Source organism: Anolis sagrei, chromosome 5, assembly GCF_037176765.1.
Source record: "Anolis sagrei isolate rAnoSag1 chromosome 5, rAnoSag1.mat, whole genome shotgun sequence".
NCBI classification, from domain to species: domain Eukaryota; kingdom Metazoa; phylum Chordata; class Lepidosauria; order Squamata; family Dactyloidae; genus Anolis; species Anolis sagrei.
The window spans coordinates 2,252,857-2,324,945 of record NC_090025.1 but is presented as its reverse complement, the minus strand read 5'-3'; positions in this window follow the sequence as shown (position 1 = coordinate 2,324,945).

Genomic DNA, 72,089 nt, shown 5'->3' with positions numbered 1-72,089 from the left:
AAGTGGAGCATTCTTCCAAATGAAGCAGAAGGCAGGATCATCAAGTTTGCAGACGACACCAAATTGGGAGGGATAGTCAATAGTCCAGAGGACAGGAGCAGGATTCAAAACGATCTTGACAGATTAGAGAGATGGGCCAAAACTAACAAAACGAAGTTCAACAGTGACAAATGCAAGATACTCCACTTTGGCAGGAAAAACGAAATGCAAAGAGACAGAATGGGTGACGCCTGGCTCGAGAGCAGTACGTGTGAAAAAGATCTTGGAGTCCTCGTGGACAACAAGTTAAACATGAGCCAACAATGTGATGTGGCAGCAAAAAAAGCCAATGGGATTTTGGCCTGCATCAATAGGAGCATAGTGTTTAGGTCCAGGGAAGTAATGCTACCCATGCTCTATTCTGCTTTGGTTAGACCACATGTGGAATATTGTGTCCAATTCTGGGCACCACAATTCAAGAGAGATATTGACAAGCTGCAAGGTGTCCCGAGAAGAAACCCTATGAGGAGCGGCTTAAGGAGCTGGGCATGTTTAGCCTGAAGAAGAGAAGGCTGAGAGGGGATATGATGAAGGCCATGTATAAATATGTGAGAGGAAGCCACAGGGAGGAGGAGGAGGGAGCAAGCTTCCTTTCTGCTTCCCTGGAGACTAGGACGCAATGGAGCAATGGCTTCAAACTACAAGAGAGGAGATTCCACCTGAACATGAGGAAGAACTTCCTGACTGTGAGAGCCGTTCAGCAGTGGAACTCTCTGCCCCGGAGTGTGGTGGAGGCTCCTTCTTTGGAAGCTTTTAAACAGAGGCTGGATGGCCATCTGTGAGGGGTGATTTGAATGCAATATTCCTGCTTCTTGGCAGAATGGGGTTGGACTAGATGGCCCAGGAGGTCTCTTCCAACTCTTTGATTCTATGCTTCTAAGACGTCACATACAACACCTGAAATGATTCAATAGGTACCACTCCGGCGGGAAGGTAACGGTGCTCCATGTAGTCATGCTGACCACATGACCTTGGAGGTGTATGTGGACAATGCCAGCTCTTTGGCGTAGAAATGGAGATGAGCACCAAGCCGTGGAGTCAGACATGACTGGACTTAATCTTAAGGGGAAAACCTTTACCTTTACCTTTACCTTTACTACCCCCACGTTAGATCAGGCATGGGCCAACTTCAGCCCTCCAGGTGTTTTGGACTTCAACTCCCACAATTCCTAACAGCCTACCGGCTGTTAGGAATTGTGGGAGTTGAAGTCCAAAACACCTGGAGGGCTGAAGTTGGCCTCTGCCTGCGTTAGATACTCAGCCACAGCCAAATTTCTGAGGAAATTGGACTGATAGCATAAACCACAAAATTAGGGTGAGCACCGAGGGCATGTGAAGGGTGCTAATTGGGTGCCAATGAATATGCGCATAAGAATGGTGCCTCCTCCTCCTCCTCCTCCTCCTTGGTGAGCAGCCACCCTGCCTGCAAGGAAGCCCTGACCTGGAGGGGAAGAGGTGGCGTTTGCATATCGGAGATAAGATCGTGGAGAGGGAGCGCAGCCCTGTGTGTTCTTCCTGCGAAACTCTCCCTCCCGGCCTGTGCGCACAGGCCCAGCGGCAAAGCCTCCTGCGTGAGAGTGGCCTACCTGGCGTGGCGGTGGCAGAGGCATCGGGAGGCCGCACAGCCCCCCTGGGTGGGTTTCCTGGCCACCCCCACCTGGGAAAGGTGTGCGTGTTGCAGGAGGAATTGCACAACGGCCTCCATGTCGACAGGCCTTTGCAACCCTTGGGGAGTTGGAAACATGCCGGAGGGCACATCTGTGCTGCGGAATCATAGGATTATAGAGTCAGAAGAGACCCCAAAGGCCATCCAGTCCAGCCCCCTTCTTTCTGCTTTGAAGGCACCTTCAAAGCACTCCTGACAGATGGCCATCCAACCTCCAAAGATGGAGACTCCAGGTGTTTTGGACTCCAAGTCCCAGGCTCAGGCCTAGTATATAGGGCAGTGGTTCTCAACCTGTAGGTCCCCAGATGTTTTGGCCTTCAACTCCCAGAAATCCTAACAGCTGGTAAACTGGCTGGGATTTCTGGGAGATGTAGGCCAAAAACATCTAGGGACCCACAGGTTGAGAACCACTGATATAGGGTATATAAGGTATATAGGGTGCGTGTACACACGCCACCGAAACCACGCTGGAGGGTGCATCTACGCTGAAGGATCCTAGAATCCTAGAGTTGGAAGAGACCCCAAAGGCTATCCAGTCCAACCCCCTCTTTCTGCCAGGCAGGAAGTCACTTTCAAAGCACTCCTGACAGATGGCCATCCAACCTCCAAAGATGGAGACTCCACCATATTTCCAGATTTCTGGGAGATGTAGGCCACAAACACCTGGGGACCCACAGGTTGAGAACCACTGATATAGGGTATATAAGGTATATAGGGTGCGTGTACACACACCACCGAAACCGCGCTGGAGGGTGCATCTACGCTGAAGGATCCTAGAATCCTAGAGTTAGAAGAGACCCCAAAGGCTATCCAGTCCAACCCCCTTCTTTCTGCTTTGAAGGCACCTTCAGAGCACTCCTGACAGATGGCCATCCAACCTCCAAAGATGGAGACTCCACCATATTTCCAGATTTCTGGGAGATGTAGGCCAAAAACACCCGGGGAACCACAGGTTGAGAACCACTGATATAGGGTATATAAGGTATATAGGGTGCATGTATACACACAACCGAAACTGCGCTGGAGGGTGCATCTACACTGCAAAATCATAGAATCCTAGAGTTGGAAGAGACCCCAAAGGCCATCCAGTCCAACCCCCTTCTTTCTGCCAGGCACCTTCAAAGCACTACAGTCCCAGGCCCTTGCCTGGTATATAAGGTATATAGGGTGAATGATCCGCATAGTCAAAGATCCATTGCCTAGTCAAAGCCATGATCTTCCCTGTAGTCACCTACGGATGTGAGAGCTGGACCTTAGGGAAGGCTGAGCGAAGGAAGAGAGATGCTTTTGAGCTGTGGTGTTGGAGGAAAGTGCTGAGAGTGCCTTGGACTGCGAGAAGATCCAACCAGTCCATCCTCCAGGAAATAAAGCCCGGTTGCTCATTGGAGGGAAGGAGACGAGAGACAAAGCTGAAGTTCTTTGGCCATATCATGAGGAGACAGGAAAGCCTAGAGAAGGGAAAATTGCTGGGGAAAGTGGAAGGCAAAAGGAAGAGGGGCCGACCAAGGGCAAGATGGAGGGATGGCATCCTTGAAGTGACTGGACTGACCTTGAAGGAGCTGGGGGTGGTGACGGCCGACAGGGAGCTCTGGCGTGGGCTGGTCCATGAGGTCACGAAGAGTCGGAGACGACTGAACGAATGAACAACAACAGGGTGAATGTACACACGCCACCAAAACTGCGCTGGAGGGGGCATCTACACTGCAAAATCATAGAATCCTAGAGTTAGAAGAGACCCCAAAGGCCATCCAGTCCAGCCCCCTTCTTTCTGCTTTGAAGGTACCTTCAAAGCACTCCTGACAGATGACCATCCAACCTCCAAAGATGGAGACTCCAGGCTTGGGCAAACTTTGGCCCTCCTGGTGTTTTGGACTCCAAGTTCCAGCTTAGTATATAGGGCAGTAGTTCTCAACCTGTGGGTCCCCAGATGTTTTGGCCTTCAAGAAATCCCAGCTGGTAAACTGGCTGGGATTTCTGGGAGATGTAGGCCAAAAACATCTGGGGACCCACAGGTTGAGAACCACTGATATAGGGTATATAAGGTATATAGGGTGCGTGTACACACACCACCAAAACTGCGCTGGAGGGTGAATCTACATTTCAAGATCCTAGAATCCTAGAGTTAGAAGAGACCCCAAAGGCCATCCATCAAGAGGAGCATAGTGTCTGGGTGGAAAGGAGTCGTAGAGTTGGGTGTCATCTGCATATAGGTGGTACCATACTCCTAAACTCCAGGTGACCTCTCCCTGTGGTTTCATGTATATGTTAAACAGCATGGGGGACAGAATGGAACCCTGAGGAACCTCACAGGTCAATGGCCAGGGGTTCAAACAGGAATTCCCCAGCACCACTTTCTCCGGAGAAGGAGACTCCAATGCATGTGGGCAGCACTTGAGTTGCCATGGCTCCATGATATTGGATCCTAGGAGATGTAGTCTGGAGAGGCAGAGAAGACCTTTCAAAACTCCCACTCATACGATTGTATATCATTGAACAATGGCAGTCAAGAGCGAGGTCAAACGGCATCCACTCATGGAATCCAAGCTAAACATCCACAGCTCTTTCAGATGCTCCTCAGCTTCCCATTTTGGTCATCAGAATGGAATTGAATAGCTGCCATGACCTCCAGTGAGTCAAAACCAGAAGTTACAAAACCGGCTTTTGTTTTGGTTGGAAGATGGTTCCCAGAATCCCCTGCCTTGACATGGTTGGTGTTGCCAGCCCGGTTTGAAGTCCAGATAGAGATAATCGACGTGCAGACCCATCTTTCCTTGTAAGTTCAGCACCTTGGACAGCTGAACTTACAAGAGAGAGTGGACTCTGTCATTCCTTGATATGGGATTTATTAGTCGCCACTCTCCCAATATTCCATCTGCTTACCTTTTAAAATATAATTCCCAGCATTCCCTTGCTAGCATGGTCCACATTGGGGGATTCTGGGAATCATAGAATCATGGACTGTTAGAATTGGAGGGGGAATGCAAGGGCCATCTAGACCAGTGCTTCTCAACTTTCCGAATGCCGCGACCCCTTAATACCATTCCTCATGTTGTGGTGACCCCCAACCATAACATTATTTTCATTGCAACTTCATAACTAATTTTGCTACTGCTATGAATTGTAATGTAAATATCTGATATGCAGGATGTATTTTTATTCACTGGACCAAATTGGGCACAAATACCCAATACACCCAAATTTGAATACTGGTGGGGTTGGTGGGGGTGTTGATTTTATCATTTGGGAGTTGTAGTTGCTGGGATTTATGGTTAACCTACAATCAAAGAGCCTTCTGAACTCCACCAGCAATGGAACTGAACCAAACTTGGCCCACAGAACTCCCAGGGAAAATACTGAAAGGGTTTGGTGGGCATTGACCTTCAGTTTTGGAGTTGTAGTTCACTTACATCCAGAGAGCACTGTGGACTCAAACAATGATAGATCTGGACCAAACTTGGCATGAATGCCCAATATGCCCAGATGTGAACACTGGAACAGTTTGGGGGAAGTAGGCCTTGACATTTGGAAGTTGTAGTTGCTAGGATTTATAGTTAACCTACAATCAGAGAGCTGCACCAAATTTGGCACACTACCTACGTGAACAACATTGAATACTGGTGGCATTGGGCGGGAGTGTTTCTGAATTCTGGGAGTTGTAGTTCACCTACACCAAAAAGGAAGAGAAGGACAGGCAAAGAGATCTTCAACCTTCTGATGTTTTCTGATGGTCTTTGACGACCCCTCTGAAACCACCTTGCCCCCCCCCCAGGGTCCCGAAACACTGATCTAGACCAACCCCATTCTGACATGCAGGAAGTGACCAATAAAGCCCTTCTGAAAGATGTCCCTCTAGCCCTTTTTAGAAGATGGAGCATTCACCACCTTTTGAGGCAGTTTATCCCAACAGAGAAGGCTAAATAATGCTACAATTCCCATCATTCCATAGCATTGATCCATATCAACTGAAAGTAGTGCCAAACTGTATTTATCCTATGATACAGGTTGCAAATGCAACCTAGGTTGTAAACCAATGGATTCAAATTACAAGAAGAGAGATCCCAGAAAGCTATGGGAAGAGACATTTGATAGCTGAATAGACGCTAGAAGGTGGTGGAAGCTCTATCTTCAGCAAAAGGTTAGATCATAGAATCATAGACTCCAAGAGTTGGAAGAGACCTCCTGGGCCATCATCCAGTCCAACCCCATTCTGCCAAGAAGCAGGAATATTGCATTCAAATCACCCCTGACAGATGGCCATCCAGCCTCTGCTTAAAAGCTTCCAAAGAAGGAGCCTCCACCACACTCCGGGGCAGAGAGTTCCACTGCTGAACGGCTCTCACAGTCAGGAAGTTCTTCCTCATGTTCAGATGGAATCTCCTCTCTTGTAGTTTGAAGCCATTGTTCCGCGTCCTAGTCTCCAAGGAAGCAGAAAACAAGCTTGCTCCCTCCTCCTCCCTGTGGCTTCCTCTCACATATTTATACATGGCTATCATATCTCCTCTCAGCCTTCTCTTCTTCAGGCTAAACATGCCCAGTTCCCTAAGCCACTCCTCATAGGGCTTGTTCTCCAGACCCTTGATCATTTGAATCGCCTTCCTCTGGACACTTTCCAGCTTGTCAATATCTCTCTTGAATTGTGGTGCCCAGAATTGGACACAATATTCCAGATGTGGTCTAACCAAAGCAGAATAGAGGGGTAGCATGACTTCCTTAGATCTAGACACTATGCTCCTATTGATGCAGGCCAAAATCCCATTGGCTTTTTTTGCCGCCACATCACATTGTTGGCTCATGTTTAACTTGTTGTCCACGAGGACTCCAAGATCTTTTCCACATGTACTTCTCTCGAGCCAGGCATTGTCCCCCATTCTGTATCTTTGCATTTCATTTTTTCTGCCAAAGTGGAGTCTCTTGCATTTGTCACTGTTGAACTTCATTGTGTTAGTTTTGGCCCATCATCTCTCTAATCTGTGAAGATCGTTTTGAATCCTGCTCCTGTCCTCTGGAGTATTGGCTCTTCCTCCCAATTTGGTGTTGTCTGCAAACTTGATGATCCTGCCTTCTAGCCCTTCATCTAAGTCATTAATAAAGATGTTGAACAGGACCGGGCCCAGGAGGGAACCCTGCAGCACTCCACTCATCACTTCTTTCCAAGATGAGGAGGAAGCATTAGTGAGCACTCTCTGTGTTCGTCCATTTAACCAATTACAGATCCACCTCACCGTAGTTTTGCCTCGCCCACATTGGACTAGTTTCCTTGCCAGAAGGTCATGGGGGACCTTGTCGAAGGCCTTCCTGAAATCCAGGTACGCTCCATCCACGGCATCATTCCCCGCATCTACCCAGCTTGTAGCTCTATCGAAGAAAGAGATCAGATGAGTCTGGCATGACTTGTTTTTGATCAATCCATGTTGACTCTTAGCGATGACTGCATTTGTTTCTAAGTGTTTGCAGACCGCTTCCTTAACAATCTTTTCCAGAATCTTGCCCGGTATTGACGTGAGGCTGACCGGACATTGGTAATTTTTTGGGTCGTCCTTTTTTCCCTTCTTGAAGATTGGGACCACATTGGCCCTCCTCCAATCTGCTGGAACTTCTCCCGTTCTCCAAGAACTCTCAAAGATGGTTGCCAATGGTTCCGAAATGACTTCTGCCAGTTCCTTCAATACTCTGGGGTGTAGTTGATCTGGCCCTGAAAGGGGACTTGAACTCATTGAGAGTGGCCAGGTATTCCTGGACGACTTCTTTCCCAACTTGGGGTTGGATGTCCTCCAATCCCTCACCCACTCCATCTTGCTGAGGTTGAAGACTCTCTTTTTAAGAGAAGACCGAGGCAAAGAAGGCATTAAGTAGTTCTGCCTTTTCCCTATCCCCTGTCAGCATTGCCCCATCTTCTCCTCAAAGAGGTCCTATCCTCGAAGATGGACATATTTCAGAAGTGCTTTATTTGTCTCCTTTTGCATGTCGGAATGGGGTTGGTCTAGAAGGCCTTTGCATTCCCTTCCAATATTCAGAGCCCATGACTCTATGATTCCTAGAACGCCACTTCCAATTCTGCCCTCCATCTCCAAAAGAGGTTAGATGGACATCTTTCAGCATTTGTTCTACGCTGTAGATCCAGACTAAGATGGGTAGGTGGTCCTCAGGTGAAACCCCTAGAGAGAAGGCCACCACAGCTTGCCTTTTTTGGAAGTCCTTTCTGCACCTGTTGCTGTTTCTGAGCTGAGTCTCCTCTTTCCAGGTTCTTCACAGAGGGGGCCCTTCAACAAGGACAAAGGTAAGATATGACACTTTGGCAGAAAAAATGAAATGCAAAGAAACAGGATGGAGGTTGCCTGGCTACACAACAGAGTTACATATGAGAAAGATCTTGGTGTCTTTGTGGAGAAAAAGTTGAACATGAGCCAAGAATGTGATGCAGAAACAATGGGATTTTGGGCTGCATCAGAAGCAGTCTAGTGTCCAGATCGAGGGAAGAAGTCCTGGTGCCCCTCTGTTCGGCTTTGGTCGGACCTCTTCACCTGGGATCACACTGTGTCCAATTCTGGGCAAAGCAAATTAATAGGCAAAGCAAACAAACAAGTCCAATGTGAGCTAGGCAAATCTATGGTGAGGTGGATCTGTAATTGGTTAAATGAACAAACCCAGAGGGTGATTCTCCCCAAGGCTTCCTCCTCTTTATCTTGGAAAGAAGGGACGCGCGGAGGGCCATCAGCCAGGTTCCTGCTCAGGATCTTCATTCATGACTTAGATGAAGGGCTAGAAGGCAGGATCATCAAATTTGCAGACAACACCAAATTGGGAAGGAGACCTAAGACTCCAGAAGAAAGGGGCAGAATTCAAAGGGATCTTCACAAATTTAACAAAATGAAGTTCAATGGATACAAATGCGAGACACTCCACTTAGGCAGAAAAAAGGAAATGCAAAGAGACAGAATGGGGGACAATGAGGCCTGGACGTGTGAAAAAGATCTTGGAGTCCTCGTGGTCAGGAAGGTGAACATGAGTCAACAATGTGATGCGGCAGCCAAAAAAGCCAATGGGATGTTGGCCTGCATCAAGAGGAGTCTAGTGCCTAGATCCAGGAAAGTCATGCTCCCCATGCTCGATTCTGCTTTGGTCAGACTACTTGACCTGGAATCACAGTGTCCAGTTTTGGGCACTGTAACTGAAGGGAGATGTTGACTCTAAGCTGGAATGTGTCCAGGGGAGGGTAACTAAAATGATCAAGGGTCTGGAGAACAAGCCCTATGAGGAGTGGCTTAAGGAGCTGGGCATGTTTAGCATGAAGAGGAGAAGGCTGAAAGGAGATATGATGGCCATGTATAAATATGTGAGGGGAAGCCACAGGGAGGAGGGAGCAAGCTTGATTTCTGCTTCCTTGGAGACTAGGACGCAATGGAGCAATGGCTTCAAACTACAAGAGAGGAGATTCCATCTGAACATTAGGAAGAACTTCCTGACTGTGAGAGCCGTTCAGCAGTGGAACTCTCTGCCCTGGAGTGTGGTGGAGGCTCCTTCTTTGGAAGCTTTTAAACAGAGGCTGGATGGCCATTTGTCAGGGGTGATTTGAATGCAATATTCCTGCTTCTTGGCAGGGGGTTGGACTGGATGGCCCATGAGATCTCTTCCAACTCTTTGATTCTATGATACTATGATTCTATGACTGTGAGAGCTGTTCAACAGTGGAACTCTCTGCCCATTGTGGAGTGTGGTGAAGGCCCCTTCTTTGGAGGCTTTGAAACAGAGGGTGGATGGCCATCTGTCGGGGGTGCTTTAAAGGCGATTGTCCTGCTTCGTGGCAGAATGGGGTTGGACGGGATGATGGCCCACCAGGTCTTCTCCAACTCTTGGATTCTAGCATTCTATGATTCTATATTGACCCTAAGCTGGAAGGTGAACAAAAGAAGAGGGCTTCTTTGCAGAATGGGGTTGGACTGGATGGCCCACGAGGTCTCTTCCAACTCTAGGATTCTATGATTCTAGAAGGATTAAAGGTCTGGAGATCATGAATAATCCTTCTGAGGAGCGTCTTAAAGAGTTGGGTCTGTTTATCCTGCAGAAGAGAAGGTTGAGAGGAGACACGATAAGAGCCATGTATAAATAGGTGAAAGGAGGCCATAAGGGGGAAGAGGGAGCAGGCTTGTTATCTGCTGCCCTGGAGGCTAGGACTCAATGGAGCCATGGGTTCAAATGACAGGAAAGGAGATTCCACATGAACATCAGGAAGAACTTCTTGACTGTAAGAAGAGTGGTTCAGCAGAGCCTCAGTGTCTGGTAGAAGCTCCTTAGAATCATAGAATCAAAGAGTTGGGAGAGACCTCCTGGGCCATCCAGTCCAACCCCATTCTGCCAAGAAGCAGGAATATTGCATTCAAATCACCCCCGACAGAGGGCCACCAAGCCTCTGCTTAAAAGCCTCCAAAGAGGGAGCCTCCACCAAACTCCGGGGCAGAGAGTTCCACTGCTGAACAGCTCTCACAGTCAGGAAGTTCTTCCTCATGTTCAGATGGAATCTCCTCTCTTGTAGTTTGAAGCCATTGTTCCACTGCGTCCTAGTCTCCAAGGAAGCAGAAAGGAAGCTTGCTCCCTCCTCCTCCCTGTGACTTCCTCTTACATATTTATACATGGCCATCATCATGTCTCCTCTCAGCCTTCTCTTATGAAGGCTAAACATGCCCAGCTCTTTAAGCCGCTCCTCATAGGGCTTGTTCTCCAGACCCTTGATCATTTTAGTCGCCTTCCTCTGGACACATTCCAGCTTGTCAATATCTCTCTTGAATTGTGGTGCCCAGAATTGGACACAATATTCCAGGTGTGGTCTAACCAAAGCGGAATAGAGCATGGGGAGCATGACTTCCCTAGATCTAGACACTAGGCTCCTCTTGATGCAGGCCAAAATCCCATTGGCTTTTTTTGCCGCCACGTCACATTGTTGGCTCATGTTTAACTTGTTGTCCACGAGGACTCCAAGATCTTTTTCACACGTACTGCTCTCGAGCCAGGCGTCACCCATTCTGTATCTTTGCATTTCGTTTTTCCTGCCAAAATGGAGTCTCTTGCATTTGTCCCTGTTGAACTTCATGTTGTTAGTTTTGGCCCATCATCTCTCTAATCTGTCAAGATCGTTTTGAATCCTGCTCCTGTCCTCTGGACTATTGGCTCTCCCTCCCAATTTCATGTCCTCTGCAAACTTGATGATCATGCCTTCTAACCCTTCATCTCAGTCATTAATAAAGAAGCCTTCCTTGGAGGCTTCGAAACAGAGGCTGGATGTCCATGAGGAGCGGCTTAAGGAGCTGAGCATGTTTAGCCTGAAGAAGAGAAGGCTGCGAGGAGACATGATAACCATGTATAAATATGTGAGAGGAAGCCACAGGGAAGAGGAGGGAGCAAGCTTGTTTTCTGCTTCCTTGGAGACTAGGACGCAACGGAACAATGGTTTCAAACTACAAGAGAGGAGATTCCATCTGAACATGAGGAAGAACTTCCTGACTGTGAGAGCTGTTCAGCAGTGGAACTCTCTGCCCCGGAGTGTGGTGGAGGCTCCTTCTTTGGAAGCTTTTAAGCAGAGGCTGGATGGCCATCTGTCAGGGGTGATTTGAATGGGATTTTCCTGCTTCTTGGCAGAATGGGGTTGGACTGGATGATGGCCCAGGAGGTCTCTTCCAACTCTAGGAAGAACTTCCTGACTGTGAGAGCCGTTCAGCAGTGGAACTCTCTGCTCCGGAGTGTGATGGAGGCTCCTTCTTTGGAAGCTTTTAAGCAGAGGCTGGATGGCCATCTGTCAGGGGTGATTTGAATGCAACATTCCTGTTTCTTGGCAGAATGGGGTTGGACTAGATGGCCCAGGAGGTCTCTTCCAACTCTTTGATTCTATGATTCTATGATCCGTTGGGGGTGCTTTGATTGTGTATTTCCTGCATGGCAGAAAGAAGTTGGTTGGATTGATGGTCCTGGTGTTGTCTTCCAACTCTACGATTCTATGTTTCTTTGACCCCAAAGGCCATCCAGTCCACCCCGCTTCCGCCAGGCAGGAACACATGCATTCCTCTCCCCGCCACCTTCCTGGTGTGAACTCTGTGTGCCTCGATCACACACTTTGATCCGGGCCTGACTCACTCCACGGCGGAGTGCCCTCTGCCTGACTCTGGCGTGGCTGCCCTCCGGCTAGAGAGAGGCTGCCCAGGCCACCCACGGGGACCTTGCAAAACACGCTCCGGATTTGCATCGCCGGCTCAGGGGATCCATCCTCTGGCTTCTCCTTCCTGGGTCCTGCTGCGCTCCACCGGAGAGGGTTGCGCCCTCTTGCCTCCTGGGTGACCTCCTGGAGACACCGGATACCAAACTTTGGGGCCTCCTCTCATTTGTTTTTGAAGCGATATGATGCGCTCTAGAATCATAAACTCCTAGATTGGAAAGAGACCCTGAAGGTCATCCAGTCAAGCTCCCTATTTATTTTTATTTCTCGTGTCAGGGCAGCCAGTCCATTATATTACATTTCTAACAGAACAAAGCAAACAAACAGACAAACTACAAAATGTGTGAGTTTGGTAGTTGATTATTTATTTATTTATTTATTTATTTATTTAGTACACTTGTATACCGCTAATATCTCAGCCTGTGCGGCGACTCATTGCGGTTTACAACATATTTAAAAATACAATATTCACTTTAAAATATATAAAATAAAATATAAAAATACATACATATACATACATAGTATTGGGCCACCAATACAGACCGGACATCTCCTAGTTAAAGTCGTAATCCAATTCGTTATCCTTGATTGCTAGTCCATGATCAAAACATCATCACATCGGAATTAGTTGAAAACTTGCTCGAACATCCAAGTTTTCAGTTTTTTCCGAAATGCCATTAGCGAGGTGGCTGATCTTATTTCAGTAGGGAGGGCGTTCCAAAGCCAGGGGGCCACCACAGAAAAGGCCCTATCTCTCGTTCCCGCAAGCCGCACTTGTGAAGCAGGCGGGATGGAGAGAAGGGCTTCTCCCGAAGATCTTAGGGTCCTGGTGGGCTGATAGGCCGAGATACGTTCGGATAGGTATGTAGGGCCAGAACCGTTTAGGGCTTTAAAGGTCAGAACCAGCACTTTGAATTGGGCTCGGTAGCTAATCGGTAGCCAGTGGAGCTTGTACAGCAGGGGAGTTGTATGCTCCCTGCGCCCTGCTCCTGTTAATACCATGGCTGCCGTCCGTTGAACTAGTTGGAGCTTCCGGGCCATCTTCAAAGGCAGCCCCACATAGAGAGCGTTGCAGTAGTCTAAACGGGATGTAACCAGAGCGTGGACTACCGTGGCCAAGTCAGACTTCCCAAGGTACGGTCGCAGTTGGCGCACGAGTCTTAACTGTGCGAATGCTCCCCTGGTCACTGCCGAAACCTGGGGATCCAGGCTCAGCGCTGAGTCCAGGATCACACCCAAACTGCGAACCTGTGTCTTCAGGGGGAGTGCGACCCCGTCTAACACAGGCTGTAACCCTATACCCTGTTCGGCCTTGCGACTGACCAGGAGCACCTCTGTCTTGTCTGGATTCAATTTCAATTTGTTCGCCCTCATCCAGACCGTCACAGTGGCCAAGCACCGGTTCAGGACCTCGACAGCCTCCTTAGTAGCAGGTGGGAAGGAGTGACAGAGTTGGACATCATCTGCGTACAGGTGACACCGCACTCCGAAACTCCGGATGATCTCGCCCAGCGGCTTCATGTAGATGTTAAACAACATGGGAGACAGTATTGAACCCTGAGGAACCCCACAAAACAAAGGTTAGATGTCCTTTGACCAGTATCTGGCCCCTTGGAGTGCCTCTGGTGTTGCTGCAAGGAGGTCCTCCCTTGTGCATGTGGCAGGGCTCAGGTTGCATTGCAGCAGGTGGTCAGTGGTTTGCTCTTCTCCACACTCACATGTCAAGGATTCCACTTTGTGGCCCCATTTCTTGAGGTTGGCTCTGCATCTCGTGGTGCCCGAGCGCAGTCTGTTTAGCTCCTTCCAAGTCGCCCCGTCCTCTGTGTGCCCAGGGGGGAGTCTCTCATTGGGTATTGATTGAGGTGCTGGGTTTGAACCTGCCACTTTTGGACTCTCGCTTGCTGAGGTGTTCCAGTGAGTGTCTCTGTAGATCTTAGAAAACTATGTCTGGATTTAAGTCGTTGACGTGCTGGCTGATACCCAAACAGGGGATGAGCTGGAGATGCATCTGCCTTGGTCCTTTCACTATTGGCTGCTACTTCCCGGCGAATGTCAGGTGGTGCAATACCGGCTAAACAGTGTAATTTCTCCAGTGGTGTAGGGCGCAGACACCCCGTGATAATTAGCGGCATGTCTCATTCAGAGCCACATCAACTGTTTTAATGTGGTGAGATGTGTTCCACACTGGACATGCGTACTCAGAAGCAGAGAGCATAGCGCAAGGGCAAATGTCTTCACTGTGTCTGGTTGTGATCCCCAGGTTGTGCCAGTCAGCTTTCGTATGATGTTGTTTCTAGCGCCCACGTTTTGCTTGATGTTCAGGCAGTGCTTCTTGTAGGTCAGAGCATGGTCCAAAGTGACTCCTCCCAGGTATCTGGGTGTGCTGCAATGCTCCAGTGGGATTCCTTCCCAGGTAATAATCCTCAGAGCTCGGGATGCTTCTCTGTTCTTGAGATGAAAGGCACATGTCTGTTTTAGATGGGCTGGGGATCATCTGGTTTCCTCTGTAATAGGCAGTAAGAGCACCTAGAGCGATGGAAAGCTTCTGTAGAACAGTCAAGCTCCCTGCCAGACAGGAAAACACAACCCAAGCCCTCCTGACAGATGGCCATCCAGCGTCTTCTGAAAAACTTTCCAGAGAAGGGGATTCCAATGGATTTTCCAGCAGGAGATTCCACTGACCCACAGCTCTTACCATAAAGGAAGTTCTTCCTAAGGTTTAGGTGGAATCCCTTCTCCAGCCATTTGAATCCATGGCTCCATTGTGTCCCAGTCTCTGGAGCAGCAGAACACAAGCTGGATTGATTTTTAGTGTGAACTCAAAATCTATATATAAAAAAATGCTGTGTGCATAATGAGTACCTTAAAAACAAAAGAACCAATGAACGAAATCACACCAAATTTGGCAACAAAACGTCTCACAACACAAGGAGTGACCATCACTCAAAAAATTATGATTTTGTCACTTGGGAGTTGTAGTTGTTGGGATTTATAGTTCACCTACAATCAAAGAGCATTCTGAACCCCACCAACGATGGAATTGAACCAAACTTGGCACACAGAACTCCCATGACCAACAGAAAATATTGGAAGGGTTTGGTGGGCATTGACCTTGAGTTTGGGAGTTGTAGTTCACCTACATCCAGAGAGCACTGTGGACTCAAACAATGATGGATCTGGACCAAACTCTCCACAAATACTCAATATGGCCAAATGTGAACACAGATGGAGTTTGGGGAAATAGACCTTGAGATTTGGGAGTTGTAGTTACTAGGATGTATAGTTCACCTACAATCAAAGAGCATTCCGAATGCCACCAATGATGGAATTGGGCCAAACATCCCACACAGAACCCCCATGACCAACAGAAAACTGTGTTTTCTGGTGGTCTTTGGTGACCCTTCTGACCCCCCCCGGTGACCCCCCCCCCCCCCGGGTCTTGACTTCCCAGGTTGAGAAATGCTGCTTTAAGGCCACCCAGTCCAACTCCCTTCACCAGGGCAAGAAAACATAACCAAAGCCCTCTTGAAAAAGGGGCATCCAGCCATTTACACACACACACACACACACACACGTATATGACAGAAGCAAAAAAAATTACAACGCATGGGCAAAACCACATATATACACGCAAACACACATATAAACACATATACACAAATATATCCACACATATATGCATATACACACACACAAAACACAGAAAGGGGGAAGGAAGCAAGGAAGGAGGGAAGGGTTAAGAAGAGAAGGAAGAAGAGAAATTGGGAAAGGAGTGAAGGAGAGAAGGAAGGAAAGAAAGAAAGCTAGAACAGGAAGGAGATAAGGAAATAAAAAAGTGAAAGAAGGAAGGAAAGAGAGAAGGAATGAAAGAGAGAAAGAGGGAAGGAAGGAAGGAAGGAAGGAAGGAAGGAAGGAAGGAAGGAAGGAAGGAAGGAGACAAGGAAGGATAGAACCAAAGAGCAAAGGAAGGGAAGAAAGAAACAGGTAGAGAAGGAAGAAAGAAGAAGGGAACGAGGAAGGGAAAGTAAAAGAAGGAAGGAAAGAGAGATGGAAGGAAGAAGGGAAAGGGGGAGGGAAGGTTGGCCACCGCAACGTGTGGCGGTTACAGCTAGTATTTATTATGACTCTCGTGTCTCCTTCTTTCAATCTCTTCTCCAGGTTAAACATCCCTGACCCTTTAAGCCTTTGCTCAAAGACATTCATTGCTAGCAGACGGGTTGAAGCACTGAGCTGCTGAACTTGTTGGCCGAAAGGTTCGACTCCTGGGAGTGTTGTAAGCTCCCGCTGTCAGCCCCAGCTTCTGCCAACCTAACAGTTAGAAAACATACAAATGTGAGTAGATCAATAGGTACCGCTCCAGCGGGAAGGTAACAGCGCTCGATGCAGTCATGCCAGCCACATGACGTTGGAGGTGTCTACAGACAACGCCAGTTCTTTGGCTTAGAAAGAGGAGCACCAGAGTCCCAGGGTTGGACATGACTGGACGTAATGTCAGGGGACAACCTTTAGAATCATAGAATCATAGAATCCAAGAGTTGGAAGAGACCTCATGGGCCATCCAGTCCAACCCCCTGCCAAGAAGCAGGAATATTGCATTCAAATCACCCCTGACAGATGGCCATCCAGCCTCTGTTTCAAAGCCCCCAAAGAAGGAGCCTCCACCACACTCCGGGGCAGAGAGTTCCACTGCTGAACGGCTCTCACAGTCAGGAAGTTCTTCCTCATGTTCAGATGGAATTTTCTTTCTTGTAGTTTGAAGCCATTGAAGGAGGTATTGGCTAAGTAAAAAAAAGCCTTTTGGTGCAGTCTAGAATTGCATTGGCCTCTTTCGTTGCCGCATCACACTGTTGACTCATGTTCGGCTTGTACTCAATTAAGACCCTTCAATCCCCTTATGCATGGACCATTTTCAATCAATATCAGTACATTTGGGTCAGGCAGGTTTTGTCCAATGGCCATATTCACTTCAAGGTTGTGGAAACAGGATTGTGCATCTGGTCCCATTGCACCTTGCACATACAAGTGTGCATTTCTTTGCTCATTTTGCAAACCACAAAACGGAGCGATTGGTATGGTTGCTGCACCCTTCCCTAAAGGTCTGGAGAACAAGCTCTATGAGGAGCGGCTTAAGGAGCTGGGCATGTTTAGCCTGAAGAAGAGAAGGCTGAGAGGGGATATGATAGCCATGTATAAATATGTGAGAGGAAGCCACAGGGAAGAAGAGGGAGCAAGCTTGTTTCCTGCTTCCTTGGAGACTAGGACGTGGAACAACGGCTTCAAACTACAAGAGAGGAGATTCCATCTGAACATGAGGAAGAACTTCCTGACTGTGAGAGCCGTTCAGCAGTGGAACTCTCTGCCCCGGAGTGTGGTGGAGGCTCCTTCTTTGGAAGCTTTTAAACAGAGGTTGGATGGCCATCTGTCAGGGGTGATTTGAATGCAATTTCCCTGCTTCTTGGCAGAATGAGGTTGGACTGGATGGCCCAGGAGGTCTCTTCCAACTCTTGGATTCTAGGATTCTATGATTCTATAACTTCCTGACTGTGAGAGCCGTTCAGCAGTGGAACTCTCTGCTTCGGAGTGTGGTGGAGGCTCCTTCTTTGGAAGCTTTTAAGCAGAGCCTGGATGGCCATTTGTCAGGGGTGATTTGAATGCAATTTCCCTGCTTCTTGGCAGAAAGGGGTTGGACTGGATGGCCCATGAGGTCTCTTCCCACTCTTTGATTCTATGATTCTATGCATTAAGTCATGCTCTATTTATTGTCATCTGTATCTTTAGACTAAAACATTCAAGGGTTGCACATGGTCCTTGGGTGCTTCTTGTGGGGTTCTGTATGATTTGGGAAGCAAATGGCCCAAAAATGTCATCGAAATAGGGATTTTGTGACCACAACATTGGGATCCAGAAACCACAAAAAGCCCATGGGACACACGTTGTGCCCACCCTTGATGCAGGTGCAGGTTGAGTATCTCTTATCTGAAAAGCCTGCTTTGGAGATCTGTTGGGGAATACATATATTTGCATATATATACATAATGAGATATCATGAAGATGGGACCCTAGCCTGAATATGAAATTCATGTTTGTTTCATGCATATCTTTCCCACGTAACCAGAAGGCAATTTTATACACAATGCTTTAAATAATTTTGGGCACGAAACCAAGGCTGGATTGAATTGCATGATATGGTCAGTGTAGATGCATATAAGCAATTTGAACTGCACTGAGCTGCATTTTATGGGTCTACACAAGGCCTGGGCCAACTTTGGCCTTCCAGGTGTTTTGGACTTCAACACCCACAATTCCTAACAGCCTACCGGGTTGATATTGTTATTTGGGAGTTGTAGTTGCTGGGATTTATAGTTCACCTACAATCAAAGAGCATTCTGAACTCCACCAACAATGGAATTGAACCAAACTTGGCACACAGAACCAACAGAAAATCCTGAAACGGTTTGGTGAGCATTGATCTTGAGTTTGGGAGTTGTAGTTCATCAACATCCAAAGAGCACTGTGGACTCAAATAATGATGGATCTGGAGCACATTTGGCACCAATACTCAATATATCCAAATGTGAACACTGCTGGAGTTTAGGGAAAACAGACCTTGACATTTGGGAGTTGTAGTTGCTGGGATTTATAGTTCTCCTACAATCAAAGAGCATTCTGAACTCCACCAATGATGGAATTGAACCAAACTTGGCACACAGAACTCCCACGACCAACAGAAAATCCTGGAAGGGTTTGGTGCATTGACCTTAAGTTTGGGATTTGTAGTTCACCTACACCCAGAGACCACTGTGGATTCAAACAATGATGGATCTGGACCGAACTTGGCATAAATATTCAGTATGGCCAAATGTGAACATTGGTGAAATTTAGGGAAAACAGACCTTGACATTTGGGAGTTGTACTTGCTGGGATTTATAGTTCTCCTACAATCAATGAGCATTCTGAACTCCACCAATGATGGAATTGAACCAAACTTGGCACACGAAACTCCCATGACCAACAGAAAATCCTGGAAGGGTTTGGTGAGCACTGACCTTGAGTTTGGGAGTTGTAGTTCACCTACATCCAGAGAGCACTGTGGACTCAAACAAGGATGGATCTGGACCAAACTTGGCACAAGCACTCAATAGGCCCAAATATGAACACAGATGGAGTTTGAGGGAAATAGACCTTGACATTTGGGAGTTGTACTTCCTGGGATTTCTAGTTTTTCTACAATAAAGGAGCATTCTGAACCCCACGAACAGAATTGGGCCAAACTTCCCACAGAACCCCCATGACCAACAGGAAATACTGTGTTTTCTGATAGTCTTTGTCAACCCCTTTGAAACCCCCTTGTGATCTCCTCACATGGGTCCAAGCCCCCAGGTTGCTGTAAAATGAATGCAGCTTGGCACTACTTTGCCGTGGCTCAATGCAACTTCCAGGCTCCCACATGGCAAAATAGCATCCAACTGCATTCATTCCACAGTGGAAACTCCTTCCTTGGAGGCTTTGAAGCAGAGGCTGGGTGGCCATCTGTTGGGGGTGCTTTGATGTGCTTTCCCTGCGTGAAGGCACAAGGGGGCTGGACTAGATGGTCTCTGGGGGTGTTTTCCTTCTTTATGAATCTATGCACACTTTGGCACCTGTACGTTTTGGCAGGTGAGAGAGAAAGCAAAGGAGCATTGTGAAACCGCAACTCGGAGGTGACACAGGAGCTGTGTGTAAACATCTGCAAGGGGGTCCCATTGAGGAGCCCCGAGGGAAAGGGGCCTTTGGGGGCAGGTCCCAACAGATCCAAGGGAAGCCTTGCCTGCAGAGCAGGTTCTCCTTTTCCCACACCTGGAGGAGGTCCAACCTCTGGGAAGCCGAGCCAAACAGGCTTCTTCACCACCACCACCACCTCCTTCTTCTTCTCCTTGTGCTGCTCCACCTGCAAGGGAGCTGCCTCCCCCGAGGACAGAGGGATCTCAAAGAAGGCTTCCCTCTCTCTCTCTCCCGTTGCACACCCCTCTGGCCTCCCACAGCTTCTTCTTCATGCACAGAGGGTGGTTGTGCTCTCCTGCCCCCCAGAAGATGCTGATGGAGTGATGGGCGCAACTTTCCTAAACTCTTAGAGTTTGAAGAAGTTAGCTTTGCCAGATGTTCAAGCTGGGTTTAGAAAAGGCAGAGGAACCAGAGACCAGATTGGCAATATCCGGATGCTGGAGAATGGAGGAAGGCAGGGAGTTTCAGAAAAACATCTACTTCTGCTTCATTGACTACTCTAAAGCCTTTGACTGTGTGGATCATCATACATGGTGGCAAGTTCTTGGTGGGATGGGCATCCCAAGCCCCCTTCCCTCTCTCCTGAGGAATCTGTACAAGGACCAAGGAGCCACAGTCAGAACTGACCACGGAACAGGAGACGGGTTCCAGATTGGGAAAGGCGTACGGCAAGGCTGCATCCTCTCACCCAACCTTTTTAACTTGTATGCAGAACACATCATGCGAGGATGTGCGGGGCTGGATGAATGCAAAGCTGAGGTGAAAATGGCTGGAAGAAACATCCACAACCTCAGATATGCAGATGACACCACTCTGATGGCCGAAAGTGAGGAGGAGCTGAGGAGCCTTCTAATCAAGGTGAAAGAAGAAAGCGCAAAAGCCGGGTTGCAGATAAACATCAAAAAACAAAAAACAAAACAAAAACCAAGATTATGGCAACAAGAGTGATTGACAACTGGGAAATAGAGGGAGAAAATGTGGAGGCCGTGACAGGGTTTGTATTTCTAGGTGCAAAGATGAGTGCAGACGCAGACTGTGGCCAGGAAATCAGGAGACGCTTCCTTCTTGGGAGGAGAGCAATGACCAATCTCGATAAAATAGTGAACAGTAGAGACATCAGACTGGCAACCAAGATCTATTGCCTAGTCCAAGCCATGGGATTCCCCGTAGTCACCTACGGATGTGAGAGCTGGACCTTCGGGAAGGCTGAGCGGAGGAAGAGAGATGCTTTTGAGCTGTGGTGTTGGAGGAAAGTGCTGAGAGTGCCTTGGACTGCGAGAAGATCCCACCAGTCCATCCTCCAGGAAAGAAAGCCCGACTGCTCACTGGAGGGAAGGAGACGAGAGACAAAGTGGAAGTCCTTTGGCCACATCATGAGGAGACAGCCAAGCCTAGAGAAGGGAATGATGCTGGGGAAAGTGGAAGGTCAAAGGAAGAGGGGCCGACCAAGGGCAAGATGGAGGGATGGCATCCTTGAAGAGACTGGACTGACCTTGAAGGAGCTGGGGGTGGTGACGGCCGACAGGGTGCTCTGGCGTGGGCTGGTCCATGAGGTCACAAAGAGTCAGAGATGACTGAACGAATGAACAACAACAAAGACTCCTTGAGAGAACACTTTCTGTTGGATAATGATGAATGAAAATGCTATGGAATAGAATAACCTGGGAGTTGTAGCTTTTGCAGGCCTTTAGCCTTCTCTGCCAAAGAGTGAGGGTGCCTTTCCAAACTACATCTCCCAGGATTCCATGGCAATGAGCAGTAGCAGTTCAAGTGGTATCAAACTGCATTGATTCCAGAGTGCAGATGCCCTTTGGGTCACGGTCCAGCCACTCCAACCAGCCTTCCATGGGACCTCTGGGGTCTCCCTTTGGAAGCCCTTGGCTGCCCTCTGCTGGCGGCCTCTTGGGGCGCAGCCAAGCCAAGGGAGGGCCTGGAGGCCGCCATATTGCATCACCTGACCAAGGGCAGGAAGGCCATTCATGAATCTTCTTGTCTTGATGAAAACGTATTGTCTCAATACATTGCAACATATCATTGGATGTTTTTGGTTTCCGCAATCCTAAGAGTGAAATGCAAGCGTGTTTTTTCCTCGCAGGTCTTCCTCGCCTTCCAGATTTCAGGTTCCTTTTATTGCAAAAGGAACACTTCTTGTGCTGGAATTGACATTTTGCAAGCCACTCTAAACACCTTTGCAGAAGCATATGAGAAGTTCGGCCTGTCATTGAACATTGAAAAAACCAAGGTACTCTTCCAGCAGACACCAGCCAACCCCTCTCCAATGCCAGTGATACAGCTTAATGGTGTAACATTAGAAAATGTTGATCATTTCCGCTCCCTTGGCAGCCACCTCTCCACCAAAGTCAACATCGACACCGAAATACAACACCGCCTGAGCTCTGCGAGTGCAGCATTTTCCCAAATGAAGCAGAGAGTGTTTGAGGACCGGGACATCCATAGGGAGACCAAGGGGCTTGTTTACAGAGCTATTGTCCTCCCAACCCTGCTCTATGCATGTGAGACATGGACTGTCTACAGACGTCACATGCAACTCCTGGAACGATTCCATCAGCGCTGCCTCCGGAAAATCCTGCAAGTCTCTTGGGAAGACAAGCGGACAAATGTCAGCATGCTGGAAGAAGCAAAGACCACCAGCATTGAAGCGATGGTCCTCCAACATCAACTCCACTGGGCCGGCCACGTTGTCCGGATGCCCGACCACCGTCTCCCAAAGCAGTTGCTCTACTCTGAACTCAAGAACGGAAAACGGAATGTTGGTGGACAGGAAAAGAGATTTAAAGATGGGCTCAAAGCCAACCTTAAAAACTCTGGCATAGACACTGAGAACTGGGAAGCCCTGGCCCTTGACCGCTCCTGCTGGAGGTCAGCTGTGACCAGCAGTGCTGCAGAAGTCGCACGAATGGAGGGCAAAAGGGAGAAGCGTGCCAAGAGGAAGGCACTTCAAGCCTACCCCAACTGAGAGCACCTTCCACCTGGAAACCAATGTCCTCACTGCGGAAGAAGATGCAGAGTAAGAATAGGGCTCCACAGCCACATACGGAGCCACAAGAACACTGGAAGACAATCATCCTCGGAAAGCGAGGGATCGCCTAAGTAAGTAAGTAAGTAAGTAAGTTTGCAAATGCAGTATCCTGTTGGAGTCCTGTTGGTCAGTTATGTCCCCTGCAAGGATGAAGTAACGTCATGGCTGGTGGTTAATCCCAACTAGCGTAGACCATGAAACCAACCATGGAATGGGGAGCTATCATGAATGACTTTTCCATAACTTTGAAGCATAGGTTCTTTTTATTGCAATTTCCAGTGTGAGAGGGTAGACCAGATTACAGAAAAACATTTAGACATACAGACATACAGATTCTATGCAACTACATTGGATTTACAATTACATTGGTTAACAAACAAACAAAGGGGAATTACATTTTCACTCAACCTTCACCCACATGTACACGCGTTCATCCACATGCATCCAAATATTACAACATCCTTTTCTCCCTCCTTGGAGAAGCATATCTTAGGCCAGACCCTGATTTCCTACAGCCTGCCAACGCATAGCTCCATAACACCAAAACTTCAAAACGCCAAGATACCAAAACTTCTTTCCCTAAGCACAATGCCAAGGACCAGATCTCTGTTTTCCATACAGCAGAACCTGACTCCCTGCACAAAATCCAAGACTCCAAAAGCGCCCTTCTTTTTCTTCTTCCCTTGAGTAAGAAGCCCCAAAGTGTCCAGAATCATGCTTTCTCATAGCATATCTGACACTCTCCGAATACACCATCTCTCTCCTTCCCATGGAGCAGAGCATGGCGGATGGAACAGACTCCTCAGGTCTGCCACACTTTGAGTATTATTAGACTGAGTCTTTTATAGGAATATTCTGTTGATATCGTCCCAACATTGTAAATTAATAATAGACGTCTTCCATCCTGGCTCCATGTGACGGCACGAGTGACGCCACCTATGTGTAGAACTGTTAGTTGCAAGATTTAAACTGTTGTATCATGCTTAATCCTGCCTTTTTATCCTGCTTATGCATAGTTGGTTTGATTGGTTACTTATAGCTGTCAATCAGTATTGTTTGGCTCCACCTCTTCCTGGAGGAGGGGAGTGCTTCCCTTTTCATTCTGCCATCAGAGTTTCTATTGGATGGACGTGAGTAAGAGACTTGGCTCTAAAAGCCCCTGCTTAAATTACCTCTCAGCATCAGTTCTGAGTTTTTGTTTTTTTTTACCCTTGAGACTTATGCTTCATGTTCAGACCAACCTGAACGATGCTGGAAGTCTCAAGCACCTTCAAACCGGTTCTTTTGCAACCAGAGGAAGATCCCGAGTCTTCAAACATAGGCCATTTGAACTGGGGTTGTGGTTTGCTCCAGCATTCATAGCCATTGAGGAAAGAGGAAACAGGAAAAACTTCTCAGCTACAAACTCCTTGGACTTCAGAGATTGTAAAGTATATTTCCTTTATCCCTGTTGAAACATCAAGCTTATGCCTGAGAAAGACAACTCATTGTGAACAAGAAATACCATTTCGAGTTATCTGTTGTGTTTTGGTCTTTGGGAGTTCCAGTTTCCTATAGGAGGGCAAGAAGCAATCCTCTGGGGAAAGATGCCACGTCCATGCCTCTCACATTAAGAGTTGTAGCCCACAGGCGCGACGGCACACTCCATCTCAGTTTCCTGGCCACATGTTGATCTTCTTGATTGGCGTTGAGAAACACAAGGCTTGTGTTGACTTCTTAACATAAGGAAGGTTGCAAACATTTCCTTTATCACTGTCCCGTTCTTATCAGGGTTTCTCATTAGCAAGTCCAGCAAGCAGGTAGTTAGTCAGTGCAGGCCTTAATATTATACTGGTGTTTCCAAAATTATTAACTCCAACCACACATCCTTCCATTCTTCCATTCATTCTCACACATCATATTCAATTCATATTTGTCAAATCTGCACATTGAATTTCTTGTGAGAGAGCCAACCCATTGGGGAATCCCATTGACTCACTTCCCTTGACATTGACAAGATCAAGGCCAATGTTTCCCGGAAGCATGGCAAAAACATTGAGAAAAACACCACGGTCCCGAAGAGTGGGTGGAAAGTCCTCTATGGCTTGTGAAGTCCATGGTTCAAAGCATAGGGCATCTGGACAAAAATGGTACTCTTTTCTACCGAGTCCTGTCTTTTCATCATAGGAACAATGTACTATGGCTTCCCTTGGGCCATCTTGGCTTCAAGGGTCTCATTGATTTGTCTTTTTAGCCACTCTTGGTACCCAGAGAACTTTTCTCTAGCCTTCATTTTCAGGTGGGCTTTCTTCCTGTCTGCTTTCTTCCTTGTCCAGCTTTCACAACTATTCATAGAAATGGGCAGTCCTCATATGAACATTCATTGGCAGACCTTTCCACATCAGGATCCTGCTTGATTTGTCCATACTTGTCCATCCACGTCCCCATCTTCTTCTGATTTCTGGACTTCAGTCTCCATCCAGTATGATGGCCATCTGTCAGGGGTGATTTGAATGCAATATTCCTGCTTCTTGGCAGAATGGGGTTGGACTAAGGAAGTAATGCTACCCCTCTATTCTGCTTTGGTTAGACCACACCTGGAATATTGTGTCCAATTCTGGGCACCACAATTCAAGAGAGAGATTGACAAGCTGGAATGTGTCCAGAGGAGGGCGACTAAAATGATCAAGGGTCTGGAGAACAAGCCCTATGAGGAGCGGCTTAAGGAGCTGGGCATGTTTAGCCTGAAGAAGAGAAGGTTGAGAGGAGATGTGATAGCCATGTATAAATACGTTAGAGGAAGCCACAGGGAGGAGGAGGAAGCAAGCTTGTTTTCTGCTTCCCTGGAGACTAGGACGCAATGAAAGAATGGCTTCAAACTACAAGAGAGGAGATTCCATCTGAACATTAGGAAGAACTTCCTGACTGTGAGAGCCATTCAGCAGTGGAACTCTCTGCCCCGGAGGGAGTGTGGTGGAGGCTCCTTCTTTGGAAGCTTTTAAGCAGAGGCTGGATGGCCATTTGTCAGGGGTGATTTGAATGCAATATTCCTGCTTCTTGACAGAATGGGGTTGGACTGGATGGCCCATGAGGTCTCTTCCAACTCTTTATGATTCTATGATTCTATGACTGGATGATGGCCCAGGAGGTCTCTTCCAACTATAGGATTCTAGGATTCTATGATTCTATGATAAACAATGGAAGCAATGGATGGAAAATCTGGAACGATTTCAGTGTCATCATCAACTGCTTTGAAGTTCGGGAAATAGCTGATGGAACGCTGGTATAGGAATGGTGGCCACAATTGGTCTCTCTTTCTGGCATCTCCTTGGAAGACCACATCCCTTCTTTCTCTTGGATTGCATGCTTTGGTGACATTCGTTGGAGGACAGAATCTTTGTCACACCTCAGAATAGATTCACCTTACTGAAATCACCAAACTGCACACGGACTGAAGTTTTTGTAGTTTATTGAAAAATAAAAGATAAAAAGTTCTTAAAAGTAAGTAAAGTTCCAAAAGATCACTAAAACATAGCACTATGAAGCATGATTCCATGAGGCACCAACAAAACAAAATCCCATGAGAACATGACAAAGTCTCGAGACCATGGACACAAGAACTACAAGATAATCCAGGCAAACGAGCACAAGCTGCTCGGTTGAGCAAAATGTCCGCAAATGCACTTTAACTATCTGCCTGGTTTGCGCTCCCCTCACTTCTTTAAAACCCTCCTCTTAGATATATCCTACCTTGTTCATGCCCAGTGTTTATTTTTTTAATTTTTAACTATTACATCTGGCCCGGCCATAGGTTTTTAAATTCTTGCATGTTAATGTTTATATGTAATTTATTTAATTGTATTGTTGCGTGTGCACGTGCGATACACCTCCCACAGCCAACCCAAGAAGTACAGTCACACAAGATGTGGGGTGAACAATGGCCACAACTCATTTATTGATAACAGGACAAGGGGTTGGCAGCCAAGCATGGCTCCTGGATCATGATCGGGCAGCCCAATACTGCTCGATCCCGAACCCATCAGGGGTGCCGCCGGCACAATACCAGGCAAACGCAACCTGGCACCCCTGGAACCACCGGGCATCCTCCCCCTAACCGCTGGGGGGGGGACCAAACCAGATCCAGGGCCCATGCCCCACGCCACAACAAGTGTGGGGGGGGGGGTGGGAACCGCACCCCCCTTGCCGCCAACCCCAGAGCCTGCTCTCAATAAGGTAGCCGAAATGCCGAACTGGCCATCAAGATGTCCTATAAAGTATCTAGTTCTGCTCTTGCTTGCTCGAGGGGCTGCATGTAACGCGGGCAGAACTCCTTCCTCCTGCCGCCCGTTGTCCTTTCCAGCACGCCTCCGTTCCCAGACCAAGTCCTCAGCTTGCGTCCTAGTCCTGCCGACACTTGACTGCCGCCGTTCCACTCCTGTTCCATGCATTACTCCTTCCTTCCTACCCGACCATAGCCGACCTGTCGGTGGAAGAAAAGGAACAGCCGGCAGATTGGGTTCCTTCAAGGAGAAGGCCCGGCCTGATATAGGACGCATAAGCTGAGGATTTCCAGCACCCCATGGTTTTTAATACTTCGACAGGGACACCACCCGCAGCAGCTGTGGTGGCCGCTCCTATCCTAAAGGAGTGCCCACCAAATTCCATCCGAGGGAGGCCCAAATGCTGGAGGGCTCCTCGGAAAACAGCCATGAACTGGTAACATGTGAGAGGGCTGCCGTCTCGGTGAATGAAAAGGAAGCCAGGGGTAGAGCCTCTCGTGATCAGGAACCTGGAGAGGGACTGCACGGGGCACAAATGCCCTGATTCCAAACCCCGTATGAACAGTGAAACCCCTTTTCCCAGTTGGTCAGTCTTGGACTTACGGATCCTCAGTGCCAGGGCATTGTCCTGGACTGTTAGAGGCGTCAGCTTTGGAATTGGCCACCACCTCCCCCAGCCGAATAACTATTACATCTGGCCCGGCCATAGGTTTTTAAATTCTTGCATGTTAATGTTTATATGTAATTTATTTAATTGTATTGTTGTTATTTTTTGTTTATTGCTTTCTTGTTTATTGTTGTGTTGTTGGGCTTGGCCTCATGTAAGCCGTTCCGAGTCCCTTGGGGAGATGGAGGCGGGGGTATAAATAAAGTATTATTATTATTATTATTATTGTTGGAGGAAATTGTCTCCTGATTTCCAAAGAATGAACCTTTCCCATTAATTCGCCTGATGATTGTGTCAAGTCAACGGGGCTGTTCTGCAGAAACAATCCCTGGCAAAGTGGTTCAGAACCAGCCAACGGTTTCTGACTCAGGATGTGTCTGCTTCCTTGGCTGCCAACCCTTGTTCCTTGTTGTCCACGAGGACTCCAAGATCTTTTTCACACGTACTCGAGAGCAGTACGTGTGAAAAAGATCTTGGAGTCCTCGTGGACAACAAGTTAAACATGAGCCAGGAATGTGATGTGGCGGCAAAAAAAGCCAATGGGATTTTGGCCTGCATCAAGAGGAGCCTAGTGTCTAGATCTAAGGAAGTCATGCTACCCCTCTATTCTGCTTTGGTTAGACCACATCTGGAATATTGTGTCCAATTCTGGGCACCACAATTCAAGAGAGATATTGACTCTAAGCTGGAATGTGTCCAGAGGAGGGCGACTCAAATGATCAAGGGTCTGGAGAACAAGCCCTATGAGGAGCGGCTTAAGGAGCTAAGCATGTTTAGCCTGAAGAAGAGAAGGCTGAGAGGAGATATGATAGCCATGTATAAATATGTGAAAGGAAGCCACAGGGAGGAGGAGGGAGCAAGCTTGTTTTCTGCTTCCTTGGAGACTAGGACGCAATGGAACAATGGCTTCAAACTACAAGAGAGGAGATTCCATCTGAACATTAGGAAGAACTTCCTGACTGTGAGAGCCATTCAGCAGTGGAACTCTCTGCCCCGGAGTGTGGTGGAGGCTCCTTCTTTGGAAGCTTTTAAGCAGAGGCTGGATGGCCATCTGTCAGGGGTGATTTGAATGCAATATTCCTGCTTCTTGGCAGAATGGGGTTGGACTGGATGGCCCATGAGGTCTCTTCCAACTCTTTGATTCTATGATTCTATGATTCTTATCAATAAATGAGTTGTGGCCAGTGTTCATCCCAACATCATGTGTGAACGTACTTCTTGGGTTGGCTGTGGGAGGTGTATCGCACTTGCACATGCAACAATTCCTGGCAAAGTGGTTCAGAACCAGCCAACGATTTCTGACTCAGGATGTGTCTGCTTCCTAGCCTGGACCTACATTGCCAACAAGACACTTTGGGACTGCCTTCTATGCGCAGTGTGTGCAGTTAAACTGCATTGTATGGCTCTGCACTGATCACATTATTTATTTATTTATTTATTTATTTATTTATTTATGTATTTTTATTTATTTGACTTGTATACCACCACTCCCAATTTGTATAATGCAGTTGCAAACTTCAGGTGCCTCCACACTGAATACAGTTTGACTCCATGTTAAGTGCCATGGCTCCATGAGAGTTTTAGTTTTAGGTTCTTGAGCCTTCTCAGTTAAAGTTGGCTGGAGTCTCACCAAACTAAAGCTCCCAGGGTTCTATAGTTTTGAGCCACAGCAGTTCAAGAGGTGCCAAACTGTCTTTCAAACTTATTCTCGTGTTTTGAAACCATTCAGAACCAATTTGCACCCCTGATTTGGGACATAGAGGGGGTGCCAATGGCTAGCCAAACTTCCTTGTATTGGATTGTTGTAGGTCCTCACAACCTCTGAGGATGCCTGCCATAGATGCAGGTGAAACGTCAGGAGAGAATGCTTCCAGAACATGGCCAGACAGCCTGAAAAACCTACAACAACCTAGTGATTCTGACCATGAAAGCCTTCGAGAATGCATTCCTTGTATTAATTTCCTTGCACCCTGCCCTTAGGTCCTCTGATACAGGGCGGGAGATAAATATTTTATTATACTCCACACAGAAATGAAAACAATACATATAATTTCATAAGTTGGATCCCGCCCAAAAGAGCAAGGTTCTCAAGTTCAGATTTGGTCTTGCTGGAGAATTTGCAAAGTCTTTGGACTGTAGTAAAGCTCTGATGATGATGATGATGGTGGTGAGAGTTGCAAAGGGGAATCTGCTGCATTGACTGAAAAAGCACTCTGTCTGTGCTCAGAAGTGCTCTTGCTTTTATTTATTTATTTATTTACAGCATTTCTATTCCGCCCTTCTCACCCTGCAGGGGATTCAGGGTGGATTACAATGTGCACATGCATGGCAAACATTGAATGCCATAGACACACAACAAATATAGACAGACGTCAGATGCTATTTAACTTTTCAGGCCGCCAGGGGAGCTGTCGCTTTCATCATCCATCTGCGACAATGATGAAGTACTTCCATATTCCCGACATGCTTTTTTTATGGCCTCGTAAATTAGTTAAATTAGCCTCCCCACACATAGGTGGTACCTAATTTTCCTACTTGACAGATGCAACTGTCTTTCGGGTTGCAAAGGTCGACAACAAGCTACACAATTGGTCGGAAGCTCACTCCAACCTGGCTTCGAACTCATGACCTTTTCATAGAATCCTAGAATCAAAGAGTTGGAAGAGACCTCATGGGCCATCCAGTCCAACCCCATTCTGCCAAGAAGCAGGAATATTGCATTCAAATCACCCCTGACAAATGGCGATTCAGCCTCTGTTTAAAAGCTTCCAAAGAAGGAGCCTCCACCACACTCCGGGGCAGAGAGTTCCACTGCTGAACGGCTCTCCCAGTCAGGAAGTTCTTCCTCATGTTCAGATGGAATCTCCTCTCTTGTAGTTTGAAGCCATTGTTCTATTGCGTCCTAGTCTCCAAGGAAGCAGAAAACATTTTGGTCAGAAGTTATCTTAATGCAGCTGACACTCAGACACCTGTGCCACAGTCCTGGTGCAAAGGTGTCCTGCCTGGATCCTGGCCCCGAAGGCCAAAACCAAAGTGGCCTTTTTGAGGGCCTTCCATTGTTGCTCTTCTTGCGATTTTTGAACGTATCTTTTGGCTGCAAAACCCATCTTGTGGCAAGAAGCTGTCACTGGAAACGCCTCCCTAATCTTTCCCAAATAGGATTAAAGTTCTCTTTGGCAGGAGACGCTGGGCGGTTATGGGATGTTGGATGGATGAGGAGCGACATTGCTTCATGTTATCGGGTGGGAGTGTTGCTTTGTTAAACACACGGACGCCTGGAGCCAAGCAAAGATAAGGAAAGGCCAGGAAAACTGGGGCGCCTCTGCCAGCACCTTCCAGCTCCCTCTTTCCACAAGTCTCCTTGCACAAGAAGGAAACTGTGCCGCTTCTTGAAAAAGATGTATAAGATACAGGGGAACAACCTGTCCCTAAAGAAGACATTGCAGGCAGTCCCCGAGTTACAAACAGCCGACTTACAAATGACTCCTAGTTAAGAACAGGGCCAAGACAAGAAGAAGAGAGAGAAATTCTCACCGACATTGATGACCCGGGAGCAAAACTTGTCTTACATAGTGTACAGAAAGGCAGGGAGTTTCAGAAAAAACGTCTATTTCTGTTTTATTGACTATTCTAAAGCCTTGGACTGTGTGGACTGTGTGGATTGTTGGGGTTCAGCCTGAGTTTGAACTTGAACCTGATTCTCTGTTCCTCCTGATGCTAATGAAAATATATTTACTGATGCTAATGGAAATGTACTTCCTGATGCTAATGAAAATGTACCTCTTGATGCCAATGCTCCTGAAATTAGAGAGGAAGAAACTTCTGTAGATTTGGAAAATGAAAGTACCAGTGTTCATGAGAATGTTTCAGAGGAAAGCCATGACCTTTCACTCCCTTCTGCACCTGGTAACTTTAATGAGAATAGAAGGGGCCAGATCTGGCAAGACAGAAGTAAATCACTCAGCTTGCGAAGGTCTTCCCGATTAAAAGAAATACAAACAATGGCTTCAAAGCAGAGGGGCGTATCACGGAACCAATTCTTCGGCTTTAAGTGCCTTCCACCGGGCTGACTTTCTCAGTTCAGGCATCGTTTCAGATTGATGAAGACCTTGGCAGTTCTTCCTGTTTCCCTGGCCATTGTCTTGAAAGATTTCTAGGATATCAAGTACGGTTAGTGGATTGCTAACAGGTTCCAGTATTTTACAGTGTGGCTGTGGGTTTTGTTCTTGTTCATTTAAATTCATGTTTGCTGATTTTGCTGTGGCTTTTGACTTGCATTTTTCCTTTATTTTGTAACCATTTTTCTTCAATAAAAAAAGGATTGTTTTTTTCACAGTCAAGTGTGGTGGATAGCTATCTTAGGGCCTCATTTCCTGCTCTGGATTGCAACATGGATCATCAAAATTGTGGGAAGTTCTTGGTGGTATGGGCAGAGGCGGCCCTAGGTAATTTTCAACGGTAAGCAAACAGTATTTTGCCCCCCCCCCCCAACCAATCATTGATATATATTTTCTGTTCGTCGTGGGAGTTCTGTGTGCCATATTTGGTTCAATTCCATCATTGGTGGAGTTCAGAATGCTCTTTGATTGTAGGTGAACTATACATCTCAGTAACTACACTTGCCGCATTTGCTCCCTTGCCTGGCCCGCTTTGGGTCTGGAGGCATGCCTGAAGACCCCGGCGTGTGCAGCCATTGGGACTGAGAGAGAGAGAGAGAGAGAGAGGTGGGGATGCCCACCTTTCCTGAAGGCAGGCACAAAAACAAAGGAGGGATCGGAGGTGGGAGATACCTCCAGCCGGAGGAGCTCTCTCTCTCTCTCTCTCTCTTTTGGTCCCAATGGCTGAAGAGAAAGTCAGGAGAAGAGGCAACTTTTGGTGTGCACGCTGCGGTCTTCAGACACACCTCCGGACCCGAAATGGGCCAGGTGTGGCAGCTCCGCCCCTTGGCACACCCGAAGATTGGGGAGAGGAGAGGAGGCGGGTGGAGCACCGGGGGATCGGGAAAGGGAGCCGGTCATGGGGAAGGGATCGAACGCAGAGAACAATTGAGCGCCGGCTCTGCTCACGCACCCAGTGGCCGGGTGGAGCAGGAACGAGAGGGGCGAGGCGAGGCTCAAGGACCCGGCCCTTTTGGGAAGAGGAGGCAAGAAAGCCGAGGCTCCCCCTGGACTGCTAGGGCTGTTGTGAGCTGAGGGGCGCTCCTCAAGTGGCGGTTGAGGGGCATTTACAGAGGTGCCTCTGCACCCCTGGCAAAAAAAAGTGTTCTGCGACCGCTTACTTCGCGTAATGGACGAGCCGCTCCTGGATATGGGCATCCCAAGCCCCCTTGCCTCTCTCCTGAGGAATCTGTATAAGTAGCATCAGTCAGAACTGACCACCGAACAACAGACTGGTTCAAGATTGGGAAAGGCATACGGCAGGGTTGTCTACTCTCCCCCAACATCATGCGATGTGCAGGGCTTGACAAATGCAAGGCTGGGATTAAAACCGCTGGAAGAAACATTAACCACCTTAGATATGCAGATGACACCACTTTGATGGCCGAAAGCAAGGAGGAGCTGAGGAGCCTTCTCACCAAGGTGAAAGATGAAAGGGCAAAAGCTGGGTTTCAGTTGAACATTAAAAAACCCCTAAGATTATGGCAACAAGAATGATTGACAACTGGGAAATAGAGGGAGAAAATGTGGAGGCAGAGACAGGGTTTGTATTTCTAGGTGCAAAGATGAGTGCAGACGCAGACTGCAGCCCAGAAATCAGAAGACGTTTCCTTCTTGGGAGGAGAGCAATGTCCCATCTCGATAAAATAGTGAAGAGTAGAGACATCAGACTGGCAACCAAGATCCGCATAGTTAAAGCAATGATATTCCCCGTAGTCACCTAGGGATGTGAGAGCTGGACCAGAAGGAAGGCTGAGCGAAGGAAGAGAGATGCTTTTGAACTGTGGTGCTGAAGGAAGGGGGCTGGACGTCACACTCAATCTCAGGTGTTGAATGTGGCTTTGAGGAACACCACTTAGCCATGAAAACCCACAAATTGGCCACAGGTGCTGGAGGAAAGTTGTGAGAGTGCCTTGGACCACAAGAAGATCCAACCAGCCCATCCTCCAGGAAAGAAAGCCCGACTGCTCACTGGAGGGAAGGAGATAAGAGGCCAAGATGAAGTCCTTTGAATGCCACATCATGAGGAGACAGCAAAGCCTAGAGAAGGGAATGATGCTGGGAAAATGGAAGGAAAAAGGAAGAGGGGTCGACCAAGGGCAAGATGGATGGATGGCATCCTTGAAGGGACTGTCTTGACCTTGAAGGAGCTGGGGGTGGCCATGGCCAACAGGGAGCTCTGGCCTGGGATGGTCCATGAGGTCAGGAAGAGTCGGAAGTGACTGAACGAATGAACAACAAAAAGTGGTGTGTTGTTGAAGGCCTTCATGGCTGGAATCACTGGGTTGTTGTAGGTTTTTTGGGGCTATATGGCCATGGCCTAGAGGCATTCTCTCCTGACGTTTCGCCTGCATCTATGGCAAGCATCTTCAGAGGTAGTGAGTGAGGATGCTTGCCATAGATGCAGGCGAAACTCAGGAGAGAATGCCTCTAGAACATGGCCATACAGTCCAAAAAAGCCTACAACAACCCAAAAAATGGTGTGTTAGCCTCTATATGTGATTCTCTTCATCTTCCTTTGGCTTCTGCATCTTTTTCTCTGCCCCTTTCGCCTCTCGCCGCCAGTCCTTGAATTAGAAAAGAAATTAAATTAAATAGCCAATTTGAATGGCAGGCTACTGAGAGAGAGCCGTTTAGCAGTGGAACTCTCTGCCCCGGAGTGTGGTGAAGGCTCCTTCTTTAGAAGCTTTTAAACAGAGGCTGGATGGCCATCTGTTGGGGGTGCTTTGAATGCAATTTTCCTGCTCCTTGGCAGAATGGGGTTGGACTGGATGGCCCATGAGGTCTCTTCCAACTCTAGGATTCTAGGATTCTGCATTGTCTTCCAGAGGAATATCCTTATGTCATGATACTTTTGGGCACCACCTTCCTAAATACATACTACTTACCTAGGCGGCATCCTTGGATCAAAGCTGTTACATAAATAGAGGCCATTAATACTCATAAACGACTTATTAGATGTCAGAAGCCTTTTTTTCAAGGCGTCTTGTGATGGGGAGGAGGGGGAAACCCATCAGAAGCTTTCAACTTTGGCCCAGGAATGTGATGCGCACTCCTCGTAAAGAGGCATTAACACGTCGCCCCAAGCAGACTGCAATTTGCGATGCTGTGATGCTCGGTGCGCTTCTCCTCCTCTTCCTCCTCCCATTAAAACGTTCAGACACTCTGGAAGGAAACTCTTCCAAAAGCAGGAGGGGAAGGAAGCGCTTACAGGCGGTTGCACCTGACTTTCGTGTCCTTCTTTCCACCCAGGGAGCTTGTTAAAATGAGAAACAAGCTGGAAAAGGCACGCTCTCCTGGCCTGCTGTCGAAATGCAACTGGTTTTGGTCTTGCGCAAAGGCTTGATGGTACACTTGACGCTGAAATCACCCTGCAAAGTGCCTCCATGGCTAAACTTTGGAAAATACATACTGTGCACATCAAACTTCCATGCTGTTGTGCCTCAGCTAGAACCACAGAGTGCCTCTGATGAGGATGATGGGATTCAGGTTCACAATCTGGTTCAAGATATCCCTGTTATAGTCAATGAGGAACAGGGTGTGGAAGTTCAATTTCCCACAGCAAGAGATGAGTTTGTTGAAACTGAAGCTAGTCAGGTGCAGGTGCAAATTGACTCAGAAAAGGAGGACAGTTCTCAGCCTGATAATGAGCAGGAAGGCAAACTGGATAACACTAATGAACAGACTGACCTTGACGAAACGGGAACCTTAGATCAGGCTGACAATTTGGAATTCAGAGTTCGAAGGAGTGTGAGAATAGCTAACAAGAAGGAGACCAGAGGCCAAAGAAATGCCTTCATGTTTTGCAAAGGGTATTCAGCTGTGTTTGAGACCTGGATAACATCAGCAAACTGGATAACACCAACGAACAGACTGACCTTGACGAAACGGGAACCTTAGATCGTGCTGACCGTTTGGAATTCAGAGTTCGAAGGAGTGTGAGAATAGCTAACAAGAAGGAGGTCAAAGAAATGCCTTCACGTTTTGCAAAGGGTATTAAGCTGTGTTTGAGACCTGGATAACATCAGCAAACTGGATAACACCAACGAACAGACTGACCTTGACAAAACGGGAACCTTAGATCAACCTTAGACTGTTTGGAATTCAGAGTTCTAAGGAGTGTGAGAATAGCTAACAAGAAGGAGACCAGAGGCCAAAGAAACACCTTCACGTTTTGCGAAGAGTATTAAGCTGTGCTTGAGACCTGGATAACATCAGCAAACTGGATAACACAACGAACAGACTGACCTTGAGGAAACGGGAACCTTAGATCGTGCTGACCATTTGGAATTCAGAGTTCGAAGGAGTGTGAGAATAGCTAACAAGAAGGAGGTCAGAGGCCAAAGAAACGCCTTCATGTTTTGCAAAGGGTATTAAGCTGTGTTTGAGACCTGGATAACATCAGCAAACTGGATAACACCAATGAACAGACTGACCTTGACGAAACGGGAACCTTAGATCGTGCTGACCGTTTGGAATTCAGAGTTCGAAGGAGTGTGAGAATAGCTGACAAGAAGGAGGCCAGAGGCCAAAGAAACGCCTTCATGTTTTGCAAAGAGTATTAAGCAGTGTTTGAGACCTGGATAACACCAGCAAACTGGATAACACCAACGAACAGACTGACCTTGACGAAACGGGAACCTTAGATCATGCTGACTGTTTGGAATTCAGAGTTCGAAGGAGTGTGAGAATAGCTAACAAGAAGGAGGCCAGAGGCCAAAGAAACACCTTCATGTTTTGCAAAGGGTATTCAGCTGTGTTTGAGACCTGGATAACATCAGCAAACTAGATAACACCAACGAACAGACTGACCTTGACGAAACGGGAACCTTAGATCGGGCTGACCGTTTGGAATTCAGAGTTCGAAGGAGTGTGAGAATAGCTAACAAGAAGGAGGCCAGAGGCCAAAGAAACACCTTCATGTTTTGCAAAGGGTATTCAGCTGTGTTTGAGACCTGGATAACATCAGCAAACTAGATAACACCAACGAACAGACTGACCTTGACGAAACGGGAACCTTAGATCGGGCTGACCGTTTGGAATTCAGAGTTCGAAGGAGTGTGAGAATAGCTGACAAGAAGGAGGCCAGAGGCCAAAGAAACGCCTTCATGTTTTGCAAAGAGTATTAAGCTGTACTTGAGACCTGGATAACATCAGCAAACTGGATAACACAATGAACAGACTGACCTTGATGAAACAGGAACCTTAGATCAAGCTGACTGTTTGGAATTCAGAGTCCGAAGGAGTGTGAGAATAGCTAACAAGAAGGAGGCCAGAGGCCAAAGAAACACCTTCATGTTTTGCAAGGGGTATTAAGCAGTCTTTGAGACCTGGATAACACCAGCAAACTGGATAACACCAATGAACAGACTGACCTTGATGAAACGGGAACCTTAGATCGTGCTGACCATTTGGAATTCAGAGTTCAAAGGAGTGTGAGAATAGCTAACAAGAAGGAGACCAGAGGCCAAAGAAACACCTCCACGTTTTGCAAAGAGTATTAAGCTGTGCTTGAGACCTGGATAACATCAGCAAACTGGATAACACCAATGAACAGACTGACCTTGACAAAACGGGAACCTTAGATCGTGCTGACCGTTTGGAATTCAGAGTTCGAAGGAGTGTGAGAATAGCTGACAAGAAGGAGGCCAGAGGCCAAAGAAACACCTTCATGTTTTGCAAGGGGTATTAAGCTGTGCTTGAGACCTGGATAACATCAGCAAACTGGATAACACAATGAACAGACTGACCTTGATGAAACGGGAACCTTAGATCGTGCTGACCATTTGGAATTCAGAGTTCAAAGGAGTGTGAGAATAGCTAACAAGAAGGAGACCAGAGGCCAAAGAAACACCTTCATGTTTTGCAAAGGGTATTAAGCTGTGTTTGAGACCTGGATAACACCAGCAAACTGGATAACACCAATGAACAGACTGACCTTGATGAAACGGGAACCTTAGATCGTGCTGACCATTTGGAATTCAGAGTTCAAAGGAGTGTGAGAATAGCTAACAAGAAGGAGGCCAGAGGCCAAAGAAACGCCTTCATGTTTTGCAAAGGGTATTAAGCTGTGTTTGAGACCTGGATAACATCAGCAAACTGGATAACACCAATGAACAGACTGACCTTGACGAAACGGGAACCTTAGATCGTGCTGACCATTTGGAATTCAGAGTTCAAAGGAGTGTGAGAATAGCTAACAAGAAGGAGACCAGAGGCCAAAGAAACGCCTTCATGTTTTGCAAAGAGTATTAAGCTGTGCTTGAGACCTGGATAACATCAGCAAACTGGATAACACAATGAACAGACTGACCTTGATGAAACGGGAACCTTAGATCGTGCTGACCATTTGGAATTCAGAGTTCAAAGGAGTGTGAGAATAGCTAACAAGAAGGAGACCAGAGGCCAAAGAAACACCTTCATGTTTTGCAAAGGGTATTAAGCTGTGTTTGAGACCTGGATAACACCAGCAAACTGGATAACACCAATGAACAGACTGACCTTGATGAAACGGGAACCTTAGATCGTGCTGACCGTTTGGAATTCAGAGTTCGAAGGAGTGTGAGAATAGCTGACAAGAAGGAGGCCAGAGGCCAAAGAAAGACATTCATGTTTTGCAAGGGGAATTAAGCTGTGCTTGAGACCTGGATAACATCAGCAAACTGGATAACACAATGAACAGACTGACCTTGATGAAACGGGAACCTTAGATCGTGCTGACCATTTGGAATTCAGAGTTCAAAGGAGTGTGAGAATAGCTAACAAGAAGGAGACCAGAGGCCAAAGAAACACCTTCATGTTTTGCAAAGGGTATTAAGCTGTGTTTGAGACCTGGATAACACCAGCAAACTGGATAACACCAATGAACAGACTGACCTTGATGAAACGGGAACCTTAGATCGTGCTGACCATTTGGAATTCAGAGTTCAAAGGAGTGTGAGAATAGCTAACAAGAAGGAGGCCAGAGGCCAAAGAAACGCCTTCATGTTTTGCAAAGAGTATTAAGCTGTGCTTGAGACCTGGATAACATCAGCAAACTGGATAACACAATGAACAGACTGACCTTGATGAAACGGGAACCTTAGATCGTGCTGACCATTTGGAATTCAGAGTTCAAAGGAGTGTGAGAATAGCTAACAAGAAGGAGACCAGAGGCCAAAGAAACACCTTCATGTTTTGCAAAGGGTATTAAGCTGTGTTTGAGACCTGGATAACACCAGCAAACTGGATAACACCAATGAACAGACTGACCTTGACAAAACGGGAACCTTAGATCGTGCTGACCGTTTGGAATTCAGAGTTCGAAGGAGTGTGAGAATAGCTGACAAGAAGGAGGCCAGAGGCCAAAGAAACACCTTCATGTTTTGCAAAGAGTATTAAGCTGTGCTTGAGACCTGGATAACATCAGCAAACTGGATAACACCAATGAACAGACTGACCTTGACAAAACGGGAACCTTAGATCGGGCTGACCGTTTGGAATTCAGAGTTCGAAGGAGTGTGAGAATAGCTGACAAGAAGGAGGCCAGAGGCCAAAGAAACGCCTTCATGTTTTGCAAAGAGTATTAAGCAGTGTTTGAGACCTGGATAACACCAGCAAACTGGATAACACCAATGAACAGACTGACCTTGATGAAACGGGAACCTTAGATCGTGCTGACCATTTGGAATTCAGAGTTCAAAGGAGTGTGAGAATAGCTAACAAGAAGGAGACCAGAGGCCAAAGAAACACCTCCACGTTTTGCAAAGAGTATTAAGCTGTGCTTGAGACCTGGATAACATCAGCAAACTGGATAACACCAATGAACAGACTGACCTTGATGAAACGGGAACCTTAGATCGTGCTGACCGTTTGGAATTCAGAGTTCGAAGGAGTGTGAGAATAGCTGACAAGAAGGAGGCCAGAGGCCAAAGAAAGACCTTCATGTTTTGCAAGGGGAATTAAGCTGTGCTTGAGACCTGGATAACATCAGCAAACTGGATAACACAATGAACAGACTGACCTTGATGAAACGGGAACCTTAGATCGTGCTGACCATTTGGAATACAGAGTTCAAAGGAGTGTGAGAATAGCTAACAAGAAGGAGACCAGAGGCCAAAGAAACACCTTCATGTTTTGCAAAGGGTATTAAGCTGTGTTTGAGACCTGGATAACACCAGCAAACTGGATAACACCAATGAACAGACTGACCTTGATGAAACGGGAACCTTAGATCGTGCTGACCATTTGGAATTCAGAGTTCAAAGGAGTGTGAGAATAGCTAACAAGAAGGAGGCCAGAGGCCAAAGAAACGCCTTCATGTTTTGCAAAGAGTATTAAGCTGTGCTTGAGACCTGGATAACATCAGCAAACTGGATAACACAATGAACAGACTGACCTTGATGAAACGGGAACCTTAGATCGTGCTGACCATTTGGAATTCAGAGTTCAAAGGAGTGTGAGAATAGCTAACAAGAAGGAGACCAGAGGCCAAAGAAACACCTTCATGTTTTGCAAAGGGTATTAAGCTGTGTTTGAGACCTGGATAACACCAGCAAACTGGATAACACCAATGAACAGACTGACCTTGATGAAACGGGAACCTTAGATCGTGCTGACCATTTGGAATTCAGAGTTCAAAGGAGTGTGAGAATAGCTAACAAGAAGGAGACCAGAGGCCAAAGAAACACCTCCACGTTTTGCAAAGAGTATTAAGCTGTGCTTGAGACCTGGATAACATCAGCAAACTGGATAACACCAATGAACAGACTGACCTTGACAAAACGGGAACCTTAGATCGTGCTGACCGTTTGGAATTCAGAGTTCGAAGGAGTGTGAGAATAGCTGACAAGAAGGAGGCCAGAGGCCAAAGAAACACCTTCATGTTTTGCAAAGAGTATTAAGCTGTGCTTGAGACCTGGATAACATCAGCAAACTGGATAACACCAATGAACAGACTGACCTTGACAAAACGGGAACCTTAGATCGGGCTGACCGTTTGGAATTCAGAGTTCGAAGGAGTGTGAGAATAGCTGACAAGAAGGAGGCCAGAGGCCAAAGAAACGCCTTCATGTTTTGCAAAGAGTATTAAGCAGTGTTTGAGACCTGGATAACACCAGCAAACTGGATAACACCAATGAACAGACTGACCTTGATGAAACGGGAACCTTAGATCGTGCTGACCGTTTGGAATTCAGAGTTCGAAGGAGTGTGAGAATAGCTGACAAGAAGGAGGCCAGAGGCCAAAGAAACGCCTTCATGTTTTGCAAAGAGTATTAAGCAGTGTTTGAGACCTGGATAACACCAGCAAACTGGATAACACCAATGAACAGACTGACCTTGATGAAACGGGAACCTTAGATCGTGCTGACCATTTGGAATTCAGAGTTCAAAGGAGTGTGAGAATAGCTAACAAGAAGGAGACCAGAGGCCAAAGAAACACCTCCATGTTTTGCAAAGAGTATTAAGCTGTGCTTGAGACCTGGATAACATCAGCAAACTGGATAACACCAATGAACAGACTGACCTTGACAAAACGGGAACCTTAGATCGTGCTGACCGTTTGGAATTCAGAGTTCGAAGGAGTGTGAGAATAGCTGACAAGAAGGAGGCCAGAGGCCAAAGAAAGACCTTCATGTTTTGCAAGGGGAATTAAGCTGTGCTTGAGACCTGGATAACATCAGCAAACTGGATAACACAATGAACAGACTGACCTTGATGAAACTGGAACCTTAGATCGTGCTGACCGTTTGGAATTCAGAGTTCAAAGGAGTGTGAGAATAGCTAACAAGAAGGAGACCAGAGGCCAAAGAAACGCCTTCATGTTTTGCAAAGGGTATTAAGCTGTGTTTGAGACCTGGATAACACCAGCAAACTGGATAACACCAATGAACAGACTGACCTTGATGAAACGGGAACCTTAGATCGTGCTGACCATTTGGAATTCAGAGTTCGAAGGAGTGTGAGAATAGCTGACAAGAAGGAGGCCAGAGGCCAAAGAAACACCTTCATGTTTTGCAAAGAGTATTAAGCTGTGCTTGAGACCTGGATAACATCAGCAAACTGGATAACACCAATGAACAGACTGACCTTGACAAAACGGGAACCTTAGATCGTGCTGACCGTTTGGAATTCAGAGTTCGAAGGAGTGTGAGAATAGCTGACAAGAAGGAGGCCAGAGGCCAAAGAAACGCCTTCATGTTTTGCAAAGAGTATTAAGCAGTGTTTGAGACCTGGATAACACCAGCAAACTGGATAACACCAATGAACAGACTGACCTTGATGAAACGGGAACCTTAGATCGTGCTGACCATTTGGAATTCAGAGTTCAAAGGAGTGTGAGAATAGCTAACAAGAAGGAGACCAGAGGCCAAAGAAACACCTCCACGTTTTGCAAAGAGTATTAAGCTGTGCTTGAGACCTGGATAACATCAGCAAACTGGATAACACCAATGAACAGACTGACCTTGACAAAACGGGAACCTTAGATCGTGCTGACCGTTTGGAATTCAGAGTTCGAAGGAGTGTGAGAATAGCTGACAAGAAGGAGGCCAGAGGCCAAAGAAAGACCTTCATGTTTTGCAAGGGGAATTAAGCTGTGCTTGAGACCTGGATAACATCAGCAAACTGGATAACACAATGAACAGACTGACCTTGATGAAACGGGAACCTTAGATCGTGCTGACCATTTGGAATTCAGAGTTCAAAGGAGTGTGAGAATAGCTAACAAGAAGGAGACCAGAGGCCAAAGAAACACCTTCATGTTTTGCAAAGGGTATTAAGCTGTGTTTGAGACCTGGATAACACCAGCAAACTGGATAACACCAATGAACAGACTGACCTTGATGAAACGGGAACCTTAGATCGTGCTGACCATTTGGAATTCAGAGTTCAAAGGAGTGTGAGAATAGCTAACAAGAAGGAGGCCAGAGGCCAAAGAAACGCCTTCATGTTTTGCAAAGAGTATTAAGCTGTGCTTGAGACCTGGATAACATCAGCAAACTGGATAACACAATGAACAGACTGACCTTGATGAAACGGGAACCTTAGATCGTGCTGACCATTTGGAATTCAGAGTTCAAAGGAGTGTGAGAATAGCTAACAAGAAGGAGACCAGAGGCCAAAGAAACACCTTCATGTTTTGCAAAGGGTATTAAGCTGTGTTTGAGACCTGGATAACACCAGCAAACTGGATAACACCAATGAACAGACTGACCTTGATGAAACGGGAACCTTAGATCGTGCTGACCATTTGGAATTCAGAGTTCAAAGGAGTGTGAGAATAGCTAACAAGAAGGAGACCAGAGGCCAAAGAAACACCTCCACGTTTTGCAAAGAGTATTAAGCTGTGCTTGAGACCTGGATAACATCAGCAAACTGGATAACACCAATGAACAGACTGACCTTGACAAAACGGGAACCTTAGATCGGGCTGACCGTTTGGAATTCAGAGTTCGAAGGAGTGTGAGAATAGCTGACAAGAAGGAGGCCAGAGGCCAAAGAAACGCCTTCATGTTTTGCAAAGAGTATTAAGCAGTGTTTGAGACCTGGATAACACCAGCAAACTGGATAACACCAATGAACAGACTGACCTTGATGAAACGGGAACCTTAGATCGTGCTGACCATTTGGAATTCAGAGTTCAAAGGAGTGTGAGAATAGCTAACAAGAAGGAGACCAGAGGCCAAAGAAACACCTCCACGTTTTGCAAAGAGTATTAAGCTGTGCTTGAGACCTGGATAACATCAGCAAACTGGATAACACCAATGAACAGACTGACCTTGACAAAACGGGAACCTTAGATCGTGCTGACCGTTTGGAATTCAGAGTTCGAAGGAGTGTGAGAATAGCTGACAAGAAGGAGGCCAGAGGCCAAAGAAAGACCTTCATGTTTTGCAAGGGGTATTAAGCTGTGCTTGAGACCTGGATAACATCAGCAAACTGGATAACACAATGAACAGACTGACCTTGATGAAACGGGAACCTTAGATCGTGCTGACCATTTGGAATTCAGAGTTCAAAGGAGTGTGAGAATAGCTAACAAGAAGGAGACCAGAGGCCAAAGAAACACCTTCATGTTTTGCAAAGGGTATTAAGCTGTGTTTGAGACCTGGATAACACCAGCAAACTGGATAACACCAATGAACAGACTGACCTTGATGAAACGGGAACCTTAGATCGTGCTGACCATTTGGAATTCAGAGTTCAAAGGAGTGTGAGAATAGCTAACAAGAAGGAGACCAGAGGCCAAAGAAACGCCTTCATGTTTTGCAAAGAGTATTAAGCTGTGCTTGAGACCTGGATAACATCAGCAAACTGGATAACACAATGAACAGACTGACCTTGATGAAACGGGAACCTTAGATCGTGCTGACCATTTGGAATTCAGAGTTCAAAGGAGTGTGAGAATAGCTAACAAGAAGGAGACCATAGGCCAAAGAAACACCTTCATGTTTTGCAAAGGGTATTAAGCTGTGTTTGAGACCTGGATAACACCAGCAAACTGGATAACACCAATGAACAGACTGACCTTGATGAAACGGGAACCTTAGATCGTGCTGACCATTTGGAATTCAGAGTTCAAAGGAGTGTGAGAATAGCTAACAAGAAGGAGACCAGAGGCCAAAGAAACACCTCCACGTTTTGCAAAGAGTATTAAGCTGTGCTTGAGACCTGGATAACATCAGCAAACTGGATAACACCAATGAACAGACTGACCTTGACAAAACGGGAACCTTAGATCGGGCTGACCGTTTGGAATTCAGAGTTCGAAGGAGTGTGAGAATAGCTAACAAGAAGGAGACCAGAGGCCAAAGAAACACCTCCACGTTTTGCAAAGAGTATTAAGCTGTGCTTGAGACCTGGATAACATCAGCAAACTGGATAACACAATGAACAGACTGACCTTGATGAAACGGGAACCTTAGATCGTGCTGACCATTTGGAATTCAGAGTTCAAAGGAGTGTGAGAATAGCTAACAAGAAGGAGACCAGAGGCCAAAGAAACACCTTCATGTTTTGCAAAGGGTATTAAGCTGTGTTTGAGACCTGGATAACACCAGCAAACTGGATAACACCAATGAACAGACTGACCTTGATGAAACGGGAACCTTAGATCGTGCTGACCATTTGGAATTCAGAGTTCAAAGGAGTGTGAGAATAGCTAACAAGAAGGAGACCAGAGGCCAAAGAAACACCTCCACGTTTTGCAAAGAGTATTAAGCTGTGCTTGAGACCTGGATAACATCAGCAAACTGGATAACACCAATGAACAGACTGACCTTGACAAAACGGGAACCTTAGATCGGGCTGACCGTTTGGAATTCAGAGTTCGAAGGAGTGTGAGAATAGCTGACAAGAAGGAGGCCAGAGGCCAAAGAAACGCCTTCATGTTTTGCAAAGAGTATTAAGCAGTGTTTGAGACCTGGATAACACCAGCAAACTGGATAACACCAATGAACAGACTGACCTTGATGAAACGGGAACCTTAGATCGTGCTGACCATTTGGAATTCAGAGTTCAAAGGAGTGTGAGAATAGCTAACAAGAAGGAGACCAGAGGCCAAAGAAACACCTCCACGTTTTGCAAAGAGTATTAAGCTGTGCTTGAGACCTGGATAACATCAGCAAACTGGATAACACCAATGAACAGACTGACCTTGACAAAACGGGAACCTTAGATCGGGCTGACCGTTTGGAATTCAGAGTTCGAAGGAGTGTGAGAATAGCTGACAAGAAGGAGGCCAGAGGCCAAAGAAACACCTTCATGTTTTGCAAAGGGTATTAAGCTGTGTTTGAGACCTGGATAACACCAGCAAACTGGATAACACCAATGAACAGACTGACCTTGATGAAACGGGAACCTTAGATCGTGCTGACCGTTTGGAATTCAGAGTTCGAAGGAGTGTGAGAATAGCTGACAAGAAGGAGACCAGAGGCCAAAGAAACACCTCCACGTTTTGCAAAGAGTATTAAGCTGTGCTTGAGACCTGGATAACATCAGCAAACTGGATAACACCAATGAACAGACTGACCTTGATGAAACGGGAACCTTAGATCGTGCTGACCATTTGGAATTCAGAGTTCAAAGGAGTGTGAGAATAGCTAACAAGAAGGAGACCAGAGGCCAAAGAAACACCTCCACGTTTTGCAAAGAGTATTAAGCTGTGCTTGAGACCTGGATAACATCAGCAAACTGGATAACACCAATGAACAGACTGACCTTGATGAAACGGGAACCTTAGATCGTGCTGACCGTTTGGAATTCAGAGTTCGAAGGAGTGTGAGAATAGCTGACAAGAAGGAGGCCAGAGGCCAAAGAAAGACCTTCATGTTTTGCAAGGGGAATTAAGCTGTGCTTGAGACCTGGATAACATCAGCAAACTGGATAACACAATGAACAGACTGACCTTGATGAAACGGGAACCTTAGATCGTGCTGACCATTTGGAATACAGAGTTCAAAGGAGTGTGAGAATAGCTAACAAGAAGGAGACCAGAGGCCAAAGAAACACCTTCATGTTTTGCAAAGGGTATTAAGCTGTGTTTGAGACCTGGATAACACCAGCAAACTGGATAACACCAATGAACAGACTGACCTTGATGAAACGGGAACCTTAGATCGTGCTGACCATTTGGAATTCAGAGTTCAAAGGAGTGTGAGAATAGCTAACAAGAAGGAGGCCAGAGGCCAAAGAAACGCCTTCATGTTTTGCAAAGAGTATTAAGCTGTGCTTGAGACCTGGATAACATCAGCAAACTGGATAACACAATGAACAGACTGACCTTGATGAAACGGGAACCTTAGATCGTGCTGACCATTTGGAATTCAGAGTTCAAAGGAGTGTGAGAATAGCTAACAAGAAGGAGACCAGAGGCCAAAGAAACACCTTCATGTTTTGCAAAGGGTATTAAGCTGTGTTTGAGACCTGGATAACACCAGCAAACTGGATAACACCAATGAACAGACTGACCTTGATGAAACGGGAACCTTAGATCGTGCTGACCATTTGGAATTCAGAGTTCAAAGGAGTGTGAGAATAGCTAACAAGAAGGAGGCCAGAGGCCAAAGAAACGCCTTCATGTTTTGCAAAGAGTATTAAGCTGTGCTTGAGACCTGGATAACATCAGCAAACTGGATAACACAATGAACAGACTGACCTTGATGAAACGGGAACCTTAGATCGTGCTGACCATTTGGAATTCAGAGTTCAAAGGAGTGTGAGAATAGCTAACAAGAAGGAGACCAGAGGCCAAAGAAACACCTTCATGTTTTGCAAAGGGTATTAAGCTGTGTTTGAGACCTGGATAACACCAGCAAACTGGATAACACCAATGAACAGACTGACCTTGATGAAACGGGAACCTTAGATCGTGCTGACCATTTGGAATTCAGAGTTCAAAGGAGTGTGAGAATAGCTAACAAGAAGGAGACCAGAGGCCAAAGAAACACCTCCACGTTTTGCAAAGAGTATTAAGCTGTGCTTGAGACCTGGATAACATCAGCAAACTGGATAACACCAATGAACAGACTGACCTTGACAAAACGGGAACCTTAGATCGTGCTGACCGTTTGGAATTCAGAGTTCGAAGGAGTGTGAGAATAGCTGACAAGAAGGAGGCCAGAGGCCAAAGAAACACCTTCATGTTTTGCAAAGAGTATTAAGCTGTGCTTGAGACCTGGATAACATCAGCAAACTGGATAACACCAATGAACAGACTGACCTTGACAAAACGGGAACCTTAGATCGGGCTGACCGTTTGGAATTCAGAGTTCGAAGGAGTGTGAGAATAGCTGACAAGAAGGAGGCCAGAGGCCAAAGAAACGCCTTCATGTTTTGCAAAGAGTATTAAGCAGTGTTTGAGACCTGGATAACACCAGCAAACTGGATAACACCAATGAACAGACTGACCTTGATGAAACGGGAACCTTAGATCGTGCTGACCATTTGGAATTCAGAGTTCAAAGGAGTGTGAGAATAGCTAACAAGAAGGAGACCAGAGGCCAAAGAAACACCTCCACGTTTTGCAAAGAGTATTAAGCTGTGCTTGAGACCTGGATAACATCAGCAAACTGGATAACACCAATGAACAGACTGACCTTGATGAAACGGGAACCTTAGATCGTGCTGACCGTTTGGAATTCAGAGTTCGAAGGAGTGTGAGAATAGCTGACAAGAAGGAGGCCAGAGGCCAAAGAAAGACCTTCATGTTTTGCAAGGGGAATTAAGCTGTGCTTGAGACCTGGATAACATCAGCAAACTGGATAACACAATGAACAGACTGACCTTGATGAAACGGGAACCTTAGATCGTGCTGACCATTTGGAATACAGAGTTCAAAGGAGTGTGAGAATAGCTAACAAGAAGGAGACCAGAGGCCAAAGAAACACCTTCATGTTTTGCAAAGGGTATTAAGCTGTGTTTGAGACCTGGATAACACCAGCAAACTGGATAACACCAATGAACAGACTGACCTTGATGAAACGGGAACCTTAGATCGTGCTGACCATTTGGAATTCAGAGTTCAAAGGAGTGTGAGAATAGCTAACAAGAAGGAGGCCAGAGGCCAAAGAAACGCCTTCATGTTTTGCAAAGAGTATTAAGCTGTGCTTGAGACCTGGATAACATCAGCAAACTGGATAACACAATGAACAGACTGACCTTGATGAAACGGGAACCTTAGATCGTGCTGACCATTTGGAATTCAGAGTTCAAAGGAGTGTGAGAATAGCTAACAAGAAGGAGACCAGAGGCCAAAGAAACACCTTCATGTTTTGCAAAGGGTATTAAGCTGTGTTTGAGACCTGGATAACACCAGCAAACTGGATAACACCAATGAACAGACTGACCTTGATGAAACGGGAACCTTAGATCGTGCTGACCATTTGGAATTCAGAGTTCAAAGGAGTGTGAGAATAGCTAACAAGAAGGAGACCAGAGGCCAAAGAAACACCTCCACGTTTTGCAAAGAGTATTAAGCTGTGCTTGAGACCTGGATAACATCAGCAAACTGGATAACACCAATGAACAGACTGACCTTGACAAAACGGGAACCTTAGATCGTGCTGACCGTTTGGAATTCAGAGTTCGAAGGAGGGTGAGAATAGCTGACAAGAAGGAGGCCAGAGGCCAAAGAAACACCTTCATGTTTTGCAAAGAGTATTAAGCTGTGCTTGAGACCTGGATAACATCAGCAAACTGGATAACACCAATGAACAGACTGACCTTGACAAAACGGGAACCTTAGATCGGGCTGACCGTTTGGAATTCAGAGTTCGAAGGAGTGTGAGAATAGCTGACAAGAAGGAGGCCAGAGGCCAAAGAAACGCCTTCATGTTTTGCAAAGAGTATTAAGCAGTGTTTGAGACCTGGATAACACCAGCAAACTGGATAACACCAATGAACAGACTGACCTTGATGAAACGGGAACCTTAGATCGTGCTGACCGTTTGGAATTCAGAGTTCGAAGGAGTGTGAGAATAGCTGACAAGAAGGAGGCCAGAGGCCAAAGAAACGCCTTCATGTTTTGCAAAGAGTATTAGGCAGTGTTTGAGACCTGGATAACACCAGCAAACTGGATAACACCAATGAACAGACTGACCTTGATGAAACGGGAACCTTAGATCGTGCTGACCATTTGGAATTCAGAGTTCAAAGGAGTGTGAGAATAGCTAACAAGAAGGAGACCAGAGGCCAAAGAAACACCTCCATGTTTTGCAAAGAGTATTAAGCTGTGCTTGAGACCTGGATAACATCAGCAAACTGGATAACACCAATGAACAGACTGACCTTGACAAAACGGGAACCTTAGATCGTGCTGACCGTTTGGAATTCAGAGTTCGAAGGAGTGTGAGAATAGCTGACAAGAAGGAGGCCAGAGGCCAAAGAAAGACCTTCATGTTTTGCAAGGGGAATTAAGCTGTGCTTGAGACCTGGATAACATCAGCAAACTGGATAACACAATGAACAGACTGACCTTGATGAAACTGGAACCTTAGATCGTGCTGACCGTTTGGAATTCAGAGTTCAAAGGAGTGTGAGAATAGCTAACAAGAAGGAGACCAGAGGCCAAAGAAACGCCTTCATGTTTTGCAAAGGGTATTAAGCTGTGTTTGAGACCTGGATAACACCAGCAAACTGGATAACACCAATGAACAGACTGACCTTGATGAAACGGGAACCTTAGATCGTGCTGACCATTTGGAATTCAGAGTTCAAAGGAGTGTGAGAATAGCTAACAAGAAGGAGACCAGAGGCCAAAGAAACACCTCCACGTTTTGCAAAGAGTATTAAGCTGTGCTTGAGACCTGGATAACATCAGCAAACTGGATAACACCAATGAACAGACTGACCTTGACAAAACGGGAACCTTAGATCGTGCTGACCGTTTGGAATTCAGAGTTCGAAGGAGTGTGAGAATAGCTGACAAGAAGGAGGCCAGAGGCCAAAGAAAGACCTTCATGTTTTGCAAGGGGAATTAAGCTGTGCTTGAGACCTGGATAACATCAGCAAACTGGATAACACAATGAACAGACTGACCTTGATGAAACGGGAACCTTAGATCGTGCTGACCATTTGGAATTCAGAGTTCAAAGGAGTGTGAGAATAGCTAACAAGAAGGAGACCAGAGGCCAAAGAAACACCTTCATGTTTTGCAAAGGGTATTAAGCTGTGTTTGAGACCTGGATAACACCAGCAAACTGGATAACACCAATGAACAGACTGACCTTGATGAAACGGGAACCTTAGATCGTGCTGACCATTTGGAATTCAGAGTTCAAAGGAGTGTGAGAATAGCTAACAAGAAGGAGACCAGAGGCCAAAGAAACGCCTTCATGTTTTGCAAAGAGTATTAAGCTGTGCTTGAGACCTGGATAACATCAGCAAACTGGATAACACCAATGAACAGACTGACCTTGATGAAACGGGAACCTTAGATCGTGCTGACCATTTGGAATTCAGAGTTCAAAGGAGTGTGAGAATAGCTAACAAGAAGGAGACCAGAGGCCAAAGAAACACCTCCACGTTTTGCAAAGAGTATTAAGCTGTGCTTGAGACCTGGATAACATCAGCAAACTGGATAACACCAATGAACAGACTGACCTTGACAAAACGGGAACCTTAGATCGTGCTGACCGTTTGGAATTCAGAGTTCGAAGGAGTGTGAGAATAGCTGACAAGAAGGAGGCCAGAGGCCAAAGAAACACCTTCATGTTTTGCAAAGAGTATTAAGCTGTGCTTGAGACCTGGATAACATCAGCAAACTGGATAACACCAATGAACAGACTGACCTTGACAAAACGGGAACCTTAGATCGGGCTGACCGTTTGGAATTCAGAGTTCGAAGGAGTGTGAGAATAGCTGACAAGAAGGAGGCCAGAGGCCAAAGAAACGCCTTCATGTTTTGCAAAGAGTATTAAGCAGTGTTTGAGACCTGGATAACACCAGCAAACTGGATAACACCAATGAACAGACTGACCTTGATGAAACGGGAACCTTAGATCGTGCTGACCATTTGGAATTCAGAGTTCAAAGGAGTGTGAGAATAGCTAACAAGAAGGAGACCAGAGGCCAAAGAAACACCTCCACGTTTTGCAAAGAGTATTAAGCTGTGCTTGAGACCTGGATAACATCAGCAAACTGGATAACACCAATGAACAGACTGACCTTGACAAAACGGGAACCTTAGATCGTGCTGACCGTTTGGAATTCAGAGTTCGAAGGAGTGTGAGAATAGCTGACAAGAAGGAGGCCAGAGGCCAAAGAAAGACCTTCATGTTTTGCAAGGGGAATTAAGCTGTGCTTGAGACCTGGATAACATCAGCAAACTGGATAACACAATGAACAGACTGACCTTGATGAAACGGGAACCTTAGATCGTGCTGACCATTTGGAATTCAGAGTTCAAAGGAGTGTGAGAATAGCTAACAAGAAGGAGACCAGAGGCCAAAGAAACACCTTCATGTTTTGCAAAGGGTATTAAGCTGTGTTTGAGACCTGGATAACACCAGCAAACTGGATAACACCAATGAACAGACTGACCTTGATGAAACGGGAACCTTAGATCGTGCTGACCATTTGGAATTCAGAGTTCAAAGGAGTGTGAGAATAGCTAACAAGAAGGAGGCCAGAGGCCAAAGAAACGCCTTCATGTTTTGCAAAGGGTATTAAGCTGTGCTTGAGACCTGGATAACATCAGCAAACTGGATAACACAATGAACAGACTGACCTTGATGAAACGGGAACCTTAGATCGTGCTGACCATTTGGAATTCAGAGTTCAAAGGAGTGTGAGAATAGCTAACAAGAAGGAGACCAGAGGCCAAAGAAACACCTTCATGTTTTGCAAAGGGTATTAAGCTGTGTTTGAGACCTGGATAACACCAGCAAACTGGATAACACCAATGAACAGACTGACCTTGATGAAACGGGAACCTTAGATCGTGCTGACCATTTGGAATTCAGAGTTCAAAGGAGTGTGAGAATAGCTAACAAGAAGGAGACCAGAGGCCAAAGAAACACCTCCACGTTTTGCAAAGAGTATTAAGCTGTGCTTGAGACCTGGATAACATCAGCAAACTGGATAACACCAATGAACAGACTGACCTTGACAAAACGGGAACCTTAGATCGGGCTGACCGTTTGGAATTCAGAGTTCGAAGGAGTGTGAGAATAGCTGACAAGAAGGAGGCCAGAGGCCAAAGAAACGCCTTCATGTTTTGCAAAGAGTATTAAGCAGTGTTTGAGACCTGGATAACACCAGCAAACTGGATAACACCAATGAACAGACTGACCTTGATGAAACGGGAACCTTAGATCGTGCTGACCATTTGGAATTCAGAGTTCAAAGGAGTGTGAGAATAGCTAACAAGAAGGAGACCAGAGGCCAAAGAAACACCTCCACGTTTTGCAAAGAGTATTAAGCTGTGCTTGAGACCTGGATAACATCAGCAAACTGGATAACACCAATGAACAGACTGACCTTGACGAAACGGGAACCTTAGATCGTGCTGACCGTTTGGAATTCAGAGTTCGAAGGAGTGTGAGAATAGCTGACAAGAAGGAGGCCAGAGGCCAAAGAAAGACCTTCATGTTTTGCAAGGGGAATTAAGCTGTGCTTGAGACCTGGATAACATCAGCAAACTGGATAACACAATGAACAGACTGACCTTGATGAAACGGGAACCTTAGATCGTGCTGACCATTTGGAATTCAGAGTTCAAAGGAGTGTGAGAATAGCTAACAAGAAGGAGACCAGAGGCCAAAGAAACACCTTCATGTTTTGCAAAGGGTATTAAGCTGTGTTTGAGACCTGGATAACACCAGCAAACTGGATAACACCAATGAACAGACTGACCTTGATGAAACGGGAACCTTAGATCGTGCTGACCATTTGGAATTCAGAGTTCAAAGGAGTGTGAGAATAGCTAACAAGAAGGAGACCAGAGGCCAAAGAAACGCCTTCATGTTTTGCAAAGAGTATTAAGCTGTGCTTGAGACCTGGATAACATCAGCAAACTGGATAACACAATGAACAGACTGACCTTGATGAAACGGGAACCTTAGATCGTGCTGACCGTTTGGAATTCAGAGTTCAAAGGAGTGTGAGAATAGCTAACAAGAAGGAGACCAGAGGCCAAAGAAACACCTTCATGTTTTGCAAAGGGTATTAAGCTGTGTTTGAGACCTGGATAACACCAGCAAACTGGATAACACCAATGAACAGACTGACCTTGATGAAACGGGAACCTTAGATCGTGCTGACCATTTGGAATTCAGAGTTCAAAGGAGTGTGAGAATAGCTAACAAGAAGGAGACCAGAGGCCAAAGAAACACCTCCACGTTTTGCAAAGAGTATTAAGCTGTGCTTGAGACCTGGATAACATCAGCAAACTGGATAACACAATGAACAGACTGACCTTGACAAAACGGGAACCTTAGATCGTGCTGACCGTTTGGAATTCAGAGTTCGAAGGAGTGTGAGAATAGCTAACAAGAAGGAGACCAGAGGCCAAAGAAACACCTCCACGTTTTGCAAAGAGTATTAAGCTGTGCTTGAGACCTGGATAACATCAGCAAACTGGATAACACCAATGAACAGACTGACCTTGACAAAACGGGAACCTTAGATCGGGCTGACCGTTTGGAATTCAGAGTTCGAAGGAGTGTGAGAATAGCTAACAAGAAGGAGGCCAGAGGCCAAAGAAACACCTCCACGTTTTGCAAAGAGTATTAAGCTGTGCTTGAGACCTGGATAACATCAGCAAACTGGATAACACAATGAACAGACTGACCTTGATGAAACGGGAACCTTAGATCGTGCTGACCATTTGGAATTCAGAGTTCAAAGGAGTGTGAGAATAGCTAACAAGAAGGAGGCCAGAGGCCAAAGAAACGCCTTCATGTTTTGCAAAGAGTATTAAGCTGTGCTTGAGACCTGGATAACATCAGCAAACTGGATAACACAATGAACAGACTGACCTTGATGAAACGGGAACCTTAGATCGTGCTGACCATTTGGAATTCAGAGTTCAAAGGAGTGTGAGAATAGCTAACAAGAAGGAGACCAGAGGCCAAAGAAACACCTTCATGTTTTGCAAAGGGTATTAAGCTGTGTTTGAGACCTGGATAACACCAGCAAACTGGATAACACCAATGAACAGACTGACCTTGATGAAACGGGAACCTTAGATCGTGCTGACCATTTGGAATTCAGAGTTCAAAGGAGTGTGAGAATAGCTAACAAGAAGGAGACCAGAGGCCAAAGAAACGCCTTCATGTTTTGCAAAGAGTATTAAGCTGTGCTTGAGACCTGGATAACATCAGCAAACTGGATAACACAATGAACAGACTGACCTTGATGAAACGGGAACCTTAGATCGTGCTGACCATTTGGAATTCAGAGTTCAAAGGAGTGTGAGAATAGCTAACAAGAAGGAGACCAGAGGCCAAAGAAACACCTCCACGTTTTGCAAAGAGTATTAAGCTGTGCTTGAGACCTGGATAACATCAGCAAACTGGATAACACCAATGAACAGACTGACCTTGACAAAACGGGAACCTTAGATCGTGCTGACCGTTTGGAATTCAGAGTTCGAAGGAGTGTGAGAATAGCTGACAAGAAGGAGGCCAGAGGCCAAAGAAACACCTTCATGTTTTGCAAAGAGTATTAAGCTGTGCTTGAGACCTGGATAACATCAGCAAACTGGATAACACCAATGAACAGACTGACCTTGACAAAACGGGAACCTTAGATCGGGCTGACCGTTTGGAATTCAGAGTTCGAAGGAGTGTGAGAATAGCTGACAAGAAGGAGGCCAGAGGCCAAAGAAACGCCTTCATGTTTTGCAAAGAGTATTAAGCAGTGTTTGAGACCTGGATAACACCAGCAAACTGGATAACACCAATGAACAGACTGACCTTGATGAAACGGGAACCTTAGATCGTGCTGACCATTTGGAATTCAGAGTTCAAAGGAGTGTGAGAATAGCTAACAAGAAGGAGACCAGAGGCCAAAGAAACACCTCCACGTTTTGCAAAGAGTATTAAGCTGTGCTTGAGACCTGGATAACATCAGCAAACTGGATAACACCAATGAACAGACTGACCTTGACAAAACGGGAACCTTAGATCGTGCTGACCGTTTGGAATTCAGAGTTCGAAGGAGTGTGAGAATAGCTGACAAGAAGGAGGCCAGAGGCCAAAGAAAGACCTTCATGTTTTGCAAGGGGAATTAAGCTGTGCTTGAGACCTGGATAACATCAGCAAACTGGATAACACAATGAACAGACTGACCTTGATGAAACGGGAACCTTAGATCGTGCTGACCATTTGGAATTCAGAGTTCAAAGGAGTGTGAGAATAGCTAACAAGAAGGAGACCAGAGGCCAAAGAAACACCTTCATGTTTTGCAAAGGGTATTAAGCTGTGTTTGAGACCTGGATAACACCAGCAAACTGGATAACACCAATGAACAGACTGACCTTGATGAAACGGGAACCTTAGATCGTGCTGACCATTTGGAATTCAGAGTTCAAAGGAGTGTGAGAATAGCTAACAAGAAGGAGGCCAGAGGCCAAAGAAACGCCTTCATGTTTTGCAAAGAGTATTAAGCTGTGCTTGAGACCTGGATAACATCAGCAAACTGGATAACACAATGAACAGACTGACCTTGATGAAACGGGAACCTTAGATCGTGCTGACCATTTGGAATTCAGAGTTCAAAGGAGTGTGAGAATAGCTAACAAGAAGGAGACCAGAGGCCAAAGAAACACCTTCATGTTTTGCAAAGGGTATTAAGCTGTGTTTGAGACCTGGATAACACCAGCAAACTGGATAACACCAATGAACAGACTGACCTTGATGAAACGGGAACCTTAGATCGTGCTGACCATTTGGAATTCAGAGTTCAAAGGAGTGTGAGAATAGCTAACAAGAAGGAGACCAGAGGCCAAAGAAACACCTCCACGTTTTGCAAAGAGTATTAAGCTGTGCTTGAGACCTGGATAACATCAGCAAACTGGATAACACCAATGAACAGACTGACCTTGACAAAACGGGAACCTTAGATCGGGCTGACCGTTTGGAATTCAGAGTTCGAAGGAGTGTGAGAATAGCTGACAAGAAGGAGGCCAGAGGCCAAAGAAACGCCTTCATGTTTTGCAAAGAGTATTAAGCAGTGTTTGAGACCTGGATAACACCAGCAAACTGGATAACACCAATGAACAGACTGACCTTGATGAAACGGGAACCTTAGATCGTGCTGACCATTTGGAATTCAGAGTTCAAAGGAGTGTGAGAATAGCTAACAAGAAGGAGACCAGAGGCCAAAGAAACACCTCCACGTTTTGCAAAGAGTATTAAGCTGTGCTTGAGACCTGGATAACATCAGCAAACTGGATAACACCAATGAACAGACTGACCTTGACGAAACGGGAACCTTAGATCGTGCTGACCGTTTGGAATTCAGAGTTCGAAGGAGTGTGAGAATAGCTGACAAGAAGGAGGCCAGAGGCCAAAGAAAGACCTTCATGTTTTGCAAGGGGAATTAAGCTGTGCTTGAGACCTGGATAACATCAGCAAACTGGATAACACAATGAACAGACTGACCTTGATGAAACGGGAACCTTAGATCGTGCTGACCATTTGGAATTCAGAGTTCAAAGGAGTGTGAGAATAGCTAACAAGAAGGAGACCAGAGGCCAAAGAAACACCTTCATGTTTTGCAAAGGGTATTAAGCTGTGTTTGAGACCTGGATAACACCAGCAAACTGGATAACACCAATGAACAGACTGACCTTGATGAAACGGGAACCTTAGATCGTGCTGACCATTTGGAATTCAGAGTTCAAAGGAGTGTGAGAATAGCTAACAAGAAGGAGACCAGAGGCCAAAGAAACGCCTTCATGTTTTGCAAAGAGTATTAAGCTGTGCTTGAGACCTGGATAACATCAGCAAACTGGATAACACAATGAACAGACTGACCTTGATGAAACGGGAACCTTAGATCGTGCTGACCGTTTGGAATTCAGAGTTCAAAGGAGTGTGAGAATAGCTAACAAGAAGGAGACCAGAGGCCAAAGAAACACCTTCATGTTTTGCAAAGGGTATTAAGCTGTGTTTGAGACCTGGATAACACCAGCAAACTGGATAACACCAATGAACAGACTGACCTTGATGAAACGGGAACCTTAGATCGTGCTGACCATTTGGAATTCAGAGTTCAAAGGAGTGTGAGAATAGCTAACAAGAAGGAGACCAGAGGCCAAAGAAACACCTCCACGTTTTGCAAAGAGTATTAAGCTGTGCTTGAGACCTGGATAACATCAGCAAACTGGATAACACAATGAACAGACTGACCTTGACAAAACGGGAACCTTAGATCGTGCTGACCGTTTGGAATTCAGAGTTCGAAGGAGTGTGAGAATAGCTAACAAGAAGGAGACCAGAGGCCAAAGAAACACCTCCACGTTTTGCAAAGAGTATTAAGCTGTGCTTGAGACCTGGATAACATCAGCAAACTGGATAACACCAATGAACAGACTGACCTTGACAAAACGGGAACCTTAGATCGGGCTGACCGTTTGGAATTCAGAGTTCGAAGGAGTGTGAGAATAGCTAACAAGAAGGAGGCCAGAGGCCAAAGAAACACCTCCACGTTTTGCAAAGAGTATTAAGCTGTGCTTGAGACCTGGATAACATCAGCAAACTGGATAACACAATGAACAGACTGACCTTGATGAAACGGGAACCTTAGATCGTGCTGACCATTTGGAATTCAGAGTTCAAAGGAGTGTGAGAATAGCTAACAAGAAGGAGACCAGAGGCCAAAGAAACACCTTCATGTTTTGCAAAGGGTATTAAGCTGTGTTTGAGACCTGGATAACACCAGCAAACTGGATAACACCAATGAACAGACTGACCTTGATGAAACGGGAACCTTAGATCGTGCTGACCATTTGGAATTCAGAGTTCAAAGGAGTGTGAGAATAGCTAACAAGAAGGAGACCAGAGGCCAAAGAAACGCCTTCATGTTTTGCAAAGAGTATTAAGCTGTGCTTGAGACCTGGATAACATCAGCAAACTGGATAACACAATGAACAGACTGACCTTGATGAAACGGGAACCTTAGATCGTGCTGACCATTTGGAATTCAGAGTTCAAAGGAGTGTGAGAATAGCTAACAAGAAGGAGACCAGAGGCCAAAGAAACACCTTCATGTTTTGCAAAGGGTATTAAGCTGTGTTTGAGACCTGGATAACACCAGCAAACTGGATAACACCAATGAACAGACTGACCTTGATGAAACGGGAACCTTAGATCGTGCTGACCATTTGGAATTCAGAGTTCAAAGGAGTGTGAGAATAGCTAACAAGAAGGAGACCAGAGGCCAAAGAAACACCTCCACGTTTTGCAAAGAGTATTAAGCTGTGCTTGAGACCTGGATAACATCAGCAAACTGGATAACACCAATGAACAGACTGACCTTGACAAAACGGGAACCTTAGATCGGGCTGACCGTTTGGAATTCAGAGTTCGAAGGAGTGTGAGAATAGCTAACAAGAAGGAGACCAGAGGCCAAAGAAACACCTCCACGTTTTGCAAAGAGTATTAAGCTGTGCTTGAGACCTGGATAACACCAGCAAACTGGATAACACCAATGAACAGACTGACCTTGATGAAACGGGAACCTTAGATCGTGCTGACCATTTGGAATTCAGAGTTCAAAGGAGTGTGAGAATAGCTAACAAGAAGGAGACCAGAGGCCAAAGAAACACCTTCATGTTTTGCAAAGGGTATTAAGCAGTGTTTGAGACCTGGATAACACCAGCAAACTGGATAACACCAATGAACAGACTGACCTTGATGAAACGGGAACCTTAGATCGTGCTGACCATTTGGAATTCAGAGTTCAAAGGAGTGTGAGAATAGCTAACAAGAAGGAGACCAGAGGCCAAAGAAACACCTCCACGTTTTGCAAAGAGTATTAAGCTGTGCTTGAGACCTGGATAACATCAGCAAACTGGATAACACCAATGAACAGACTGACCTTGACAAAACGGGAACCTTAGATCGGGCTGACCGTTTGGAATTCAGAGTTCGAAGGAGTGTGAGAATAGCTGACAAGAAGGAGGCCAGAGGCCAAAGAAACGCCTTCATGTTTTGCAAAGAGTATTAAGCAGTGTTTGAGACCTGGATAACACCAGCAAACTGGATAACACCAACGAACAGACTGACCTTGACGAAACGGGAACCTTAGATCATGCTGACTGTTTGGAATTCAGAGTTTGAAGGAATGTGAGAATAGCTAACAAGAAGGAGGTCAGAGGCCAAAGAAACGCCTTCATGTTTTGCAAAGGGTATTAAGCTGTGTTTGAGACCTGAATAACACCAGCAAACTGGATAACACCAACGAAAAGACTGACCTTGACGAAACGGGAACCTTAGATCAACCTTAGACTGTTTGGAATTCAGAGTTTGAGGGAGTGTGAGAATAGCTAACAAGAAGGAGGTCAGAGGCCAAATAAACGCCTTCACATTTTGCAAAGGGTATTAAGCTGTGTGTTTGGGACCAAACCTTTGCCAGAGCAACTTTTCATTTAACAAGAAGCTTGTATTTTGCTTGTCTGGATTATCTTGCAGCTGTTGTGTTCATGGTCTCAGGACTCAGTCATGTTCTCATGGATTTTGGTTGTCTTGGTGCCTTTTTGGATCATGCTTCAAAGTGTTATTTTGTATTGATCTTTTAGAACATTAGTAAAGGTAAAGGTAGTCCCCTGACATTAAGTCCAGTCATGTCTGACTCTGGGGTGTGGTGCTCATCTCCATTTCTAAGCCGAAGAGCCAGCGTTGTCCGTAGACACCTCCAAGGTCATGTGGCCGGCATGACTGCATGGAGCGCCATTACCTTCCTGCCGGAGCAGTACCTATTGATCTACTCACATTTGCATGTTTTCGAACTGCTAGGTTGGCAGAAGCTAGGGCCGACAGGGGAAGCTCACGCCGCTCCCGGAATCGAACCTGCGACCTTTTGATCAACAAGCTCAGCAGATCAGTGCTTTAACCCACTGCGCCACACATTACTTTTGCTTTTAAGAACTTTTTATCTTTTACTTTTTAACAAACTATAAAGACTTCTGGCTGTGTGCAATTTGGTGTTTTCAGAAAGACGAATCTATTCTGAGGTGCGATACCTGCATGGGCAACCAGACTGGGAGCGTTGGCACAAATCTCATCACCATGCCTACATTTCAATTTTAAAAAATGCACAGATATAGGATGAGGGACACTTGGCTTGAAAACAGTCCATGTGAGCCAACACTGTGATGCAGCAGCTCAAAAAGCCAATGTAATTCTAGGCTGTATCATGAGAAATATATAGTGTATTGTCGAAGGCTTTCGTAGTCAGAATCACTGGGTTGCTGTGGATTTTCCAGGCAGTATGGCCATGTTCTCACCTGACATTTCACCCGCACCTGTGGCCTAAATGGCATCATAGAATCTTAGAATTGGAAGAGACCTGGTGGGCCATCCAGTCCAACCACATTCTGCCAACCACATTCTCCACCACACTCTGGAGCAGAGAGTTCCACTGCTGAACAGCTCTCTCTCATAGTCACAGGAAAGGAATCTCCTTTCCTGTAGTTTGAAGCTAATGTTCTGTGTCTCCGGAGGTCTGTTAGCAGTTACTTAGGCGATCCCTCATAGTCCAAGGATGATGGTCCTCCAAGTGTAGTGTCCTGGGGGTGGGTCCGTAGGTGACTGTGGAACCCTATTCTTGACCTGCATCTTCTCCTGCAGTGAGGGCATTGGTTTACAGACAGAAGGTGGTCCCGGTCAGGGTTGGTTTGATGCACCTTCCTCTTGGCATGTTTCTCTCTTTCGCCCTCCATTCATGCCTCTCCAAATTCTGCAGCACTGCTGGTCACAGCTGACCTCCAACTGGAGCACTCAAGGGCCAGGGCTTCCCAGTTCTCTGTGTCTATGCCAGAGTTTTTAAGGTTGGCTTTGAGCCCATCTTTCAATCTCTTTTCTTCTCCTCCAACATTCCGTTCTTGAGTCTGGAGTAGAGCAACTGCTTTGGGAGACAGTGGTCGGGCATCCGGACAACGTGGCCGGTCTAGCGGAGTTGATGACTGAGGACCATCACTTCAATACAAGCTTCTCGTATGCTTCTGCAAAGGTGTTTAGAGTGGCTTGTAGGTCTTCTTCTGAATGCACACAGACGATGTTGTCATCAGCATATTGGAGTTCTATAGATGTTGCTCTGACCTTGGTTTTGGCTTTCAGTCTGCTGAGGTTAAATAGCTTGCAGTCTGTCTGATAGATGATGTGCTGGTACGTCTGTACCAGGAGCTCCAACTTTATTTTCTTTCTATTAAATGTTTGCATGCATTCCAAAGTTTCAGGGATTTTGCAAAAGGTGGCTTCCTTTGGTTTGCAGTCACAGGGCAAGCCACCTGTCTATCATTGTTAAGTTTGGATCCGCCCCTTCTCCCAGGGGCATGGGAAGGGAAGGGAACCATTTTAGTTAGTCTTACAGAAGGAAACCAAGCTATAGCACGTAGAGTAGCTTCACCTGAAGAAAAGCTTCACTTCTTAAGAATTCCAGGGAATTCCGGAGGAAAACAATCCCAAAGCTCTGGCAGGGAGCTCACAGCCTCTCAGCCTTCCAGCATCTGAGGGAAACAGCCCTGAAAATTCTTGAGAAATTCCGGAGGGAAAGCAGCCTTACAGACCCAAAGAACTCCAGCTGGAGAATATTCAAGCCTTTGCTGGTAGGTCTACTCGGTGCCCAAGACGCAGTTTGTATCCGGTTGTAGTTCCCACATCAGTAAAGCTTAGATAATAGACAGCCTGGGAGAGGTTAAAAAAGGGTTTTCCTCTCAAAGTATAAGAACAGTTAACGAAGACAGTTGCCTGTCCCTTGTGGACAAGATGAAGGAAGCCACCAGTTGATTTAAAGCCTTGAAGCATTGGTTTGACTCATTGAAGATTTGAGAAATATCTGTTTAATTTGTTCAATAGTAAAGGACTTTGTTTAACCTTTCATGCCATCTAAAGACCATTTCTCCAGGAAAATCCTTGAGGGCCTCTCTTTTGAGGCACCCTGGCTTCCCGCTGGGCACAAGGTGCATGTCCTATTTCAAAAGACAATTACTACAGGCCCAGTGCGGGACAGAACAGATGATTTCCACTCCGGTGGGAAGCTTCCCATCAACAAGGTGAAGTATCATAGCGATGAAGATGGAGAATAGAGTTGGGGCAATAACACATCATTCCTGTTTGACACCCGATTCCACCTTAAATGGGTCACTTTGGGAGCCATTGCTGTCCAGGACTGTGGTCATCATGTCATCATGGAGGAGCCACAGGATGTTCACAAATTTGTCAGGGCACCCGATGTTTTGGAGGATGGTCCCGAGAGCACTGCGGTTCACTGTGTCGAAGGTCCATGAATGCCATGGACAGTGTTGGCAATGAGGCAAGTGGAATGTATATATACCTGTGAAGAACCCTTGTCTGTTTAAAGCAAGTGTGAGCGTTGCAGTTAGCAAGCTTGAATTACCATTGGAGTAGTCGTGAAGTTTGTCTGGATTCAGTCTCCATTTGTTTTCCCTCACCCAGCCCATGACTTCTTCCTCCAGGTATTCATTCAGAGGAGACACTCTATCCTTAGCTGAAGCTGTTTTGGAAAGCATGGAGAGATCAAGGTGGCCAATTGGACATTCACCCTTGCCTCCAACAGACAAGAGTTCTTTCTCCCACCCTGGACATCTTTCCACAGGTACATCAACCCCACTTGCCAAGTTTCCAACAGACCCCTCAACCTCTGAGAACGCCTGCCATAGATGTGGGTGAAATGTCAGGAGAGAATGCTTCTAGAACATGGCCACACAACTCACAGCAACCCATGGAGAAACATATTTGGGCAGCCCCACACCTAAGCATCATCTGCTCTGCTCCTGACACCAATTTGTCTTTTGAAGCCAGACTGAGTCCTGGGTCAGATCCTGTCCTGTACATTCCCAACTTCCACCCCGCCCCAGTCTCCCCAGTTCATTACTGGTTGCAGAACGTCAGAGAGCTGACCTGCAATTAATTTCACTCCAAATAGTCACTGTGCGTCTGTGTGTTACGTACAGCACCTACTTTTTTGCAAGTTGTAATTAAAAGCTGGATGCCATAATTATTGACTTGCTTCATGGGAGAGTCCCAGCATGGTTCTAGAGTTGCTCTGACGGAGAACCCCATGGGATGCGATGCCACCTCATTTGTGTTTGCGTCGTTTTATGGTCTTGTAAGTCGATTTTATTCGCACAAATGTGTTGTCAAAGGCTTTCATGACCAAAATCACTACTTTGTTCTGAGTTTTCTGGTCTGTATAGCCATGTCCCAGTAGCATTCTCTCCTGACATTTTGCCTGCATCTGTGGCTAATGACAGCTTCAGAGGTTCTGTTGCTAGTGAGGCAGGTGGAGTGTATATGTATATACCTGTGGGATGATGTCCAGGGTGGGAGGAAGAACCCTTGTCTGTTTGAAGCAAGTGTGAATGTTGCAATTTGCAAGTTCGAATAGCATTAAGTAGCCTTGCAGCTGCAAAGTCAATCAGTGAGGGTATTGGTTGGCTGCCGTTGCCTGGAGGCATCCTCTCTTTGGGAGGTGTTCACTGGCCTTTGATTGTTTGCTGTCTGGAGTTTCCCTGTTTCTGAGGGTTGTGCTTTATTTACTGTCATGATTCTGGATTTTGTTCATTTTCATGGTCTCTTCCTTTCTGTTGAAATTGTCCACCTGCTTCTTGCGGATTTCAATGGCTTCTCTATGTAGTCTGACATGGTGGTTGTGAGAGTGCTCCAGCATGCAGTGAAGCCATTGAAATTCAACAGAAAGGAGGAAACCAGGAAAATGAACAAAACCTCTGAACAAACCTCAGAGGACGCTTTCCACGGATGCAGGTGAAACGTCAGGAGAGCATGCTACTGCAACTGGGCTACGCAGCCCGAAAAACACACAGCAACCCAATAGAAAAATGTTACTATATTCAGTGATCACTGCTGAGTCCATATTCAAATCTGTTGCCAACTCCTTCCTTCTCCTTCCTTCATCTCCTTCACCTTCCTTCTTCTCCTTCTCATTGCTGTTGTCGCCATCTGACCCTTTTCTGTTTGGTTTATTTTATTTTATTTTATTTTCCCACTTTCTCTTTTGCTAGTTAATTCTAGTATTTGTTATAGTTTAGCTTGGCTGTATGTTTTATGTTACATGTTGTATGTTCCGACTGCTGAGAGTGTGATAGGAGATACATAGGATTTGATTGATGAGGATAGGATTGTGGGGGTGGATCAGGTGAAGAGGCCCAGGAGATCGCATGAGACTGCTTGTGACAAGAAGCATCCATATAGGAAGGTGTGGTTGGTAGCTGAGTGTGTTTAGACTAGCGGTTGTGATAAAAGAGTCGTATAGGAAGTGTGGATGATTGTTGGGTGTGTTTAGTCTAGTGAGTGAGAGTGCAGATGTGGTGTTGGATAGTTGAGTGAATTGTGGGAAAGAGAGAAGTTTGTGGGCTCTTGGAGTGCCTGGGAGTGGCTGACTGTGCCGGAAGTTGTATGTGAATGTAAGCTGGTGGGAGTGTTTAGATACGAGTGCTGTGTGAGCTACCTTTTAGACATAGGAATGGGTGGAGCAGAACCCCATGCGAAGAATGATCTTTTGCACTTTTACGATCTCCTGAGGGAATCGTTTAATCATGTGTTGTTACAACTCAGGTTTTTAAACGAGAAAATGGACCATCTCCTTAGAGGTTTTGCCTCTTTCTCAGGAATTCCTGTGCAATCAATTCCCCCAAAGACTGATAACTCTTTGTGTGCAGATCTGGCTAAGGACTTGTGCCAAAATGGGGAGAAAGGCATGTCGGACCTTGGGGATCTGGGGGCTGAACGAGGATTGAATGATGAGTCGACTGAGGGAAGGGGAGAATCTTTGGGCAGTCATAGGATTGAGAACATTGTGGAGTGGCAGCGGTCTATGATGGCCGCTCAGAGGACGATTAATAATATAACAACAGATTTTTTGGTCCAGCCAACCGCAGCCTGCACTCAGGATCATCATCTACAAACTGACATGTTCGCGGTGGACATTGCTGACCAATTGATAAACAGAGGCAGATGGACCTCTAAGAGGGCAGTTTGTAATTCCTTGGCCCAAATCCTGGGTAAAAGACAACAGGATATAAGACTAGAAGCCATAGTGTGGTTATGGAGGGACTTCCAATCATCTGACCGTTCCTCCCGTCTTCAAATAACACCAGAAGACAATTCATGGCTCGGAGAGCTTATGGCAAAGCGCTCTGTCTTAAAGAAATGGGGCATTACCATTAGGAGGGTAGTTGTGGACCCCCAGATACGCCCCTTATTTGCCTCCGGGGTTCCTTCTCGCCATATACCATCAGGTCCCCGTGTGAATTCCACAATTAGCTCCCCGGTTAGGGCCTCCCCCTCCCCCCCTCCTGGTTCATACCATTTTGAGACCCCATCTGCCCCGGTCGCCCCCGCTCAACCAGCCACACTCCTTCGCTCGAGAACACTCCCCTTATTCAGCCCACTCAGCTCCCTTGATGTTTCATTATCTACCTCATCATCAGAAACATCCTTACCTAACGCCCAAGGGAGATTATTCCCCAGCCCGACTTCTTCCTCTGAGAGCTGACTAGTCATAGATCCTGCCCATGTAGGGGGGGGGAGGGCTCCAGAGGAAGGGGGTGCCATCCAAGTCGTGTGGGGGAGGAGAATAGCGGTTCACCAACATCCCAGGGAGAAGCGCAACAGAGTTCTTGCGACCCTGGAGAAGGTAGGTAGTGGTAGGCTCCATGGCAGCCCCCTTGGCCTTAAGGTCCTGCTGATTAATGCCAGATCCGTTAATGGTAAGACCGCGGCCATCCAGGACTTGATCACGGATGAGAGGGCGGATCTGGCATGCATCACCGAAACCTGGCTGGATGAGCTGGGGGGAGTAAATCTCACCCAGTTGTGTCCACCTGGTTTCGGAGTGCATCAGCAGGCCAGACAAGGGGGGCGGGGAGGAGGGGTCGCAGTGGTCTTCCGGCAATCCATCGCCGTGACCAGATGCGTTGTCCCGCAAGCTTCTGGGTTTGAATGTGTCCACTTGAAGGTGGGGAGCCGTGACAGTGTGGGGTTCCTGTTGGTGTATCGTCCACCCCGAGATCCAGCAGCTTCCCTGTCTGAGTTAGCGGAGGTGGTCTCTAATTCGGCTTTGCTCTCCCAGCACCTGGTGGTGCTGGGAGACTTTAACATCCACGCCGAGACCACTTTATCTGGCGCAGCTCAGGACTTTATGGCCACCATGACGGCCATAGGACTGTCACAGATAATATCCGGCCCCACGCATCAAGCTGGGCACACTCTCGACCTTGTCTTTGTGGCGGACGACGAATTGATCAGAGTGGAAGATCAAAACATCCTTCCAGTGTCATGGTCTGACCATCATCTGATCACATTTAGACTTACTGCGACCCTAAACCTCCGCAGGGGTGGAGGACAAATTAAGATGGTCCGCCCTAGGAGACTGATGGATCCGGATGGATTCCTGAGGAATCTTAGGGTTCTTCCTGCCTTGGAGCCTGGCGATTCTATCGACGCCTTGGTAACTCTCTATAACGGGGAGATGGCCAGGGCGTTAGATATGATCGCACCCGAACGCCCCATCTCGTTGCGTCGTGACAGGCCATCTCCTTGGTTCACCGAGGAGCTGGCTGTGATGAAGCACACGAGAAGGGGGCTAGAGCGCAAATGGAGGAAATCTCGAGATGTATCTGATCGAACACGGGCTAGAGCCTCTCTTAAGGCATACTCCGTGGCCATACGGGCGGCCAGGAAGTCATTCACGACCGCTCGTATAGCATCTGCAGCAAATAGATCATCGGAGCTGTTTCGGGTCGTGGGAGAACTCCTCCACCCACCTGCGGTGGAGGGGGTCCCTGACGACCCCGCAGCTCGGTGTCGCGATTTCGCACACCATTTTGCAGATAAAGTCGCCCAGATACGCCTCGAGCTCGACTCCAATTCCATCGCAGTGCCTGAAGAGGTGACGGAGGTACCTGCTTGTCCAATTTTGTGGGATTCTTTTAGGCTTGTTCTTCCTGAAACCGTAGAGGAGGTTCTTGGGGCTGTGAGGGCGACCACCTCACCTCTAGACCCATGCCCATCTTGGCTCATTAAATCAGCCAGGGAGGGGTTGGTTGACTGGTTTGTATTGATTGTCAATGCATCGTTGGAGCAAGGGATTTTTCCATCTGGTTTGAAACAGGCAGTGGTTCGTCCACTCCTCAAAAAAGCTTCCCTTGACTCCACGGTGCTGAATAACTACAGACCAGTCTCCAACCTCCCTTTCTTGGGTAAGGTGCTGGAGCGGGTGGTCGCCTCGCAGCTCCAGGGCTTCCTAGACGATACCAACTACCTAGATCAGGCACAGTCTGGTTTCAGGCCTGGCCATGGCACCGAGACAGCCTTGGTCGCCTTGGTGGATGACCTCCGCAGAGAGCTGGACAGGGGGAGTGTGACTCTGCTGGTTCTCTTGGACATCTCAGCGGCTTTCAATACCATCGATCATGGTATCCTTCTGGGTCGTCTCTCTGGGATGGGCCTTGGGGGCACGGTTCTGTCGTGGCTCCAGTCCTTCCTGGAGGGACGCACCCAGATGGTGAAGCTGGGAGACGCCTGCTCGGACCCCTGGCCTTTGACCTGTGGGGTCCCGCAAGGATCTATCTTGTCGCCCATGCTCTTCAACATCTACATGAAACCGCTGGGAGAGGTCATCCGGAGTTTTGGAGTTGGGTGCCATCTCTATGCGGATGACACACAACTCTACTACTCCTTTCCACCTAATTCCAAGGAGGCTTCTCGGGTGCTGGACGAGTGCCTGGCCGCTGTGTCGATCTGGATGAGGAAGAACAAGCTGAAGATCAATCCCGACAAGACAGAGGTCCTCCTGGTCGATCGTAAACCGGATCGGGGTATAGGGTGGCAACCTGTGTTGGACGGGGTTACACTCCCCCTGAAGCCACAGGTCCGCAGTTTGGGTGTCCTCTTGGATTCTTCGCTTACACTTGAGGCTCAGGTGTCGGCGGTATCCGGGAGGGCCTTTGCACAACTGAGACTTGTGCGCCAGCTGCGACCGTACCTTGTGAAGGCGGATCTGGCCGGGGTGGTCCACGCCTTGGTCACCTCTAGAATGGATTACTGCAATGCGCTCTACGTGGGGCTGCCCTTGAAGACGGCTCGGAAACTACAATTGGTCCAGCGGGCAGCAGCCAGGATGCTAACTGGAGCTCATTATCAAGAGAGGTCAACCCTCTTGTTCAAGGAGCTCCACTGGCTGCCATTTATTTTCCGAGCCCAATTCAAGGTGCAGGTGCTCACCTACAAAGCCCTAAACGGTTTGGGACCACCCTACCTGCGTGACCGCATTTCCATCTACGAACCCACACGCTCGCTCCGGTCATCTGGGGAGGCCCTGCTCATTATCCCACCTACGTCGCAAGCGCGCTTGGTGGGGACGCGGGACAGGGCCTTCTCTGTGGCGGCCCCCCGACTCTGGAATGCCCTTCCAAAAGAGCTTCGTCAGGCCCCTACTCTGGCAGTTTTCAGAAGGAACCTAAAAACTTGGCTGTTCCGATGTGCCTTCGCAGATTAGGATTCCCCATCCCAAGTCCTAGATGCACTTTAGCACAACTAACATTGCTGCACACCACACTTTAATCCTACGTTCCTCCTGCCATCTCAGCACTTTTAACCCTGTACCCCATTGCGCTGGCCGAACCAGTTTTAATAGTGTCTTGATGTATTGTCATTGTGGTTATTTTGCTTAATTATTGATTTGCTTTGTTTATCGCTGTGTTATGTTTTCTATTGTATTGTGTTTTGTGGCTTCGGCCCGTGTAAGCCGCATCGAGTCCTTTGGGAGATGCTAGCGGGGTACAAATAAAGTTAATAAATAAATAAATAAATAAATTCCTTCTCCTCCTTCTCCATCCTTCTTATCCTTTTCCTTCTCCTGCCTTCTTCCCCTTCTCCTTCCTTCTTTACATTCTTCTTCCTTCTTCACCTTCTCCTTCCTCCTTCTCCTTCCTTCTTTTCCTTCTCCATCTTTCTTTTCCTTCTCCTTCCTTCTTCTTCTCCTTTCTTCTTCTCCTTCTCATTCCTTCTCCTACTCCTTCTCTTCCTTCTCCTCCTTCTCCTGCCTTCTTCCCCTTCTCCTTCCTTCTTTACTTTTTCTTCTTTGCCTTCTCCTTCCTCCTTCTCCTTCCTTCTCCTTCTCTATCCTTCTTTTCCTTTCTTCTCCTTCTCCTTCCTTCTTCTCCTTCTCATTCCTTCTCCTTCTCCATCCTTCTTTTCCTTTTCCTTCTCCTTCTCCTTACTTCTTCACCTTCACCTTTTCCTTCACCTTCCCTTTCTCCTTCTTACCCTTTTCTTCACCTTCTCCTTCCTCCTCCTTCTTTTCCTTCTTCTTCCTTCTTCTCCTTCCTTCTTCTCCTTTTCATTCCTTCTCCTCCTTCTCCATTCTTCTCATCCTTTTCCTTCTCCTTCTCTTTCCTTCTTCCTCTTCTCCTTCCCTCTTTACTTTCTCCTTCCTTCTTCACCTTCACCTTCTCCTTCCTTTTCCTCCTTCTCCATCCATCCTTTCCTTTTCCTTCTTCTTCCTTCTTCTCCTTCACATTCCTTCTCCTTCTCTATCCTTCTTTTCCTTCTCCTTCTCTTTCCTTCTTTCTCTTCTCCTTCCCTCTTTACTTTCTCCTTCCTTCTTCACCTTCTCCTTCTCCTTCCTTTTCTTCCTTCTCCATCCATCTTTTCCTTTTCCTTCTTTTCCTTCTCCTTCCTTCTTCTCCTTCACATTTCTTCTCCTTCTCCATCCTTCTTTTCCTTTTCCTTCTCCTTCCTTCTTCCCCTTCTCCTTCCCTCTTTACTTTCTCCTTCCTTCTTCACCTTCACCTTCTCCTTCCACCTTCTTCCTTTTCCTCCTTCCCCATCCATCTTTTCTTTTTCCTTCTTTTCCTTCTCCTTCCTTCTTCTCCTTCTCATTCCTTCTCCTTCTCCATCCTTGTTTTCCTTTTCCTTCTCCTTCTCCTTCCCTTTCTCCTTCTTATCCTTTTCCTTCTCTTTCCTTCCTTTTTCTCCTTCTCCTTCCTGTATTTAATTATCCCTCTGTGCCCACATTTTGCTCAAATTTCTAACCAAAGACTGCAAGTGGTCTAGCAAATTGGTGCCATAGGCAAAGAAAGAGGGTGGCACATGCCATCTCTCCATGCTTTTCTTTTTAGGAAGCATGTCAGAAGTGTGTGTTCCTCGCCCTTTCTTTCTCTCTCTCTCTCTCTCTCTTTCTTTCCTTTTTCCCTTTTCAAGCTACTTTTCATATTTCTTCCTTCTTTGCTTCCTCTCTTCCTCTTCTCATCTACTTTGTCCTATTCTCCTTCCTTCCTTCTTTCCTTTTTCTCTTTTCAAACTACTTCTCATATTCCCTCCTCCTTTGCTCCCTCTCTTCCTCTTCTCATCCACTTTCTCCTCTCTTCCTTCCTTCCTTCCTTCCTTCCTTCCTTCCTTCTTTCCTCTCTTCTCAAGCTACTTCTCATTTTTTCCCTCCTCTCTTCCTCTTCTCATCTACTTTGTCCTATTCTCCTTCCTTCCTTCTTTCCTTTTTCTCTTTTCAAACTACTTCTCACATTCCCTCCTCTTTTGCTCCCTCTCTTCCTCTTCTCATCCACTTTCTCCTCTCTTCCTTCCTTCCTTCATTCCTTCCTTCTTTCTTCTCAAGCTACTTCTCATTTTTCCCTCCTCTCTTCCTCTTCTCATCTACTTTGTCCTATTCTCCTTCCTTCCTTCTTTCCTTTTTCTCTTTTCAAACTACTTCTCACATTCCCTCCTCTTTTGCTCCCTCTCTTCCTCTTCTCATCCACTTTCTCCTCTCTTCCTTCCTTCCTTCCTTCCTTCTTTCTTCTCAAGCTACTTCTCATCTTTTCCCTCCTCTCTTCCTCTTCTCATCTACTTTGTCCTCTTCTCTTTCTCTCTCTCTCTCTCTCTCTTTCTTTCCTTCCTTCTTTCTTTCTCTCTTCTTTTTCTCCTTCCTCTCTCCCTCCTTTCTTGCACTATTTGACGTGATGAGGCTTTCTGGGAGCCATTCCTGGGCAGGGTGGGTGAAGGTGTGGAAGGCGAGGGCAAGGCAGGAGTGTTCCTCCTCGGTGTAATTTCCCAGCCTGTTTTAATGAAGCCCCTCGGGCAGCCGGTCGGGAAACACGTCTAATTTGTCAGGAGCTGAACGAGTCTGAGAAGGCAGGCAGAAAGAGATGTGGGCAGCCCCGCATCCAAGCATCAGGTGCTCCTGACACCAATTTGGCTGCTGAAACCAGAGCGAGTCCTTAGCATCTCCCGAAGGATTCGATGCGGCTTACACAGGCCGAGGCCTCAACAACACACAACACAACAATACAATCTAAGCAAATCAAACAATTAAAAACAGAATAAAGCAAAATAAACAACAGGCACAATACACTAAACACAGTAAAACTGGGCCGGGCCAGAGCAATGGGTACCAGATTAAAAGTTCTGATGTGACAGGAGGTGTATAAAGGGCTTCTAGGGCAAGTGCGATGTGCGATGTGCAGCAATCATTGGTTCTGATAAAGTGCTTCTGGGACTTGGTGGTGGAGATTTCCTAATCTGGGAAGGCGCATCGGAAAAGCCAGGTCTTCAAGTTCTTTCTGAAGGCAGCCAATGTAGGGGCCTGTCTAAGGTCTTTGGGTGGTCCACGCTCTTG